Below are 71,662 nucleotides of genomic sequence, written 5' to 3' on the forward strand. Positions count from 1 at the left end.
AATACTACAACAGTTCTGGAAATATATTTTAAAGATTGATACCACTATCCGTAGGCTACAGGAAATATGTAGCTAGAGTTAGCATCTCGTTAGCTTAGCGCAACGACGGGAAACAGATAGCCTGGTTCTTTCCAAAGCTAAGAAACTCTACCATCCAGCAACTGTTAACATGTCGTCTTGTTGGTTTGTTAGCCAAGTGCGATTCACTGTTTCTCAGGGGGTTATGTTATGGATTATTTCCTTTTTTAAGCTAAGCTAACTGGCTGCTGGCTCTATTATATTTACCACAGATGTGAGGGTGGTATTCTCATCTAACTCTTAGCAAGGAAGGAAAAAAAGCACATTTTCACATATTTTTAATAAATTGCGCTGTGTGCACATCTTGGTTCAAAACACTAGATTTTGACTAAATATGGTGGAATTGGTCTTAATCTATTGCCACTATTTAATATCTTAGAGTGGGCCCTATGGCAATTTAATGGTTTGATTCTGCAAACTGTCTTTTTAATTTTGAAATGCACTGTATTAAAGTTTAAAAGTATTGAATTCATTATTATTTAATTTAAACACAGAAATACTTGTGGGCAAGCCAATAAACGACTGTAATGTCAAACGTTAAACTGTTTGGCAGTGTTGGGTTGTTATTTTGATAGAAAATGAATGATGTAATATTTGTCTGTATGGCCTACATCGGGGGATCACCTGGTTTCGTTCAGAGCGTGTGTGAACCGTGCAGCTTCACTGTGAGGCTGGAACTCCTGCAGAGCTGCTGGGTGCTGTCAAACCACACAGTTTCGTCTTTTAATGTCGCCATGTGTTAAACACAGGAAGTGACGCGTGGGTGTAGAGAGCTTTTAGGATTTTGTACGTCGCCTCTGGCAGAGCTGATTAATGAAAAAAACAAATTAATGAATTGTATTATTTTTTAAGTAAAAAGAAATTAGCAGCCAATGACCATTTTCCACTGTCAGCCTCTGCCTTTAAACTTTAAAGCTAGTAGTTTTAAATCTGCAGAGGTCCTGTCCTTCCTTTGTCGTTTGGATTCAGTCCATAATCATGAGGTCAAAACTCTTTGTGGACACAACTTAACTTATCTTTAAACTGTCTCCAACCAACCTTCCCTTTTTCTCTGCCAGCCGTGAAGGTAATCCAGCCCTATAGAGTGGTGAGCACCGATGGTACGGCACAGGTCCATTGCTTCCTCCAACCCCGACCCTCCTACCACCAGACCCAACCCCCCTATGACCAGACCCAGCCTTACCCTTACCCTGACCCCAAGGAGCTCCGTGTGACCCTGCTGAAAGGCCTCTACGGCACCCAGGAATTCTGCTCGTCCATCCTCAACTTCACAGGGCAGAGAAAACCAGGTGTGGAGAAACAAGGAGATGTAAGTCTGTGGGTGGATGGATGTTAACTTATTACAACTTTAACTAAAATGTTTGAATCTTAAAGGCCCTCAAAAACACATTTTCTATACCAGCTTGTTAATAAGAGACAGGCATCCTACATCAAAACCATTTTTTTCCCGCAAAGTTAGAGCAGTTTTGCGTATTTCATTAGAGTGAATTTCTTGGGAAGATGGTGATGTCACTTGATGCCGATTAGGCTTTTGCAACGCTTCAATCTGGTGAAAATTGCCAGAACATTGTCAATCAATTCTAAATCACACTACACACAGTCCTGATGTTAAACAGTTAATAAATACTACATCACATAACTACATCACTACAAAACACAGCAAAGGGGCCTTCAAATTAAATGAAAAGAGTCATAAAAGAGCCAAGAGAATATGAAAATAAAACAAGCTAAAAGAGAAGAAGACAGGTGTAAGATGATATCATCTATAGCCTTCAACATTTTAATATATGTATTATGAACTGACCCCACCATAATCCACATCTCAGGTCAGGGGTCAATCAACCAACAGATGAAATAGAAAGAGATCCCGATATAATCACCTGATAACATGGCAAAACAATAAAAGGTCAAGCTAACATTTCTACCTTCACCTCCATCTACGGTGCATGGAGAAGGGGAGGATAAGAATAATAAAGGTCCCAAGGCGAAACGAGTTAGACTCAAATTAAAGTTGTTTTTGTTAAAGGTCAGTGGTGGACTCAGGCTTTCTGACACATCTCAATGGATGGAATTAGCAACATACAGACAGGTTTGCTAGTTCAAGATCCTTACTAGAAGTTGATGACATTGTCAGTTTGGTCTTGAGCGTGGCGTTGAAGGAAACGTGTCAAATTTGTCTTCAGAGAGCTTTTACAAAGTGGAGGCACGAATGTGTTCAGCAAAATGTGTGTCAACATGTCCTTCTGAGATATTTTGTGTGAAGAAATTCACAATTTGGCCTGAGGGTGGCGCCAGAGTTTACACCGTCTAACAGGAGAAGGGAGCATAAATGTGCTGAGTAAACATTTTTTACAAAGAGGAGAAAAAGTCGTCTTCAATAGGCAGGAATACGGCATAAAAACCCCAATTCTAGGCAAATGGATTGTTACGTCTTTAATCAATAAACTGCATGCATGTGAGTGCACATGCTTCCACAGGTTGTCTCAACACAGAGAGAACACAGATAACGGGATTTATTTTATTATAAGAGGCACCCCTGTCTCACCACCTTTCTTTTCCCCCCATGTTATGTGAACCTTTGGTAATTTGGCCCTGTTTGGAATCATTTCCATACAACCACTTTGCAGCCTCCTGCTTGTTGTTGGTTTAATTGAAAGTAACATATTAACATATTATCATGATTCAAATTAAAAAAAGAGCATTTTATGATTCAGATTCTATGTGTGTTTTGGGTGCAGTGCTTTGCTCGGGTGAGGGAGGGCGCCGTGGAGGTGACGGTGTCCGGACTGAAGGCCACGGACACGGATTTGTACCGCTGTGAGATAGAGGTCTTCTACCCACCACCGTACCTGCGGCTCACTGGCAACGGCACGCTCATTCATGTCTTAGGTGAGACCCCCACACTAGACCCGCCCAGACAGTTCACACATCTTTCTGTCTCACTTTCAGTCACACTTTCCCCTTCCGTCCGTTTCCTTTGTCCACAGGCAGCTCCGACTGTCCTGTGCCGGGGGCTCAGAGGCAGATTGCAGACCAGGGTGATGATGGGGAGGATGATGAAGGTGATGAGAGGACGGCACCAGTCAGTATTCCTGTGGTTGTACTGGTGATACTTGTCGTGGTTGTCCTCCTCATCATCATCTACTTCCAGGTCAGAGCATTATTATTTTTATTGACACATTTATTTAGTATTAGTAGTAGTTATCACTGGCGGATGTTTAAAAGTTTGAATTTCAAATAGCCCACACTACCTGGACTTTAACCTAAATATCATATTGTACACGGTCAAAATCATCACACTTGACAACACATTAGCACTGTGCAGGTTTATCTTTTTTTTTGTGTGCCAATAAACACCACGGTAGGATTTTAAAAAGTGGCTAAAGTAAAAAATATGACCATTTAATGTTTAATTTGTTTGTTGCAGACACATATGGCCATTGGAAATGAATATTAGTTTGAGATTAGCATGATTGGCACATTAAGGGCCTTGAACTGCTTTATTGAGGCCTGGTCTTGTTTCAGTCATTTCAGCTAATGCAGTGCTTAAATGGTACAAATCTCAAAAAGAGTTGGTGTTTAATCAGATTACCACACAGGGGGTTAACAGGGCACGACAGTAATGCCTTAATGATGCAGGCTAAATCCTTCCACGAGCTCCCAGAACTGGATTTAACTGAGTCAGCTTCTCTGCCCTCTTTGCTGTTACTCTCCCCGGTATAAAATCTAAAGAAAAAGAATATTATCACCGATTGTTTATTGCATTAAAATCTGTGCGTTGTACATTTTTGCAGGCCCTACAGTGTGAACGAGGGAGGAGGGAGATTGTCGGACCGGTGCCTGGTGTGCTTCACAAGGTGGATGCTGCTGCATTTTCATGTTAAAACTTTGCATGAAACGCCCACTGAATAATCATGTTGGGCTCATCATGAGTACCATTGGTTTTGAATGGAGGGTTAGAGGATAACAGGGTCAGTATTGACCGTTTATTAAATATCACCTCTGTTTTGATTGAGGTTTTTCTTTTTCTTTTTTTTTTACCACAGCTGTAGAAAATTACATATTTGGTGTCTGTGGATATCTTACATATTAAGTATGAAATAATGTTTACATTGTTGTAAACACAAATTGTATTAAAAAGCTGTAGCTTTGATTGAGTTATCTGAACTCTAACCAGCTAGAAGGCTTGTATGGCTAACACACTGTGTATGAATTACAAAACTGAAACGCTTGAAGTTAAACTTGGCTTAACACTCCAGCTGAGAATGCAATGCTTTGAATGATTATTCATGTTGGATATTTCCTTGGAATAAAGTTTCTTTGCTTTAAATTGTAGTTTTGTGGAAAGTATTATTTCATTTTTCTTTTTTTTCACAATTCCTCCAAGAACCAACCACACATTTGAATAAAGTTACAAGGTGAAGATATACAAAGTGGTTCAAATGTGATAGTGGAACCTGAAGAAAAACTTGTGGGGGGGGGGGGGGGGGGGGGGCCCATATGAGTCCATTTTCTTCCAAAGGGGTTTTTCTAACACTTGTGCACAGCCATGCAGCAAACAACAAATATATTCAAGTACAGGAACAAACTAGTGAAGAACATGACCTTGGTTTACTTAGGTTGTTTCAAGCACACAAATATTTGATTTGCATTAGAAATCGCCACATTTCGGTTTATTTATGATTCTGTGGCATGTTTTGCTTGATCTGTTTGTCTGCAACTCACTCATTACTGCTGCCTGTCTACACCAGCACACTACTTTGAGAGTCTGCAGTCATGTGAGGTTGTAGAGACCGCAGTACTTTGTATTATGCTAACATGACAGTTTGACATCGACAATGTTCTAATGCTGATGTTAAGCAGGAATACTGTTTACCACGTTCACCATCTTAGTTAAGTGTGTTAACATGCTAATATTTGCTAATTAGCCGTAACACATAAATGATCTAAATAGCGCTTTTATCCAAAACCACAGTGGAGAAAAAGTCAGTACGCTTCGTCCTCTGGAGGCCATGAACGACTGTATAAAATGTTCTGAAAATCAATCCTGTAGTTGTTGAGATATAGATATAGCCTGACTGCCTAGTCAGTCTGGACCAAAGCGTTCTAATACTGACTAATACAAAGTCTTAAGGAAACAAGCAAGATTACCATAAAACAAAAGGAAAAGAAGAACAAGACCAAATTGTATCTCTCTCTCTCTAAGAAGGATCAGACCAAAGACGGACCAATCAGACAGAGAGCACGGTTCAGGCTTCTAATTCTGATTGCGTCTGTGGTTTCCATTGGTCTCACGCAGGCACGTACACAGATTTCACAGAAACACAACCTCTGAAAAACAGGATGTGCACTGTACCGTATTACACCAGATCAAATCAAATGACTTCAAAGAAACTTGCTGATGAAGATAATGGACGGATGCACTTACTGATGATAATCCTCAGAGCTCTCTGTCAACAGACACCTGATGTCACTGAGGTCTGAGATAACTACTGTAGTTACATGTACTCATGCAGTTTCTTGTCCTTTACTTGAGTATTTCCATTTTATTCTATAATCACATACTTGTACTGCATCTTAGTTCAGAGGCAAACAGTGTCCCCAGCACTGGGGTTTGCACTGGCTGAATTAGAGCTAACTGCTTGTTTTTGCACCCAGAAGTGACACAAGGCAGCAACCTGTCAATCACTGTGTAGCCCCGCCCTAAAGCATCCCCTGCTTTATGGTCTGTTTGACTCTAAATGGACCATCATTTACTAAATGAACATCATGCTGTATTGAAGAAGACTTGAAACTAGCCACTGAGACCATAAACTCATGTTTACAATGTTTACTGGCATAATAAATGAAGTTTGAAAATGACTGGTCACTGGGGTTTGTACTGCTAAATGAAAGTCCCTCTCTGACGGAGCTCTGCCTGCTCTCCTCTGGCTCAGTCTCCCGGCGGTCGGGAGGACGGAGAACGAAAATGCGAGTCAATTTCTCTCAAACAGGCCGTGCACCTTCAACGTAGGCATCAACCAACTTTAACACCTGGCACGGTATGAGTGGAGCTGGGCCGGTTATATACTGCAGGGCAGATGGAGAGTGATGGAGAGTCGGAACAGTGGAGCAGGCGATTGAGATTGTTCAACAAAAAACAACAACTTGTCAATTCAAACTTTTTTCTCTGAATGGAACAAATAACATTTCCTGCAGTACAGGAAGTGTTGTGATCTACAAGGTGTGATGTTCTGTCAAAAACAATGACTTTTAGTGGCCACTGAATGAGAAGTGCTCCCTACAGGAAAGAGTGCCGACCACAGAAACTACCCAAGACAGTTGAGTGTGCTACTGAGTGTGTTCAAAGTAATGACGGCCCCACAGAAACAAAGACTTACGTTAGCTCGTCATCCAACCTCAACATTTCCTTTTTCCTGTTTAATAAAGAGCTCAGTATCAGAATGACCTGCTTGTGATTGTGATGTTAGTTAACTCTGGTGTCTTTGTTCTGTGACGGGTTGTTAGGTTCTCTGCAGTTTTTACCGCAGTGTGAGAAGGAGCCGAGACGCTGAGATGACAGCTTGCAGCTCTAACATCTTCATCATCTTCACAATTTATCTGAGCTTCATCTTCCACCGAAGCCATGGTAGGACGCTCCATTTCACCAAATACCGTCTGTAGCGATTTTCATAGTTTTACCTTTAATTCTTATACTTATGTGGTGTATTATAATAAAAGCAATATGACCAATAATAGCCTAATAATTCACCTAATGATCCAATGAAATGTCGACCATTGCTTTGCATACGCTGCTCTTTGCACAAGCTGAGCTGCTTCCGCAGTTGTGGTAAAATGATTTGTTGTCACACAGCAGCCACAGTCGGTGTATTAACACACTGAATAAAGAATACACTGTTCAGTCTATTGATGTGTTTTAATAAATTACAGTGCTTTTTCTTCAGACGAACCTGGGAATTTTCCCTGTTTGCTGTGTTTGCTGTGTTCAGCTACTATTAACCAGTAACATATACACAATATTTACTCATCTCATCAAATCTCACAATCCCTAGTGTTATTCGAGCATCAAAATGTTTAAAATAGACCTTGTAGTTACATAATTGTAGTCTCTTTTGTATGGGTTACAATATTCGAGAAAAGGCCTAAAAAAAGGCGTAGGGTCCAAAAGGTTTTAAAGAGTAGCTGAATCCTTTTCACTCATCAGGTTTTGAGGTGATTCAGCCTCAGAATCGGACTGTAAACCCAGATGGCTCAGCCTCCATCAGCTGTGAACACACGGCCAACGCCAACTCGGTCGAAGACGTTCGACTCAACGTCATATCACCGTACGTATCCTAATTTATATTTCTTTTTATCCAGAATTGTAATGTATCACCTCATCTGCATAAATACGTCCCCCAACACGGTGCAAATTTGATACCACTGAATAATAACCAAACAGGTGCAAGAAAAAAACAAATGAATACATAAAACTGTGACCAAACATCATTCAACACTCTCTGGATTGCAGTTTGCCGTTTTACGGGGGTTATGTCGGGGACTGTTTCTTGGCCTGGTGTGCTCGCAGTCTTCGTGTCTCCAACTCTTTGCAAGAAAGTGGACGAGTGTATCTCTAAAACCTGGTCTATGGTGGGAGACATACTGAGATTATCTTTGTCCACTCTCAGAACAGACAAACTTAGGCTGCTGTGCCAGAAGGGGAAGAAAGACTGTAAGAACATTACCATGCACCAAGAGAATCCCCAAACATGGCTGTTCATCATGCTCAACATCGAGCCAGAGGCCATGACCAAGAAATACGAGTGTGAGGTCACAGTGAGAAAAGATAAACTAGATCACACCAAGACAGGAACGCCAACCAAACTACTGCCAGGTATGTTCGACCCTTTGAAGGATTTGTAACGCTAATGTTAATACAAGCCTATGAAGAAATATTGTCAAATGCAGCACACATGTGTCCACTTTCATATTCTATACAGGCATTGTCTTGATTAATTGAAAAACAAAGTTAAATGACAGTTATTACCTTTTTGTTTTTAATAACTGAATGAAATATGTTTGTGACTTAACATTTTAAATAAAGCTTTAAGGGGCTTGTAATTTAGATGTTCACTTTCCAAATACTTCTCTGTTCATCGTTGATGATTTTAAATGTGGGAACTAGTGTTTGTGTCTGTGCTATTGGTCAAACACATCTAGACTGTATTTGTGTTATAAACCAGAAGTACAAACAGGATATTTCCTTACCATATTTTGTTTTTTTAGGTCAAAAGGAAGCGGCCTGCTTACTTCAGCCTTCGCCTTCTCCGTGTCCTCAGTTTCCTCAGCCTCCTCAGCTCTTCTGGATTGTGATTGGTCTGCTGGCTCTGATGTTCCTGTACAGCTGTGTCATCACCTCCTTCTACATCAGACTGAGGGTGACTATGTGTCTGTCTGCCACACAGTCTCACTGCACGTCTTGTTATCTGTGTGTCTTTCTGTCTCTGAAAATAAAAAGAAACCACAAAACACTTAATAAAAAAACACACCTGATGAATTCAAAGGCTATGTGGCGGGAAAGTTGAACGGCCGTGCTGTCTCCTGCAGCACAACACATGAGGTAGCTGACTCTGGTTAATGACTCAGACCAAATACTACACTGACAATCACCACTACTCTGGAGAACACCAGGGTCACTGAAGCACTGAAATCATTTGATCAAGTTTTGGGGCATTTTATTTTTAAAGAAAGAGTAAATGATATGGGCACCAAAAGGAAACTACGTCAATTATAAACAGTCTCATGCTTCGACTTCTACTATCTCTGTTTTCGTAGTTTCTCTGTTTACCCCACTGCGTTTAGACCAAAGTAAATCTTTAGCTATTGCAACTACAAGTCTCCATCACTGTACGATGCTTTCATTGAGCGACTGATTAAGAAAAGAAAAGCTTAAGTAACCTGTTACTTTTCTATTTCTGTGTTTCAGTGCAGCAACAGAGCAGCCAGGAACTCCACCTATGTAGAAATGAGGAAAGCTCCTCAGCCGAGGAATCCACCGTTCTGACTCATCTTTCCTCACCACTGGCCTCATGCTCAACGCAATGAGAGAGAGAGAGAACACTGCTTTTTTTCATGCAGCTATACATACAATGTTTTGCACTGTGTTGATTGTTTAATGTTATGCACTATCCACCATGTTAAATTCCTTGTATGTGCAACATACGCTGGCAAATAAACGGTTCTGATTCTGATAATCAAAGGGAAAAAGAGAACACGACAATAGAGCGGCAAGGGAAGGGAACTGAATAGATCCTCTTCAATGCCCCATCCTGCCACACCCCAAATATTATCCATATCATTCATGTTTTTCTTTATTATCATACATTTTCACTGGCTGCTGGTTACCCAAGGAGACATTTGGTGAGTCCCTGTCCAGTCTCTAGCAGCACTTTAGAGCTGTATGAAGGGCAAATGAATGCTGGACTGGCCTCCTCCTGAATTGGAGGTGCTTCAAGGTCTGGAACATGTTGAGACCTGCAGCCTACTACAAGTCTGGCCCAAAGTGGTCCTGCCCTTGAATAAAAACAGCAAGGGAAAGGAAGGAGGATAATAAATACATACATGCATAATTGACGGACTCTCGAGCCACCTTCCTCCCTTCTGCTGTTGGCCAGGGTAGTAATTGTATTCTTTATTACATGTATTACTTATTTTGTCTGTTTTATCCCAATGTATGACATTTATCTTTTCTATCAACTTTTATTTTCTTTTATACTTTTTTTTTAAACATTTTATCAATAAAATGATAAAGCAAACCTGATCCAAACTATCTTTCCAAACTCAAAGCTACAAATGTTAAATATGTAGACATGACATGACAACCATATAACTGAAATGACAAAGAGGAGGAGTTGAGAAAAATAAGATAGGAGAGACTTTATTGTCATCCATCTATATACAGTGCAGTATATTACACAGAGGAGCAAAAGGATGTTTCCCTGGTCACATTGTAAAAACTAAAGAATCAACGAATGAACAGAAAGTTCAAACAGAAAGATACACAACAGATACAGTACAATGGTACAAACATATAGTGCAATAACAAACATGTAGTGCAATATTAGAAACATATATATAGTGTAAATGTATGTGTGCCGCCATCTTGTCAACTTTGAGGACTAGAACAGAAAATGTATGCAGGTTCAACCACATTTCCAGGCCCTGTTTCTTTTAAAATGCAGGTTTGTGTAAGAGCATCATGTAGCATACTGTATACCTGGACAGCAGCAAGTTGCATTGTAGATGCAACACAGACAATGGACAACAGAGGGAGGTGGTAGTCTTTAAAGAACAACAATAAATTCAACAGACTTTCTAAACCAGGGATAGAAACATGATATGTCCTAAGATCTAGAGAGAGCCCAGCATTTAGGTCATGTATTCTAAAAAACAAACAAAAAAACAAACGCCTTCTGAGCTGCGAGAGAAGAATACTCGGGCAAGAAAAAGAATAAAAGGATAATATTGAAAAAACAACATTTAATGAGTACTGTTAGTAATTGTTGGTCTTTTTCAGACGAGGTTGCGTCATGTGTGGAAAGGTTAAATTCTTTGTCTCCTCACAGAGTTTGCATCATGGGTTTATTTTACATCATGTGTTTACTTTGGAAGATGGATGATTTCCTTAACATGACCCCTCTGGGATTAAAGAGTTTGCAATCATCTGACGTCAATACAAGAAGGTGTGAATCCTTAACGAGAGCGATTCACGAGAGAGCACCTGACACAAATCCAGTCTCATGGGCTCGGGTCAGCAGGTAGAGGGTGAATGTGCGTGTGTGTGTGTGAATGAGAGAGAGCATAACACAACTATAGTATCATGAAGTCTCCTACCTCTATCTCTTTGTCTAATAAGAGAAAATGTTTAATCTGGTCAGTGCTCTCCCCTCGAAACCCAGAATTGCTTCCTTTTGTTCAAAATCAAAGACCCTTCTGTGGTTTAGCAGTCCCCAAAGTCAAATCTGGAAAGCTCAGGTGTTTGTCCGAGATGATGAAGGCCAAGACTGACTGTCTTTCTAACAGGAGCAGCTGACAGAAAAGCCATGAACTCTTGGCTATGTACCTTTTTAATATGTTCTATGTTCTTGGTGTAGTCAACCAAACTGATCTCATGGGAAGGCGAATAAATAACACGGCACTTTTGAGGACATTTTGCGTATCATGTCTGTGCATTTTATAGCTTTCACAGATCATTTAACGTCCAACTCGTCACATGAGGACTCATGGGCGCAGTTTCAAACACATGGTTAACGTTGTGAATTCAAACAAAACTATTTGGTTGGATTTCTGAAAGGATAATTGTTATATTTGTATATAAGTATGTTTAGGGTTATGTATGTAAGGTAGTAGTTGTCGTGGGGTTCCTCCCTATGTTCCTCCCACCACCAAAACATGTACGCCCCCTGGGTGCTGTGACAGAGGGTGGAAGGGGTCAGGGAGGGGATCCATTCCGGATCGGCCGAGGCCGGGGTTACCAACTAGATGAAAATAGGTGATCCAACAGGTGCAACCCCTAACACGGACGCTAGTCTAGAACTGATGAATCCCAGTTTGGTCACCTGAGCGAGGTTATCTGATGTTGAGAGAAACTGAAACTCCCTAAGGTCACATCAATGGTGTCGCCCGGTGGCCTGAGTCCTGCTGATCGAGGCTCAGCCCGTGGACGGTGTGAGGCCGGGAACGGCTCCCGTCGTGCCGGGATCCGGTCTTCTCGGAGTCGGGTTGTCTGGGAATGCAGCCCAACGTGGGCGGTAAACTCCATCCGCGGCTAAATACCGGCACGAGACCGATAGTCAACAAGTACCTTATGGGAAAGAACTTTGAAGAGAGAGTTCAAGAGGGTGTGAAACCATTGAGAGGTAAACAGGTGGGGTCCGCGCAGTCTGCCCGAAGGATTCAACTCAGTGACCCGAAAGACAGTGAACTATGTCTGGTCAGGGCGAATCCAGAGGAAACTCTGGTGGAGGTCCGTAGCGGTCCTGATGTGCAAATCGGTCGTCCGATCTGGGTATAAGGGTGAAAGACTAATCGAACCAGTAGCTGGTTCCCTCCAAAGTTTCCTTCAGGATAGCTGGTGCTCAGAGTCTCGCAGTTTTTGTTTTTCACTGTGAATAAGGTGTATTGGGTCATAATTGTCACGGTACCTACTTTTCCTGAAGGCAACATGGTTGAGGAAGGTCCTCAGCCTCCTATGTTATGCTGTCACTCATAATTACAAGCCCCTCTCATTTGATGCCACGCCCCCCCCATGCCAGACCAGGGACAAAAGTCTAAAACTGAAAAAATACGATCTGAAACTGAAAAATGTATTTAAAACTGAAGAAAAAAACAACAACATATAACTGAAATGACAAAGAGGAGGATTTGAGAAAAATAAGATAGGAGAGACTTTATTGTCTATAATATACAGTATAGGTATACAGGTATACAGCATACTGTATACCTGGACAGCAGCAAGTTGCATTGTAGATGCAACACAGACAATGGACAACAGAGGGAGGTGGTAGTCTTTAAAGAACAACAATAAATTCAACAGACTTTCTAAACCAGGGATAGAAACATGATTTGTACTAAGATCTAGAGAGAGTCCAGAATTTAGGTCATGTATTCTAAAAACAAACGCTTTCTGAGCTGCGAGAGAAGAATAATCAAATACACAAATATAAAAAAAGTGACAGTAGTGATCAGAAGGATGTGATCCTCAGCTGTACTGACAATCATACACTGTCCACAGCATTAGTCCCAAAATAGACAAACACACATAACTTTTCTCACGGTGATTATGTTAAACAAGCAGGGAGATGACAAAGAACAACAAGGGCAGCCTGTCATCAGTGTCTGAGGGCCTGTGAGCTGGTGACATTGCAAACATGTTAGTGAGGGTGTGGAGCTGCCTGAAGCAAACCAGCAGCATCTCACGTCATTTGTTTGAATGGAAACATTCCAGCTGTCATAAATAATTAGTCAATTTAAAAAACTATAAGAACAGGTGCACACACGTGGGCACAGCTCCCTTTTCCACTTGTTTATCCCATATTTTAAAATGATTTATCACATTTTAAATGACTTTAAAGTGCATTTATAGATAATCAGGTTAAACTTGGTCAAGACTTTGAACAGGTAGGTGTCTGTAACCATATAGTTTATGAGGGGATTAAATCAGCTTTGGTCTATTTTGCATACAGCCTACTTTGACATGTAGCGCCGGTTGCACCAGTTGTTTCGTAAGTTTAAACATAGCTTTGTCCCAAAGCAAGCATTTACTAATCAGACTTTTACGCATCACCAAATTGAAACGAGTTGAACCACACAGACTATGTCGTAACTTGTGTGTATCTTAGCCAACTGAAGCAACTGAGAAAACAGTTAGCTTGTAATTTAAAGACCTGTTAAGAGTGAAGAATTAAAGAGGTATTATGGAATATGGTCGAAATCACCTGAAAATGAATAAATTATGTTTAATAACGATGTTGATTCTGAAGATTTAAAATTACATTTCACAATTGACTAAATGAGTAAAGTAGCCACTTAGCTTAGCATAATCACATAAGTTGCCCTCATTGTAAACTGTATGAATTCTTCTTTATCTAAAACGCACGTATATCTCCATTAATGCGGACAAAAATAAATCGAATCACCTGAATTTATAAAAATTTAAATATCTTTTGCAACTCTTAAAATGAGAAATGTTAACTCTAGTGCTGGGCAAGTTAACGCGTTATTATCGCGTTAACGCATTAATTAATTAACGCCGACAATTATTTTATCGCGCGTTAACGCATTTTTAAAAAGTATTATTAAGCGGACATTTTTAACACAAGAACCGGTGACCAGCTGTTTGTGTGGTGTTTCTTCCGTCCTTTCCTGTTTCCTTCACCTACATTCCCCTGGGTCCTAAGTCCCTCCATGTACAGCTTCTTATCACCCTCTATGTACTATGTAAATAAGTAATATTGCATATTAGTTTACATTTACTTATTTAATTATTCATTTTAACCAAGCATATCGATCTCCACTGTTCGCACTGTTCTTCAGTTGCATATCCCGATGGCAGCCGGCCGAATCTGCTCATTGTTTACAATAAGCGAAATAAGTGAAATTGAGCAAAATCCCGCTTTCAATACGTCATCAATGTGGGACAAATGTTTCGCTTAGGAACTGATACGGAAGTACACTTACGCGATGGAAAACTCCGACCTCAGTTGAAAGGGTGCGCGGACCTGACAGAAAGAATGACTGTTGACGGGCCTCCAATGCCCGTCAGTGTGTTTCCTAGTTTGCTGGCACGTAACGTTACACGTACGACGATGAGTATCTAGCTAGCCCTCCAGCTAGCACTAGAGGTCCTGAGGCAGGCGCACGCTAACGCGTCACCTCCGTTGTAAATAGAGCAATCCAGGTGACAGATGGCTAACTGTACGATAACGACAATGTTAGATGATCATTTATCTGTTCACATGAGTGGAGTGCATGAGATCAATATGCTTGGTATAAAATGAATAATTAAATAAGTAAATGTAAACTAATATGCAAAGCTCCTGGTTAGCTCCAGTTGTACATTTACAAATGTTTTATATCCAGCCATGTTCTCCTGAAGGAGAATGTCTTTGTTTGTTTCTTACATGAATGAAAGCCTGAGAGGTTTGTATTTAACAGCATATTGTTTGCATCTTGCAATAAATATTGATATGATCTTGATCACTTTGTGTTGTGTCTATTTGCCTTTTCTGTTGAAAAATTATGGGTTTTGAGGCACTGATGGCCTTTCAATGTCATTTATAAATGCTTTATAAGGCATAATAGTCCTCACTTTAGATGAGGTCACGTGAAGCACTTTACTAACAAGTAGGAAATACCTTAATTAATCATGAATTAACCATTAACTGCAGTATTAATACAAGTTTATAAAGCATATATTAGCATAGTCCCTAACCATTAGTGCATATCTAAATCATTATATATAAATGCATGAATACTTTCTTACACTTACACTTTATAAATTATCTTATTAATCATCTACAACTCCTTAATAATTGGTTTGTAATATATATAATACTTCATTTACAAAGTATGAAAACACAATCATGAAACACATAATAGACAAGCTTATTAATCAAGAATAAAACATTTATAACTTATGAATTGCATACTAATGAGTGTTAATGTAGGAACAATGCATTATAAAGGATGAATTAAGTGTTTACTCATACTTAACTAATAATTCATGGTGTGTAGTTATTATAAAGTGTTACCAAAAATACACAAGTAGATTTTCGGTTAGAACAACGCAAACCTAATTGCAAATCTGACTGATATTTGTGTCGAGCGAGGACTGTTAAAGTGTGTTAGTTCAGCTAAGGCAAAGTTAGTAGCCTTCTGGTCTGCAGGACAAAGGAGAGCAAGGGTGACAAAACTGCACTTAAAATGAAGAGATGTGCAGATTAGAGTGTGACATCGAAAGAGAGACAGAGTTAATGTATCTGTGTGTTTCTGTGACAGAGGGAGGGGGAGAGGGAGGCAGGCTGTGTGTGAGTGTTGCATAACATTATCTCCAATGGACATTTAAATCACATCTTATGTATAATAGTCTTTATTCATAGATTGCAAAAGACTTTAAGCAATCAATATTTTTTTGTTCTCTCCTGATTTCAGAAGTTGTCGGGATTTAAAAACGTTTTAACTCAACATTACTATTGTTGTTTGTTCTCAAGAAAACACTGCAGGCCATCATTTGAATGCATGTACCATCATCCGGTGGCCAAAACATTTACAGCTTATTTTCTTCAGGATTGACTGTTGAGGCGTCCCTCATTGAAAAATGTGTCTTTCGAGCCTGTAAAGCAGTTTTATTTTTACCTGCTGATTATATACTCACTTTACAACCTGTCATACTTAACAGTGAAACCAAGCAAACACAATTACACTTGTTCCTTTACATTACATACCTGCAAGTCAGCCACTTCAATCTTTACATTGTTCTAAGTTTAGCTGAGTCATCTTGTTAACTTTAATATTGAACTAGTGATGTGTCCACTGCATACTATCTCTGTCCAATCGGAGGGCAGGGTTCTAAATTTAGTTCATTTCTGTGTTTGGGATCCCCAAAAGAATACAGAGTGGTTATGGCTCAATGTTTACATTTTGGTTGTCCTTTAACAGCGGCAGAAGAAAAAATTATAAATATTTAGTGTGTTATTTTCAGAGTCAAGGTACATTGGAGTGATTTTGTAAACTTGCGTAAGAGAGAACTGATTTCATTTCACCTCACACTGTATGGGCTAACCAAACTGAGGAAAAGTAGGTACAGGAGCTGAACACAGTTTGACAACCTGAAAGAGATAATTAATATAAGGTTTGACAAATTAAAACATTTTTGCAGACCATTTGTAAAATCTGTGAAAGACCACATGACATGATGCTGACAGTCTCCTTTTTCTAAACAGTAGAGAGAGATGCATTAAAGTCACGCAGTATAACTAAAGACCTGTTGGATCCAAGAAAGTTAAAAAATTCTTCAACTTATTTGTTATACGTTGGCCTTACAGGAGTCAGGCAACACATTTTCTAGAGTAGAGTAGTCGTAGATTTCAGTGTTGCATTGAAACAGTACACAATGTAAAGACACATTTATGATCTGCATGTAATAGTGTTCATACAGAGGTCACTGTACCAAGACTTTTACATGCATTACTAAATTCTCACCACCATGACCAAGTACATTGTTCTGTCTTATTTCAGCCACCATGCAGTGTTTCTCTACAGCATGTTGGTCTCACATGAGCCAGGCTGCAGTATCTTAAGAGTAACAATGAGCCTGATGGATTTTCTAAACCAGGGGTAGAAAAAGGCATAGATCACAGGGTTGAGACAGGAGTTAAAATTGAACAGACATATTACAAAGGTAGCAGTTGAGGCATCGATCAAGGTGCCTGTGAGTGAAACACAATAATATGGACAGAGGCACACTAGAAACACGACAACAACAACACCAAGAGTCCTGGCTGCTTTCAATTCAGATTTGTTAGCAGTTACACTCACTGAACACTTGAGAGAGAAAGCTGCAGTATGAGACCGCATGGCACGAGCATGAGACACAGCCACCACAAATACTCTCATGTACAGAACTATGATGACAGTGACAGGACCAATAAAAGTAAAAAAAAGATCTGCAAGTCCAGCAATGTAGTTAATGACAAATACACACTCTCCAAAGCAGGAATTATACCTGCCTGGTTGTTCCAGGTTATCCTTCAGCAGCAGACTGTCAAGGAAAACAGAACATATCCAACACAGACAAACACAGATCTTAACTCTTTTTTGTGTAACTTTGTTGGGATAATGTAGAGGATCACAAATAGCCACATATCGGTCAACTGATATGAGCACCATGGTTCCTACTGAGGTAGCGGTAATGATGAATCCTAGATAATGATACAGAGTACACATGAGGTCACCGAAGGACCAGCAGCCTTCTATGACCACAATCTGAAAGCACATGATGAAGCCAACGAAGAAATCTGAGACAGCCAGAGAGAGGAGGAGGAGGTTTGTAGGTGTGTGGAGCTGCCTGAAGAGATAAGAGAACATGCTTATCATTATGGGTAGTCAATTCATATGGTATATATATATTATATTATATAAAGAGATAAAAGCATTGACTGAAACACAAAAACACATTTCCTTTACAGTCTGAGATCTGATTTTTTTTTCTGTTCCATTAACCATTCATTTATTGTACAGTTAATCAGTTTTATAAATTGATAAAATATTTGAATACTTGAAGTGGGAGATGGAGATGATGACGAGCAGGTTGAGAGTCACAGTGAGCAGAGAGATGGAGGTCAGTAAAATGTAAGTGAGCATAGATACAGAGTGAGGACGCATGTCCTTCCTGCAGGAGGAGTTGAGGAGTTCTGGAAAGCAAAGTTCGGCTTCTTCAAGGCTTTTCATTGTTAGAAAGAGGAGACAAGATGCTGCTGTGCTCGTCATACAACTGATTAATCTCTGTTCTTCCTCCACATCCCTCCTTGCTCTTTTACTCTTGGGACAACCTTTTGTTAGTGGGAGTCTAAACTTCTCCCTTACTGTTTCATCTACCTTCATTGGGCTTTTTCCGTATTTCACCTCCCCTCCTCTTTTTAACTTTTATTTTCTAAAAAATTACAATATCCATCATGCTCTGTATCGTGGCACAGCAAGGCACATCACAACCTAGCCAGAGTTGCCTTTTTAGGACAGTTGTGACCAGGACAAGAAGAAGAGAGAGCCGGCCGGCGCAGACCGCACGTCGTGTGGAGCTGTTTCCCTGCGAAAGTGTTCGTTGAGTTGTAGATCCACTCGAAAAGTTTTCAAATGCTATGGTGTCCTCAGGTTAGCCTAGCATAGCTCCAAACCCAGCCATAAAATGTGCAACGCTTCTCCGATGCTGTCAGCAAGAAATACCATCCATCCATCCATCCTTTTTCCTCCGCTTATCTGGGGTTAGGGTCGCGGTGGCAGCAGGCCAAGCAGGCTGACCCAGACTTCCCTCTCGCCCGCAACATTTTCCAGCTCATACTGGGGGATCCCGAGGCGTTCCCAGGCCAGCTGGGAGATATAATCCCTCCAGCGTGTTCTGGGTCTTCCCCGGGGTCTCCACCCAGTTGGACGTACCTGGAAAACCTCCAGTGGGAGGCGTCCAGGAGGCATCCTAATTAGATGCCCGAACCACCTCAGCTGACTCCTTTCAACACGAAGGAGTAGCGGATCGACTCCAAGTTCCCTCCTGATGTCCGAGCTCCTTACCCTATCTCTAAGGCTAAGAAATGCCACCCTACGGAGGAAACTCATTTCGGCCGCTTGCACCCGCTACCTTGTCCTTTCGGTCACGACCCAGAGTTCGTGACCAGAGGTGAGGGTAGGAACGTAGACGGCGCCTCTCACCTTGGGCAACTCCAGAAAAGGACTACTGCCCCGGACAACGTTGCTCCCAGGATCACTGAGCCACTCTAACTCCTCCACCACGTTAAGGTGGCGATTCGCGGAAGAGCAAAAAATACCGTTCATACAAATCCTTTTCCTGGCTGAGTCGGGGCTGCCAGCTGTGGCGTTGACTGACCATTTCTTACCATGTCCAGCTTTTCCTGAAATGTCTTTCTTGAGAAAGATTTTGTCAGTAACTCCGCCACTAAATCCGTTTCTCCTCCTTATTCAGCCATTGAGTGTTGAAAAAACAAAGCTAGGTAAAAAAATAAATAAACTACACCAATCAAAACCCTAAAATTTTTATAATTTCTTCCATATCTTTCAATTTGAACTCTTACTCCTCCAACTAAGCTCTGCTGGCAAGTTAAGTTTCGTTTCACAATAGTCACGTGCTCGCCCACTGACCACACACTGCACACCACTGCAGCGCTGCTCCTGCAAACAGAGCTGCACGGAATGCTGACGTAGTTGTAGGCCAGCAGGCCGCTCTGGCGTGTCAAAGAATGTCAAACTAAAGATCTGATTGGTTGAACACTTTGACAATCAACAATATCGTCCCCATTCACTTAAACTGCACATGGAGGCACTTGTGAGTCTGCAGGCCTCGGGCCTCTCTTCTTACCCAGAGACACAGAGGTGAAATCTGATTGGATAAAAGCTCTACTTAAAACAAGCTGCACTGGAAGCAGAGCAACTGAGGAAGACAGTAGCTGTGCAATGAGAAAATAGGATGATGGGAAACATATTTTTATAAATTATAATACATATAAGAAAAAATTAAATGTATTTAAGAAAAAATATTATATTATAAAATAGCTATAACTTTGTGATTCTGTTCAGGCCAGCAGAGAAGGCTTTGCAGGCCCTGACGGCCCGCCACTGCCGTTGATGATGAAGCATCCCGTCATGCTGGCGTCCAAATGAGGTTATTAGAAGTTGGTTCAACTGTAGTAGGACAGCACTGAAGGCCCAGGTATAAACTACATGGCCCGCCACTGATACGGCACATACACCAATGTCATCAACAAACTACAATACATCCAGAACTCAGCTGCCCGTCTGCTCTCCCACTCCTGCACCAGAGATCATATCACCTCAGTCCTTCAAAACTACTACTAGTTTGGGCGACTGTGGCAGAGTGGAGAGCAGGGCCATCTTTCAATCAGAGGGTTGCATTTCAAGCCTCGGCTCTGGCGCCACTGGTTGCATGTCTTTGTGTCCTTGAGCAAGACACTTAACCCCAAAATTGCTCCCGTAGCTGTGCCTACGGTTTGATAGCATCTGAATTGTAAGTCGCTTTGGATAAAAGCGTCAGCTAAATGACTGTACTCTAATGTACTAGCTCCCAATACAGCAAACAATCCAGTTCAACATGCTTCTCATTACATACAAAGCCCTTCACAACCTAGGCCCTTCATTCCTTTCAGATATCCTTCACCGACACACTCCCACTCGCAACATCAGATCCACCGACGGCAACCTCCTTACCCCCCCCTACTCTGTCAATGCATCGGACCAGGGGGGGACAGGGCCTCCTCCATTGCTACACCTCCCTCTGGAACTCTTTTCACCATCACCTCAGACATTATTCAACCCTCGTCAAAACTTCAATTAAATTACATTTTTTCAATTACATTTTTAAATCTGCTTCTAACCTGTGATGCTAGTTATGTATGTTTTTGTTCAGTTTATTACTGTTATAATGTAATTTCTCTGACTTTTTTATATTGTTATTGCTTTTATTGTTTCTGTCTTTACTATGTAGAGTGCCTTTGAGTACCTTTTAAAGCGCTATACAAATATAATATATTATTATTATATTTCTATAGTTCAGCAAACTAAAGCACAAAGCCTAAAAATATATAGAAGGCGTATATAATTTTAGTAAATTATTTTTATACACATTGACAAAGTGACAGAGAAAAGGACCAGCAGTGAAAACAGAGATTGAGAGAAAACAGAAGTGTGAATTTGCTTTTACTTGAAAACTATTTGAAAACATAGTCAACATTCATTTCAGCCTCTTCTGTATTAAACCTCTTGTTATCCAATTCATGCTCTTCAAACATCTTAAATGCACATATTTAGATCTGGGGGCCCCCAAAGCCCCCTTGTAAACTCAGTTTTTGGACCTCTGTATTTCTGTGTGCAAACACAGCGTTAAAGAGATTTGAGCTCGGGTTTATTGTCTCACCAATTGTATAACATACATAAATAGCTTCTTGTGAGAACCACACAAACTTAATTGCAAATCTGACTGATATTTGTGTCGAGCGAGGACTGTTCAAATGTGTTACGTCAACTAAGGCAAAGTTGGTAGCCTTCTAGTCTGCAGGACAAAGGAGAGCAAAGATGACAAAACTGCACTTAAAATGAAGAGATGTGCAGATTAGAGTATGACAGGGATAGAGAGACAGAGTTAATGTTTCTGTGTGTTTCTGTGACAGAGGGAGGGGGAGGCAGGCTGTGTGTGAGTGTTGCATAACACTATCTTCAATAGACATTACATGGGTGCGTGTCTTTAGTCATAATGCATAAGACTTTAAGGCAATCAGTATTACTTTGTTCTTTCCTGATTTCAGAAGTTGTCAGGATTTAAAAACTTGCATTTTAAGTAAACATTACTATTGTTTGTAACACTGCAGGCCAACATTTGAATGCATGTACCATCATCCGGTGGCCAAAACATTTACAGCTTATTTTCTTCAGCATTAACTGTTGAGGTGTCCCTCATTGAAAAATGTGTCTTTCGAGCCTGTAAAGCAGTTTTATTTTTACCTGCTGATTATATACTCACTTTACAACCTGTCATACTTAACAGTGAAACCAAGCAAACACAATTACACTTGTTCCTTTACATTACATACCTGCAAGTCAGCCACTTCAATCTTTACATTGTTCTAAGTTTGGCTGAGTCATCTTGTTAACTTTAATATTGAACTAGTGATGTGTCCACTGCATACTATCTCTGTCCATTCGGAGGGCAGGGTTCTAAATTTAGTTCATTTCTGTGTTTGGGATCCCCAAAAGAATACAGAGTGGTTATGGCTCAATGTTTACATTTTGGTTGTCCTTTAACAGCGGCAGAAGAAAAAATTATAAATATTTAGTGAGTTATTTTCAGAGTCAAGGTACATTGGAGTGATTTTGTAAACTTGCGTAAGAGAGAACTGATTTCATTTCACCTCACACTGTATGGGCTAACCAAACTGAGGAAAAGTAGGTAGAGGTGCTGAACACAGTTTCACAACCTGAAAGAGATAATTAATAAAAGGTTTGACAAATTAAAACATTTTTGCAGACCATTTGTAAAATATGTGAAAGACCACATGACATGATGCTGACAGTCTCCTTTTTCTAAACAGTAGAGAGAGATGCATTAAAGTCACGCAGTATAACTAAAGACCTGTTAGATCCAAGAAAGTTCAAAAAATTCTTCAACTTATTTGTTATACGTTGGCCTTACAGGAGTCAGGCAACACATTTTCTAGAGTAGAGTAGTCATAGATTTCATTGTTGCATTGAAACAGTACACATTGTAAAGACACATATACGATCTGCATGTAATAGTGTTCATACAGAGGTCACTGTACCAAGACTTTTACATCTGTTACTAAATTCTCACCACCATGACCAAGTACATTGTTCTGTCTTATTTCAGCCACCATGCAGTGTTTCTCTACAGCATGTTGGTCTCACATGAGCCAGGCTGCAGTATCTTAAGAGTAACAATGAGCCTGATGGATTTTCTAAACCAGGGGTAGAAAAAGGCATAGATCACAGGGTTGAGACAGGAGTTAAAATAGAACAGACTTATTACAAAGGCAGCAGATGAGGCATCGATCAAGGTGTCCTGGCCTGTGAGTGCAACACAATAATATGGACAGAGACACACTAGAAACACAACAACAACAACACCAAGAGTCCTGGCTGCTTTCAATTCAGATTTTTTAGCAGTTACACTCACTGAACTCTTGAGAGAGAAAGCTGCAGTATGAGACCGCATGGCACGAGCCTGAGACACAGCCACCACAAATACTCTCATGTACAGAACTATGATGACAGTGACAGGACCAATAAAGGATAAAAAAAGATCTGCAAGTCCAGCAATGTAGTCAATGACAATGACACACTCTCCAAAGCAGGAATTATACCTGCCTGGTTGTTCCAGGTTATCCTTCAGCAGCAGACTCTGAAGGAAAGCAGAACATATCCAACACAGACAAACACAGATCTTAACTCTTTTTTGTGTGACTTTGTTGGGATAATGTAGAGGATCACAAATAGCCACATATCGGTCAACTGATATGAGCACCATGGTTCCTACTGAGGCTGAGGTGATAATATAGGCCAGAACAGAATACAGAATACAAATGAGGTCACCGAGCAACCAGCAGCCGTCTATGAGCACAATTTCAAAGCACATGAGGAAGCCAACGAAGAAATCTGAGACAGCCAGAGAGAGGAGGAGGAGGTTGGTGGGTGTGTGGAGCTGCCTGAAGAAATCAGAGAACAAAAGTCACAAATTGTTATATTCAGAGATAAAATCAATGACTGAAACACTGTCTGAGATTTTGTTTCGTTCTGTTCCATTAACCATTTCTTGTACAGTTACCAGTTTTTGTAAATTGATAAAACATATGAATACTTGAAGTGGGAGATGGAGATGATGACGAGCAGGTTGAGAGTCACAGTGAGCAGAGAGATGGGCGACAGAAAAATGTAAGTGAGCATAGATACAGAGTGAGGACGCATGTCCTTCCTGCAGGAGGAGTTGAGGAGTTCTGGAAAGCAAAGTTCGGCTTCTTCAAGGCTTTTCATTGTCAGAAAGAGGAGACAAGATGCTGCTGTGCTCGTCATACAACTGATTAATCTCTGTTCTTCCTCCACATCCCTCCTTGCTCTTTAACTCTTGGGACAACCTTTTGTTAGTGGGAGTCTAAACTTCTCCCTTACTGTTTCATCTACCTTCATTGGGCTTTTTCCGTATTTCACCTCCCCTCCTCTTTTTAACTTTTATTTTCTAAAAAATTACAATATCCATCATGCTCTGTATCGTGGCTAGGGATGGGTATCGTTTGGGTTTTTTCCGATACCGGTGCTAAAACGATACTTTTAAAACGATACCGGTGCCTAAACGGTGCCTGAACCGATACTTTTTTTATTGCCAAGTCAAATTTAACAATATATTTAACTGTTTAAAGTATACTATACATATTAGTGCTGGGCAACGATTACAATTTTTAATCGCGTGGAATTTTTGCGATTAATCTCATTGTTATGGCAAAGTTCAATAATTAATTCAAAGGTAGTGTATTGTGCACTTTTATTTTAAAAGTACTGCTATATGAACAAAAGTGCAATAACATTTGGTTTGCAAACACTTTAAACAAATAAGGTTCTTTTTAACAGCAGTATTCCCTTTACACAGTAGCAGTTATATCTCTTCACTATCTGTGCTCAGTGTGTGACTTCATGTGAAACGTTCCACTGCTGTGCAACAGGAATACAATGTTTCAGCACGTTTCATCTAAATGTGTGTCGTCTTCATGACAGAGCATGTGAATGCAGCTCTACTGTTCATCAATATAATGCTGTAACTCAGAGGTGATGATGGTTACCCAGCGATCAAAGAATAAAGACACACTTACGCACAATGTAGGTGTATTTTCCCTTTAACTCACGAGATGCAGGTAGCATGTTTTATACTTAATGTGAATTTAATTCATACTTTGTTGGCATCTTATTCTGAAAATCGGATGTTCCTCTGAAGAAACCGGATGTTGTCTCACGTTAAATCTTTCCGCTAACTTTCAAAGTCCTTCGCTCGCTCCCGATCTGTGCCGTTTGAATGCGTTTACCGTGAATTTCAGCGTATAGGTCACTAACATCTAAGTGTCTGCTGAGTTGACCACGGAGACCTGAGTGTCTGCTAACTTTACCGCAGCGATGTCCAGTAGTCTCCATTCCTCCACCGCTGCCAGTGAGCAATGAACTTTCAAAATAAAAACAGACACACTTTTGACCGTTTACCTTTCGGCATTTTCTCTGTTAAAAGGTTGATGGCTAGCTAGCTGCTGTAGCTATACAAACGGTAGCTATCGTTACCTGCTGCCAGGACGGAGTCATCAGAGTAGTGTTAAAAAAAAGTATTTCAATCGGCTCAGGCACCGAAAAGAAGCACCGAAATCTGCGTTGCGTTTCGGTCCGGTAGGTATCGGTCGTATAAGTACCGGTTCCATATTGGCACCGGGTTTCGGTACCCAACCCTAATCGTGGCACAGCAAGGCACATCACAACCTAGCCAGAGTTGCCTTTTTAGGACAGTTGTGACCAGGACAAGAAGAAGAGAGAGCCGGCCGGCGCAGACCGCACGTCGTGTGGAGCTGTTTCCCTGCGAAAGTGTTCGTTGAGTTGTAGATCCACTCGAAAAGTTTTCAAATGCTATGGTGTCCTCAGGTTAGCCTAGCATAGCTCCAAACCCAGCCATAAAATGTGCAACGCTTCTCCGATGCTGTCAGCAAGAAATACCATCCATCCATCCATCCTTTTTCCTCCGCTTATCTGGGGTTAGGGTCGCGGTGGCAGCAGGCCAAGCAGGCTGACCCAGACTTCCCTCTCGCCCGCAACATTTTCCAGCTCATACTGGGGGATCCCGAGGCGTTCCCAGGCCAGCTGGGAGATATAATCCCTCCAGCGTGTTCTGGGTCTTCCCCGGGGTCTCCACCCAGTTGGACGTACCTGGAAAACCTCCAGTGGGAGGCAACCAGGAGGCATCCTAATTAGATGCCCGAACCACCTCAGCTGACTCCTTTCAACACGAAGGAGTAGCGGATCGACTCCAAGTTCCCTCCTGATGTCCGAGCTCCTTACCCTATCTCTAAGGCTAAGAAATGCCACCCTACGGAGGAAACTCATTTCGGCCGCTTGCACCCGCGGCAAGCGTGTCCTTTCGGTCACGACCCAGAGTTCGTGACCAGAGGTGAGGGTAGGAACGTAGACGGCGCCTCTCACCTTGGGCAACTCCAGAAAAGGACTACTGCCCCGGACAACGTTGCTCCCAGGATCACTGAGCCACTCTAACTCCTCCACCACGTTAAGGTGGCGATTCGCGGAAGAGCAAAAAATACCGTTCATACAAATCCTTTTCCTGGCTGAGTCGGGGCTGCCAGCTGTGGCGTTGACTGACCATTTCTTACCATGTCCAGCTTTTCCTGAAATGTCTTTCTTGAGAAAGATTTTGTCAGAAACTCCGCCACTAAATCCGTTTCTCCTCCTTATTCAGCCATTGAGTGTTGAAAAAACAAAGCTAGGTAAAAAAATAAATAAACTACACCAATCAAAACCCTAAAATTTTTATAATTTCTTCCATATCTTTCAATTTGAACTCTTACTCCTCCAACTAAGCTCTGCTGGCAAGTTAAGTTTCGTTTCACAATAGTCACGTGCTCGCCCACTGACCACACACTGCACACCACTGCAGCGCTGCTCCTGCAAACAGAGCTGCACGTAATGCTGACGTAGTTGTAGGCCAGCAGGCCGCTCTGGCGTGTCAAAGAATGTCAAACTAAAGATCTGATTGGTTGAACACTTTGACAATCAACAATATCGTCCCCATTCACTTAAACTGCACATGGAGGCACTTGTGAGTCTGCAGGCCTCGGGCCTCTCTTCTTACCCAGAGACACAGAGGTGAAATCTGATTGGATAAAAGCTCTACTTAAAACAAGCTGCACTGGAAGCAGAGCAACTGAGGAAGACAGTAGCTGTGCAATGAGAAAATAGGATGATGGGAAACATATTTTTATAAATTATAATACATATAAGAAAAAATTAAATGTATTTAAGAAAAAATATTATATTATAAAATAGCTATAACTTTGTGATTCTGTTCAGGCCAGCAGAGAAGGCTTTGCAGGCCCTGACGGCCCGCCACTGCCGTTGATGATGAAGCATCCCGTCATGCTGGCGTCCAAATGAGGTTATTAGAAGTTGGTTCAACTGTAGTAGGACAGCACTGAAGGCCCAGGTATAAACTACATGGCCCGCCACTGATACGGCACATACACCAATGTCATCAACAAACTACAATACATCCAGAACTCAGCTGCCCGTCTGCTCTCCCACTCCTGCACCAGAGATCATATCACCTCAGTCCTTCAAAACTACTACTAGTTTGGGCGACTGTGGCAGAGTGGAGAGCAGGGCCATCTTTCAATCAGAGGGTTGCATTTCAAGCCTCGGCTCTGGCGCCACTGGTTGCATGTCTTTGTGTCCTTGAGCAAGACACTTAACCCCAAAATTGCTCCCGTAGCTGTGCCTACGGTTTGATAGCATCTGAATTGTAAGTCGCTTTGGATAAAAGCGTCAGCTAAATGACTGTACTCTAATGTACTAGCTCCCAATACAGCAAACAATCCAGTTCAACATGCTTCTCATTACATACAAAGCCCTTCACAACCTAGGCCCTTCATTCCTTTCAGATATCCTTCACCGACACACTCCCACTCGCAACATCAGATCCACCGACGGCAACCTCCTTACCCCCCCCTACTCTGTCAATGCATCGGACCAGGGGGGGACAGGGCCTCCTCCATTGCTACACCTCCCTCTGGAACTCTTTTCACCATCACCTCAGACATTATTCAACCCTCGTCAAAACTTCAATTAAATTACATTTTTTCAATTACATTTTTAAATCTGCTTCTAACCTGTGATGCTAGTTATGTATGTTTTTGTTCAGTTTATTACTGTTATAATGTAATTTCTCTGACTTTTTTATATTGTTATTGCTTTTATTGTTTCTGTCTTTACTATGTAGAGTGCCTTTGAGTACCTTTTAAAGCGCTATACAAATATAATATATTATTATTATATTTCTATAGTTCAGCAAACTAAAGCACAAAGCCTAAAAATATATAGAAGGCGTATATAATTTTAGTAAATTATTTTTATACACATTGACAAAGTGACAGAGAAAAGGACCAGCAGTGAAAACAGAGATTGAGAGAAAACAGAAGTGTGAATTTGCTTTTACTTGAAAACTATTTGAAAACATAGTCAACATTCATTTCAGCCTCTTCTGTATTAAACCTCTTGTTATCCAATTCATGCTCTTCAAACATCTTAAATGCACATATTTAGATCTGGGGGCCCCCAAAGCCCCCTTGTAAACTCAGTTTTTGGACCTCTGTATTTCTGTGTGCAAACACAGCGTTAAAGAGATTTGAGCTCGGGTTTATTGTCTCACCAATTGTATAACATACATAAATAGCTTCTTGTGAGAACCACACAAACTTAATTGCAAATCTGACTGATATTTGTGTCGAGCGAGGACTGTTCAAATGTGTTACGTCAACTAAGGCAAAGTTGGTAGCCTTCTAGTCTGCAGGACAAAGGAGAGCAAAGATGACAAAACTGCACTTAAAATGAAGAGATGTGCAGATTAGAGTATGACAGGGATAGAGAGACAGAGTTAATGTTTCTGTGTGTTTCTGTGACAGAGGGAGGGGGAGGCAGGCTGTGTGTGAGTGTTGCATAACACTATCTTCAATAGACATTACATGGGTGCGTGTCTTTAGTCATAATGCATAAGACTTTAAGGCAATCAGTATTACTTTGTTCTTTCCTGATTTCAGAAGTTGTCAGGATTTAAAAACTTGCATTTTAAGTAAACATTACTATTGTTTGTAACACTGCAGGCCAACATTTGAATGCATGTACCATCATCCGGTGGCCAAAACATTTACAGCTTATTTTCTTCAGCATTAACTGTTGAGGTGTCCCTCATTGAAAAATGTGTCTTTCGAGCCTGTAAAGCAGTTTTATTTTTACCTGCTGATTATATACTCACTTTACAACCTGTCATACTTAACAGTGAAACCAAGCAAACACAATTACACTTGTTCCTTTACATTACATACCTGCAAGTCAGCCACTTCAATCTTTACATTGTTCTAAGTTTGGCTGAGTCATCTTGTTAACTTTAATATTGAACTAGTGATGTGTCCACTGCATACTATCTCTGTCCATTCGGAGGGCAGGGTTCTAAATTTAGTTCATTTCTGTGTTTGGGATCCCCAAAAGAATACAGAGTGGTTATGGCTCAATGTTTACATTTTGGTTGTCCTTTAACAGCGGCAGAAGAAAAAATTATAAATATTTAGTGAGTTATTTTCAGAGTCAAGGTACATTGGAGTGATTTTGTAAACTTGCGTAAGAGAGAACTGATTTCATTTCACCTCACACTGTATGGGCTAACCAAACTGAGGAAAAGTAGGTAGAGGTGCTGAACACAGTTTCACAACCTGAAAGAGATAATTAATAAAAGGTTTGACAAATTAAAACATTTTTGCAGACCATTTGTAAAATATGTGAAAGACCACATGACATGATGCTGACAGTCTCCTTTTTCTAAACAGTAGAGAGAGATGCATTAAAGTCACGCAGTATAACTAAAGACCTGTTAGATCCAAGAAAGTTCAAAAAATTCTTCAACTTATTTGTTATACGTTGGCCTTACAGGAGTCAGGCAACACATTTTCTAGAGTAGAGTAGTCATAGATTTCATTGTTGCATTGAAACAGTACACATTGTAAAGACACATATACGATCTGCATGTAATAGTGTTCATACAGAGGTCACTGTACCAAGACTTTTACATCTGTTACTAAATTCTCACCACCATGACCAAGTACATTGTTCTGTCTTATTTCAGCCACCATGCAGTGTTTCTCTACAGCATGTTGGTGTCACATGAGCCAGGCTGCAGTATCTTAAGAGTAACAATGAGCCTGATGGATTTTCTAAACCAGGGGTAGAAAAAGGCATAGATCACAGGGTTGAGACAGGAGTTAAAATAGAACAGACATATTACAAAGGCAGCAGATGAGGCATCGATCAAGGTGTCCTGGCCTGTGAGTGCAACACAATAATATGGACAGAGACACACTAGAAACACAACAACAACAACACCAAGAGTCCTGGCTGCTTTCAATTCAGATTTTTTAGCAGTTACACTCACTGAACTCTTGAGAGAGAAAGCTGCAGTATGAGACCGCATGGCACGAGCCTGAGACACAGCCACCACAAATACTCTCATGTACAGAACTATGATGACAGTGACAGGACCAATAAAAGATAAAAAAAGATCTGCAAGTCCAGCAATGTAGTCAATGACAATGACACACTCTCCAAAGCAGGAATTATACCTGCCTGGTTGTTCCAGGTTATCCTTCAGCAGCAGACTCTGAAGGAAAGCAGAACATATCCAACACAGACAAACACAGATCTTAACTCTTTTTTGTGTGACTTTGTTGGGATAATGTAGAGGATCACAAATAGCCACATATCGGTCAACTGATATGAGCACCATGGTTCCTACTGAGGCTGAGGTGATAATATAGGCCAGAACAGAATACAGAATACAAATGAGGTCACCGAGCAACCAGCAGCCGTCTATGAGCACAATTTCAAAGCACATGAGGAAGCCAACGAAGAAATCTGAGACAGCCAGAGAGAGGAGGAGGAGGTTGGTGGGTGTGTGCTGAAGAGATAAGGACAACATGCTTATCATTATGGGTAGTCAATTCATATGGTATATATATATATATATTATATTAAGAAATATAAGCAGTGCCTGAAACACAAAAACATTTCCTTTACAGTCTGAGATCTGATATTTAGTTTTGTTCTATACCATCAGCCATTTCTTGTACAGTTCTATAAATTGATAACTTATGAATACTTGAAGTGGGAGATGGAGATGATGACGAGCAGGTTGAGAGTCACAGTGATTAGAGAGATGGAGGACAGTAAAATATAAGTGAGCATAGATACAGAGTGAGGACGCACGGCCTTCCTGCAGGAGGAGTTGAGGAGTTCTGGAAAGCAAAGTTCGGCCTCTTCAAAGCTTTTCATTGTCAGAAAGAGGAGACAAGATGCTGCTGTGCTCGTCATACAACTGATTAATCTATGTTCTTCCTCCACATCCCTTCTTGCTCTTTAACTCTGGTGACAACTTTCTCTCAGTGGGAGTGACTTACGGATTCATCTACCTTCATTGGGCTATTCCATGTATTTCACCTCCCCCTGTCTGAGAGTTTGTTGTATGTATGCTGCTGTCGATTTTCCTGCTAAGCTAGTTTAGCATAGCGTGCCTCTCCCAGAACACACGTGCCTCAGCAGAGTACAATTATCTTTTTCCGTGGTGGGAGTGTCAGACAGCACGTTGTCTGTTACGTTGGGTGGGTTGCCATGTTGAACGCGGTGGCTCCACGGAGACAACATTATATTTCCCACAATTTAAGCTTCTGCATTTTCCAAATGCAATAGTATTATTCAAACATATTCATAATGCGTACCGAACCGTGAGCCTCGTACCGAATGGTTCAATACATATACGTGTATTGTTACACCCCTAATGTGAGGTATAAGGGGGAAGACCTGTGGCTGAGAACCTTAATGATAAGGTTGGGGTCAAGTCAAGATGGTGGCTGAAAACGGTGGGACCGGATTGGACAGAGGGTTGGAGGCTGGCGGCAATAGTCTGAATTTCTTGTACAAGAAACGGGAAAGTGAGTCGGCAATCAAATTTTGTGAACTGGGATGTGGGAGGCTCGGATGCCGAACTGGTGCTGAGCTGAAACTAAAATGAGCCACCGCATGAACTTTATTTAGGATGTCTACGACGGCGTTGTGTTCTGGATAGATTGCGATGGTCTTCTTGGACCATTCTTTCTCCCAAAGAATGGCTTCTATTCTTCTTCTTTTCGTTTCACTGAAGCGTGATGGTTATGACAGTTTCCCATTTCTTTGCATTTTTATTGAACACTGCAAGGTCTTTTGAGTTGCAAGGGTTGGGTAGTAGAGGGCAGACAAGGCAGTGCTCCATAGAGTGGTCTGCTTCTCCACATTCACAGGTGGTTGGGCCAGTCTTGTGGCTTCTATGACTACAGGATACCTTTCAGAGATTGTGGAAGAAGGGGTGAGGGATGAGAATTTGTGCAGCCTTTCAGCTGAGAACCACTTGCCTCCACCGAAGCTGATGGAGGGGGCTGCGTCTGAATAGTTGGATATCTTCTGGCTTGGTGATATGGTCGTCATAAAAGCATGAGATGCTATTCCAAGAGGAGAGGAACTGCCGCAACAGTTTTAGCTCCGTTTGTGTGCTTCGTCGAGTGTGATGTGGTTGTAGAACGGAGGCGGTGACGGTTCCCTGTCTGGGTTACTTGTGTATGTTCCTTTAAGCCAGCAGGTACCAGAGGTGGTGATCGCCCTCAGTGGAGGCACTAGGGGTGGGGGAAAAAATCGACAAAGCATAGTATCGCGATATTTTGCGTGGCGATATTGTATCGATACACGGAAGCCAAGTATCGATCTTTTACTATATAAACTATAAACTTTTTGGTACTAGAAGGTCAGCTTGTGAGGTCAGCAGAGCTCCTGGGTCAGTGTGATTGGTAGGAAGTTTATCAAAACAAAGATAGAGACATCAATAAGAGAAAGAAATCAGAAATGCGCTGTCCGCGTTTGAATCAGACGTTTGGACTTATTTTGGATTTTCTTTTAACAAGGAAGGCCGTCGCGACGTTTTTTCACCGACACAGCCGTGCCCAAGCTCTACAGAGAAGTGAAGCTTAAAGTGGAGGAATCTTTGAGTTCAGCAGAAAGGGTTGCATTAACTTGCGATGCGTTGACGTCAAGCGCAGTGGATTCCTATGTGACTATAACAGCACAATATCTCACAGAGGACTGGCGACTGCTGTCTCTCGTTCTCCAAACTAGAGCAGTACACGTAAGTCACACCGGGGCAAACATGACAGACCTCCTTCTAAATGCAGCACGAGAATGGGGGATTGCCGACAAAAACCTGGTGGTTGTAACCGACAACGCTTCTAACATGGGCGTTGCCGTTCAGTTAGCGGGATTCCTGCATGTGAAGTGTTTCGCTCACACGCTCAATCTGGCCTCAAAACGGGCATAAATCTGCTAACAGCAGCCAGGCTCATGGGGAGAGTGCAGCGCATAACTGGCTCTCCGCCCTCGACGTCCACGCATCGCAGGTTATACTGAGTTATATAACTCTTATATCGTACTTACAGAAGTTATAGACACGTTTGCATTCAGTTAAGTTGGACGATGTAGACTGTAATACAAACGGTTCAGTTTGTCAGGTGCAACATTTATGACAGGTTTTTATGACAGTGTTGGTCAGTCTGTCTGCTTGACAATCCAATTTTGCTGCAATAAAAATGATTGAAGTGAGATGAACAGACTAAAAACTTTATCTTATTTGATAAAACATGTTGACACAGTTTTCCTTTGGGGACATTATTTGCAGTTGAAAAAAGGTAATAAATCGCAATATATGTTATCGCAATACTCACTATATCGCAGTATCGTGATAATATCGCAGTATCATGATAATATCGTATCGTGACCTAAGTATCGTGATAATATCGTATCGCGGGATCTCTGGCAATTCCCACCCCTAGGAGGCACCTGGACCTGGTGCGCTGCCACTATGAGGCTCCGCCTTCCTGGCAACCAGTGGCGCCTTCCTATCACCCCATGGAGGAACGAGGATGGCTCGTTCGCGACCACCATTGCCAATTAGATATCTTGCCAGGGCTAATAAACTCTTTGGTCAACTGTCTGCGTCTCCCTGATTTAGGTCATGGCTGTCAGAGCCAGGTCGTGACAAGGTGTGACGAGGAAGATCGACCTTCCCGGATGGTGCAGAATGGCTTAGTTTAGGTGATATAGCAGCGAAAGGGGTTCATATTTGTTGTATTTTTAGCATATTTGGCCCAGGACAAAATTTGAGATGAGTAATGAGATCCGATGGATTGTCTCAGTAGGTAGGGATGCTTGGAGTGCGACGGAGTCCAATTCTGCTGCAATAAAAATGATTGAAGTGAGATGAACAGACTGAAAACTTTATCTTATTTGATAAAACATGTTGACAGCCTCCCGGGGAAAGCATATGCCAGGGTGCTGGAAAGGAGGCTCCGACCGTTTGTCGAACCTCGGATTCAAGAGGAGCAGTGCGGATTCCGTCCCGGCCGTGGAATAGTGGACCAGCTCTTCACCCTCGCAAGACTACTGGAGGGGTTCTGGGAGTTTGCCCAACCAGTCTACATGTGTTTTGTGGACTTGGAGAAGGCTTTCGACCGGGTCCCTCGGGGGTTCTTGTGGGGGGTGCTGCGGGAGTATGGGGTGCCGGACCCGCTACAACGGGCGATCCGGTTTCTGTACGACTGCAGTAGGAGCTGTGTCCGCATTCTCGGCAATAAGTCAGACACGTTCCCGGTGGGTGTTGGCCTCCGCCAGGGCTGCCCTTTGTCACCGGTCCTGTTCGTTTCTTTCATGGACAGGATTTCTAGGCGCAGCCGGGGTTTGGAGAACGTCAGGTTCGGGGGTCTCGGGATCACCTCTCTGCTATTTGCAGACAATGTGGTCCTGTTGGCCTCCTCGGATCGTGACCTCCAGCATTCATTGGGGCGGTTTTCAGCTGAGTGTGAAGCGGCGGGGATGAGAGTTAGCACCTCCAAATCCGAGGCCATGGTGCTCTGCCGGAAACCGGTGGATTGCTCCCTCCAGGTGGGGACGGAGTGCCTACCTCAAGTGAAGGAGTTTAAGTATCTCGGGGTCTTGTTCACGAGTGAGGGTAAGATGGAGCGGGAGATCGACAGGCGGATCGGTGCGGCTGCAGCAGTAAAGCAGGCGCTGCACCGGACCGTCTTGGTGAAGAGAGAGCTGAGCCGGAAGGCAAAGCTCTCAATTTACTGGTCGGTCTACGTTCCTACCCTCACCTATGGTCACGAACTCTGGGTCGTGACCGAAAGGACAAGGTCGCGGGTACAAGCGGCCGAAATGAGTTTCCTCCATAGGGTGGCCGGGCTCAGCCTTAGAGATAGGGTAAGGAGCTCGGACATCAGGAGGGAACTTGGAGTCGAGCCGCTACTCCTTCGCATCGAAAGGAGTCAGCTGAGGTGGTTCGGGCATCTAATTAGGATGCCTCCTGGACGCCTCCCATTGGAGGTTTTCCAGGCACATCCAACTGGGTGGAGACCCCGGGGAAGACCCAGAACACGCTGGAGGGATTATATCTCCCAGCTGGCCTGGGAACGCCTCGGGATCCCCCAGTATGAGCTGGAAAATGTTGCGGGCGAGAGGGAAGTCTGGGTCAGCCTGCTTGGCCTGCTGCCACTGTGACCCGACCCCGGATAAGCGGAGGAAAATGGATGGATGGATGGATGTTGACACAGTTTTAATTTGGGGACATTATTTGCAGTTGAAAAAGGTAATAAATCGCAATATATGTTATCGCAATACTCACTATATCGCAGTATCGTGATAATATCGCGGTATCGTGATAATATTGCAGTATCGTGATAACATCGTATCGTGACCTAAGTATCGTGATAATATCGTATCGCGGGATCTCTGGCAATTCCCACCCCTAGGAGGCACCTGGACCTGGTGCGCTCCCACTATAAGGCTCCGCCTTCCTGGCAACCAGTGGCGCCTTCCTATCACCCCATGGAGGAACGAGGATGGCTCGTTCGCGACCACCATTGCCAATTGATATCTTGCCAGGGCTAATAAACTGTTTGGTCAACTGTCTGCGTCTCCCTGATTTAGGTCATGGCTGTCAGAGCCAGGTCGTGACAAGGTGTGACGAGGAAGATCGACCTTCCCGGATGGTGCAGAATGGCTTAGTTTAGGTGATATAGCAGCGAAAGGGGTTCATATTTGTTGTATTTTTAGCATATTTGGCCCAGGATAAAATTTGAGATGAGCAATGAGATCCGATGGATTGTCTCGGTAGGTAGGGATGCTTGGAGTGCGACGGAGTCGAGGGTGATGCCAAGGATTTATGTTTTTTATTTTAGTTCCTGTATTACAGAAATCAGAGTGTGTAGTGTGGTGGATAAATGATACAATAGTACAGAGTGAGTCCTATAACGCTGAAATAAGGAAACCTGAGCAAAACAAATTTGTCTTTAAAGTATTCATTCCCCGCACAGAGAAGACTCAATCATCACACAAAGTGTCGGTGGGATGGAGAGAGTTCTGTGTGCAGTTTGAGCACATCTTTTAAAGGGTCAGAGCACCAAAAAGAAGGGAGGGTTGTTTTCTCACTAACACATCCGTTTTTCTCCTAATTTACACAATTAACATACTCCCTACACTAAAGATTTACGCCTAATCTGATCTAAACCTTCCGCAGCACTCCTTTTCGGATACTTCCTTTGAAGGAAGCTACAGTAGACATATATCATCAACTTGGGCCTGTGGTCTGGGAAGGCAGAGCAGATGATGTCATGGTACATGTCTATGTTTATGTTTATTTTATTTGATATGGACATCACAGTAGCATTAGAATTGTAACATACATTTATGCACAAAGCCCAGATGCACTGTGTTAAGTGTTTTGTAGCGAAATGCTAATTTACAACACCTGTCCACAGGAGGCTTTTTGGAGAAAGAGGACACAGCCCTTCACCACCTAGCCCCTTCAAACCTTTCGGACCTCCTGCACCGACACACTCCCACCTGCAACATCAGATCCACTGACACCGATCTCCTCCCCCCCCTACTCTGTCAACGAATCGGACCTTGGGGGTCAGGGTCCGTTGATACACCTCACTCTGGAACTCTTTTCAACAGCATCTCAGACATTATCCATCTCTCGGCACTTTCCAAACTGCACTTAAAACTCATCGATTTAAATCTGCTTCTAACCTGTGATGCTAGTTATGTATGTTTTTGTTCAGCTTATTACTGTTATAATGGAATTTCTCTGACGTTTTTATATTGTTATTGCTTTTATTGTTTCTGTGTTTACTATGTAGAGGGCTTTTGAGTACCTTTTAAAGCGCTACACAAATAAACTAGATTATTATTATTATTTTTCTATAATTAAGGCAAACTCAAGCACAAAGATGAAATAGAGTAGGCGTATATAATTTTTATAAATTATTTGTACACACGTTGGTAAAGTGACAAGGGACAGGCAGTAAAAAGAGAGAATGAGAGAAAACAGTAGTGTGAATTAGCTTTTACTTGAACACTTTTTAAAAACATAGTCAACATTAATTTTCAGATTTCTTCATGCCCTTCAAACATCTTAAATGTACATATTGAGATCGGGGAAATCATTTTTTTCTGTGGGTATGCCCCCAAACCCGCTTGTAAGCTCAGTTTTTGGACATCTGTGTTTCTGTGTAAACACAGCGTGAAAGAGCATTGAGGTCGGGTTCATTGTGTACCCAATGAAATAAAATAGAGAAATAGCTTCTATTGAGAACCAAACAAAAATAACATGAAATCTGACTGATATTTGTGTAGAGCGAGGATTGTTACAATTTGGTACGTCAGCTAAGGCAAAGTTGGTAGCCTTCTGGTCTGCAGGACAAAGGAGAGCAAAGGTGACCAAAACTGCACTTAGAATAAAGAGATGTGCAGATTAGAGTGTGACAGGGAAAGGGAGACAGAGTCAATGTATCTGTGTGTTTCTGTGACAGATGGAGGGGGAGAGGGAGGCAGGCTCACAATTTGCTTTTCCTTTAATTAACAGCGGCAGATCAAAAATTATAAATATTTAGTGAGTTATTTTCAGAGTCAAGGTACATTGGAGTGATTTTGTAAACTTGCGTAAGAGAGAACTGATTTCATTTCACCTCACACTGTATGGGCTAACCAAACTGAGGAAAAGTAGGTAGAGGTGCTGAACACAGTTTCACAACCTGAAAGAGATAATTAATATAAAGGTTTGACAAATTAAAACATTTTTGCAGACCATTTATAAAATCTGTGAAAGGCCACTTGACATGATGCTGACAGGCTCCTTTTTCTAAACAGTAGAGATAGAGATGCATTAAAGTCACGCAGTATAACTAAAGACCTGTTAGATCCCCAAAAAACTAAATAACTTATTTGTTATATGTTGGCCTCACAGGAGTCAGGGAACACATTTTCTAGAGTAGCTAGAGTATTCGTAGATTATTAAGTTGCTTCAGTGTTGCATTGAAACAGTACACATTGTAAAGACACATTTATGATCTGCATGTAATAGTGTTCATACAGAGGTCACTGTACCAAGACTTTTACATCTGTTACTAAATTATCACCACCATGACCAAGTACATTTTTCTGTGATATTACAGCCACCATGCAGTGTTTCTCTACAGCATGTTGGTGTCACATGAGCCAGGCTGCAGTATCTTAAGAGTAACAATGAGCCTGATGGATTTTCTAAACCAGGGGTAGAAAAACGCATAGATCACAGGGTTGAGACAGGAGTTACAATAGACCAGACATATTACAAAGGCAGCAGATGAGGTATTGAGCAAGGTGTCCTGGCCTGTGAGTGCAACACAATAATATGGGCAGATGCACACTAGAAACACAACAACAACAACACCAAGAGTCCTGGCTGCTTTCAATTCAGATTTTTTAGCAGTTACACTCACTGAACACTTGATAGAGAAAGCTGCAATATGAGACCGCATGGCACGAGCATGAGACACAGCCACCACAAATACTCTCATGTACAGAACTATGATGACAGTGACAGGAACAATAAAGGATAAAAAAAGATCTGCAAGTCCAGCAAAGTAGTTCATGACAATGACACACTCTCCAAAGCAGGAATTATACCTGCCTGGTTGTTCCAGGTTATCCTTCAGCAGCAGACTGTGAATGAAAACAGAACATATCCAAGACAGACAAACACAGATCTTAACTCTTTTTTGTGTGACTTTGTTGGGATAATGTAGAGGATCACAAATAGCCACATATCGGTCAACTGATATGAGCACCATGGTTCCTACTGAGGCAGAGGTGATGATGTATCCTAGATACTGATACAGAATACACATATGGTCACCGAAGAACCAGCAGCCGTCTATTAGCACAATTTGAAAGCACATGAGGAAGCCCACGAAGAAATCTGAGACAGCCAGAGAGAGGAGGAGGAGGTTGGTGGGTGTGTGGAGCTGCCTGAAGAGATAAGAGAACATGTTTATCATTATGGGTAGTCAATTTATACTATATATATATATATATATATATATATATATATATATATATATACATATATATATATATTACATTTAGAGATAAAAGCATTGACTGAAGCACAAAAACAGTCTGAGATCTGATATTTTGTTTTGTTCTATCAACCATTACTTATACAGTTCTATAAATTGATAAAACATGAATACTTGAAGTGGGAGATGGAGATGATGACGAGCAGGTTGAGAGTCACAGTGAGCAGAGAGATGGAGGACAGTAAAATGTAAGTGAGCATAGATACAGAGTGAGGACGCACAGCCTTCCTGCAGGAGGAGTTGAGGAGTTCTGGAAAGCAAAGTTCGACTTCTTCAAAGCTTTTCATTGTCAGAAAGACAAAGACAAGATGCTGCTGTGCTCATCATACAACTGATTAATCTATGTTCTTCCTCCATATCACTCCTTGCTCTTTAACTCTTGGGACAACTTTCTCTTAGTGGGAGTGACTTACTGTTTCATCTATCTTCATTGGGCTATTCCATGTATTTCACCTCCCTCTTCTCTTTTTAACTTTTTTTTCTAAACAATCACAATTTCCATCATGTTCTTCAATGGGGGACAGCATGGCACATCACAACCTAGCCAGAGGTGCGTTTTTAGGACAGTTGTGACCAGGACAAGAAGAAGAGAGAGTACAGTTATTGGTTTCTATTATGCCATGAATCTGTATAAGATATAGAATTTTGGATTATTTCAAACTTTTTGCAGTAAAAGGGTTTAACTAGATAGCTTCTGAGTTCTGTTGTGTCATTGAACTAAAGCCCCCTCAGTTGTCTCTGATTTCCTGTTGGCCCACCTCAATAGTTGTCTCTGATCACTAGTCAGGAATCCCCTACATATCTATGGTTGGCCACATGCTGTGGTTTCCACCCACAATTGCTCCGACATTTAAATGGATCTTCCTTCTGGTCATGTGTCTTTTATCGGAAATTTCCGAAAACTGTCTGTGAGTCGAAAATCAGGGCTAAAGCTGTTTGGTGTGAACTAGGTAGTAGTTAAAAGCCTGGTGCGTCTCATACAGAAGCTAAAGGGTGCATCGGTATAAGATGCTGAGGAACACTGACCAAGCGTCTGTATTTTAAAAATTGGGAGTGAGAACAGTTTTGCTCCCTCATTGCCTGCTTCTGTGACTCACCTGTTACTCGGTTTTGCCAATGACTACGCCCAACAAGCAGAGTATGGAGGTTCTGTATGTCCCTAAAGCCTGCCAGCAGTCTTCCTGTGTGGTGCTTTATGTGCTTCTGACCTGTTGTTTTCTGTCCTGAGCTGTTCCTACTATCTGAGCCAACAGGACCACATCATCTGCAAAGAGAAGAAAAGCAATTCTTTGGTCTAAAAAGTCCCCCATATATATTGTATATTTAATCCCCACTAATTGGGTAGGGAGAGGGTGTAGTTTGAGAAAGTTCTCGGGATGTACAGGACTATATGAGGTCACGTTAGATGAAGTAGATCTGAACTAAGATTTGGTCATTGCTTTGCGATAATTGAAACGGCTATTGTTTTTCTACAGTAATAATACAGAAACTTTAGTCGCTCTCAAATTCTTTACTCTTGCGGATTGTTAAGTCAAACAGGTTTTTTGTTTATGTAAATAGAAGCAATATAAAAAAATGAAGAAGATTTAAGCTAATTGTAAATCAAATATTAAGTGAAGCAGTTGGTAAAGTAATTGATATACTGACATTCTCAGTATTCAGAAAAGAAACAAGGCGGAACCAATCTGCCTGGAAATCTAGATAAGCAGAAATGCAATGACAGTGTCTCAGTGTCTCAGTAAACATGGTCCGGAATCGGACAAACACCGTACCGACGGAGATAGCATGCTATTGAGATCTGCGATATGACTGCGCATGACTGACTAGTCTAAAAGACCGGAGAGGCAGCCGGAAACAGAGCTGAACTTTGCAACAACTAAGACTTTGTAGCTGACGTGAAGATCACTGCCATCACCAGTTTGGTTGGCGCAAGCATTAGCATTACGGCACAGGGATCTGTAGCCCATATACATACGGCGATAGTTTAACCCTTTGTTGTACAATATCATTGCTAAAACAGGCAGGTCGGATCGGAACAGGCAGATCAGAACAATACGATATATACAGTATAACACTGGAGAGCTTGGCTGAGACACACAAGACAATCTGGCAGGGAACTCGACTGAGACAGCCATTCTTGCGGTGACGGAGTCACTTCACGCCGTGAGAGCCAACTCTCTCTCCTCTGTCCTGATTCTCCTTGACCTGTCTGCAGCGTTTGACACTGTGAACCACCAGATCCTCCTCTCCACCCTCGAGGGGATGGGCGTCTCAGGCTCTGCACTCTCCCTGTTTGCATCCTACCTGACAGGTCGATCCTACCAGGTGACATGGAGGGGGGCCGTGTCGGAACCACGCATGCTGACTACAGGGGTTCAACAAGGTTCAGTCCTAGGCCCCCTTCTCTTCTCACTCTACACAACATCTCTGGGTTCTGTTATTCGCTCGCATGACTTCTCGTACCATTGTTATGCTGATGACACCCAGCTGGTCTTGTCATTTCCCCCCGGTGACACCCAAGTAGAGGCACGCATTGCTGCGTGCTTGGCTGACATCTCGAAGTGGATGACAACACACCACCTCAAGCTTAACCTGGACAAAACCGAGCTACTGTTCCTCCCAGGGAAGGGTTGCCTGCACCGTGACCTGTCCATCACCATTGATGATACTGTGGTGACACCAACTCGGACTGCGAGGAACCTGGGTGTGACCCTGGATGACCAACTGTCATTCACAGCAAACATTGCATCGGTTACACGCTCCTGCAGATTCCTGCTGGTCAACATCAGGAGGATTCGCCCCTTCCTTACTGATAAGACGACGCAGGTGCTATTCCAGGCTCTTGTCATCTCCCGCCTGGACTACTGCAACTCTCTACTTGCCAGAGCCCCGGCGTCGGCCATCAGACCTCTGGAGCTTGTCCAGAAAGCTGCAGCTCGCTTGGTGTTCAATCGCCCCAAGTTCTCCCACACAACTTCCCTTCTCCGTTCTCTACACTGGCTCCCTGTAAGCACTCGCATCCAGTTTAAGACTCTGGTGCTAGCCTACAGGGCAGTGAACAGAACAGCTCCTGCCTATCTCCAGGCCATGGTCAAGCCCTACACCCCCGCCCGACCACTTTGCTCTGCTGCTTTGGGGCGATTGGTTGCCTCGTCGCTCAGAGGTCCCTGCGGCCGATCGATTCGGTCGCGGCTTTTTTCTGTCCTGGCCCCACAATGGTGGAATGAACTTCCCACTGACGTTAGGATAGCAGAGTCGCTGCCCATCTTCCCGCGCAGGTTGAAAACTCACTTTTTCAAGAAGTGCTACCCTGAGCCTTCAACTTAGCACTTATTGTATTCATACTAGTTTGTTGCACTTGTTTTCGTTTGTTTCTGCACTGTACTTTGGCTCTGGGTTATGCTCTTCGATGCTTGTTTTGGAAAGGAGATGTACTTATGACTTCTGGTGACTAGTAGTTCTCTTGAATACCTATGTTGAATACACTTATTGTAAGTCGCTTTGGATAAAAGCGTCTGCTAAATGACTGTAATGTAATGGAATGGAATGGAACAAGTGCAAGTGAGGGGACCTAAATAGTGAGGGACTAATGAGGGAATGGGCTGCAGGTGAGAAGGGCATGGAGGACCAGGTGAGGGGAATGAGAGATGATCAGGTGTAAATGGCAGGATCTGAAATGACAGGAGAGTTAATTAAACAGACAGGCAGGATGAAAACAATTAATATGAAGGGGAATTTGTGACAGTATTGAGTTTTACCATAGAGTAAAAGAAGCTGATCAACAAGGAAAAAAAAAAACCCACAACAGAAACTCTGCATGCGTATTGGACTGGCTACAATAAATCTACAATAAATATGTATGACTGCATGGTCTATTTCACTGCATTCTCTGCAGATTTCCTGTTCCTGTCATGCTTGTAAACATCTCCATGATTAATGCTTTAATTGTTCACTGTTTTAAATCCCGGAAATCCAACCTTCTTCCATCAAAGCATTTGTAGCAGGTATTCAGTTTAATTCAAGATGTGCAGATCCCTCAGTAACTCGGGAACTCCTCCATTCGCCTCCTGTTCAACGGCCTAAAAATTCCAGGAAAAATGATAAGCGTCTTCCCTTCTCATTACCTTCAGCGCACAAACTAGTGCCTCACTTAATTAAGGCCTTGGTGTTTTGGGCTATATGTGGATTCTGTACTAGAGGCTGTGTTCTTCGCTGCTTTTATCGGTTCGTCTGGTGTGGTGATTCACAACCAGCTCAGACTCTTCCGAACCTTTGCATGATCTTAATATACTCCATTAAACATTTAAAAACTGACAGGGAAGGTAAAAGTTTGACCATTGTTATCTCACTAACCAACACTAAATTCTGTCCTATATCTTCCATAACCCGGGACCTGCAACGATGTCCTGGTGCGAGGCAAGACGAACCCTTGTTTCTGACTGACAAAGAAAAGCCACGTCAAGGTCTTGGTTCACAACCCAACTCTGTCTCCTCTGCAAATGATGTGGACTCCTTCCTCAGCAATGCACTTCGCATTCCTTCCGCATCGGTGCGGCTACCTCCGCAGCTGCATTGGTCCCAGCATCTACACTGAAAGCTATGTTAAGCTAACGTTAAGTCAACACGGGAGTTGTCGAGATAATCGCAGCTCAAAAGGCTATGAGCGCTACCTTGTAGACTGCTTTAGTACCTCCAAGCATGATAATCAATACATTTAATTAAATAATGAATAAATAAAAAATGCTGCATTTGCAAGCAGTTGACTGGGGTTCACTGCTTGATTTAAGTAGCGTGACCTCTCAGCGGCACCTAACAGCTGAGGTCTGCAGCATTCTTGCTGCTACACACAGATATTTCAGATAACTGTAGGTTGACCTCTTTTGGGACGGATGCTTTCTCCCTTATTGTTAAGATAATGATTACTAAGGTCTGCAACATGCTTGCTGCTACAAACAGATATCTTACATAAAGGTAGGATGACCTCTCTTCAGGATGCAAGCTGCACCCTTATTCTTAACATGAAGTTTCTGAGGTCTAAAGCAAGCTTGCTTTTTACACATAGATTTTTCATAGTCCGGCTGATGCTTCGCATGGGCTTTAGATCAGACTTGGCATTTGGGTTCTGTTGTTTTGGGAATTTATGCATGGTGCTCCCTGTTTTGGCTTAGTAGCTGCTTGGCTAAATCCAAGGTGCATTTTAAGAGCGGAGCCACCCTTATTCTCAAGGTAATGTTTGCTGAGGTCTGCAGCATGCTTGCTGCTACACACAGAGATGGGCAGTAGTTCTATTACTTGTATTTGAAATACGTATTTCAATTACTTTTGAGTATTTTGTAATTTGTATTTGATAGGGCCGGTAAAAAATCTAATGCAATTTGTAACAAAATACTTTGTGGAGTGGAGTCATTTTGTATTTAAAATACTCAAAATACTTTATCCACGAATCAAAAAACAGTTCACGAGTTCAGTCTTCAGATCTTCAAATTCAACGGATATATACATGGTGATGGTTATCAAGCTAGCGAGCGATGCTAACATGCTAATGACGCTAGCATGCTGTCTAGGCTAGTGCATAGCCAGTGTTTAGCAAGTTAACTTATCAGTCGAGTAGCTAGCTATAGGAAGAGGGACATTGAGAGCTTGTATGTCATATGTGATGAATATTTTCTTGTTGATACAAAGCCAAAGTTTATGGGCTGTTAAGTCCCATTAATAAATATATATATTTACATAATCAATCAAGTTGTTGTCTTTTAATAGCTTTTAATTGTATTTTGTTACATTTTCTGGCACCAGTATTTTGTATTTTATTTAAATAATTTATTTGAGGGATATTTTGTATCAAAATACATTTTGATGTATTTTTGCCCATCTCTGGCTACACACAATAATGTTCCAAAACATTATCTCCAAAGGACAAATTAAATCTTATTATCATGGATACTATTCTTTATTCTGAGAATGCATAAGATGTTAAAGCATTTTTTTCTTTCTCTCCAGATTTCAAGAGTTGTCAGGATTTACAAACTTGGATTGAAAGTAAATGTAACTGTTGTTTGCTCACAAGAAAACACTGCAGGCCACCATTTGACTGTATGTGCCATCTTCTGGTGGCTAAAACTTGATAAATTATTTTCATCCGGATTAATTGATGTCCCTCTTTGGAAAAATGTGTCTTTCAAGAAGTAAAGCAGATTTCTTTACCTGCCAATTGTACACTAACATTAAGACCTGTCATACCTGTCAAACCAATTAACAGATTAACCAAATATAGTATTATACTCATCCTTTTACATAACATACCTGCAAGTCATCCTGATAAAGGTAATCAATAATGAGGTTGACCAATTAAAGCCTGTCTGCAGACCATAAAATACGTTTTTTTTAAGTCATTCCATATAATATCATCCTTCTGCACAGCGTTGACAAGTAGTCTCTGGTGGTGGCAGTACTTGAGATAATTTAATATACACTTTAGATTTGTAAAATCTGTGAAAGGCCCATTGAAAAGATCCTGGCAGGTTCCTCTTTCTAAACAGGAAAAAGAGAGTTGCTTTACCCCTTCAGGTCTTTAGCCACAGAGTCACACAGTGTAACTAAAGACCTGTTAGGATCCAAAAATGCCAACATCCATGCATTATCCAGACAACTCCACAAAGACAATTCATTTTCCAGACAGAAATTCCGGCCAGCCCGAGACTCAGACCTGGTCCCCTCTTGCTGTGAGGAGATATTTTAGCCACCACACCACCGTGCAGCCCCCATATACATCAACAGCATTTCTATATCTGTCAATGATCGTTCAATTGATTTGTTATATTTTGGCCTCACAGGAGTAAGGCAACCGATTTCCAAGAGTAGCTAAAGTAGTTGTAGTTTTCTAAGTTGCTTCAGTGTTGCATTGACACAGTACACAATGTAAAGACACATCTATGATCTCCATGTAGTGTTGTTGACATAAAAAGTCACTGTACCAAGACTTTTACATCTGTTATTCAATTTCTCACCACCATGACAAAGTACCTTTTTTTTTCCTTATTTCAGCCACCATGCAGTGTTTCTCTACAGCATGTTGGTCGCATATGAGCCAGGCTGCAGTATCTTAAGAGTAACAATGAGCTTAATAGATTTTCTAAACCAGGGGTAGAAAAATGCATAGATCACAGGGTTGAGACAGGAGTTGAAATAGACCAGACATATTACAAATGTAGCAGTTGAGGCATTAAGCAAGATGTCCTGGCCTGTGAGTGCAACACAATAATATGGACAGATGCACATTAGAAACACAACAATAACGACACCAAGAGACCTGGCTGCTTTCAATTCAGATTTTTTAGCAGTTACACTCACTGAACTCTTGAGAGAGAAAGCTGCAGTATGAGACCGCATGGCACGAGCATGAGACACAGCCACCAAAAATACTTTCATATACAGAACTATGATGACAGTGAAAGGACCAATAAAGGACAAAAAAATATCTACAAGTCCAGCAATGTAGTTAATGACAACGACACACTCTCCAAAGCAGGAATTATACCTGCCTGGTTGTTCCAGGTTATCCTTCAGCAGCAGAGTCTGAAGGAAAGCAGAACATATCCAACACAGACAAATACAGATCTTAACTCTTTTTTGTGTGACTTTGTTGGGATAATGTAGAGGCTCACAAATAGCCACATATCGGTCAACTGATATGAGCACCATGGTTGCTACTGAGGCAGCGGTAATGATGTATCCTAGATACTGATACAGAATACACATATGGTCACCGAAGAACCAGCAGCCTTCTATGACCACAATCTGAAAGCACATGAGGAAGCCAACGAAGAAATCTGAGACAGCCAGAGAGAGGAGGAGGAGGTTGGTGGGTGTGTGGAGCTGCCTGAAGAAATCAGAGAACAACATGCTTATCATTATTGGCAGCAGCAATTGTCATATTAAGAGATAAAATCAATGACTGAAACAAAAAACATAATTCCCTAAACAGTCTGAGATCTGATATTTAGTTTTGTTCTATACCATCAACCATTTATTGTACAGTTAATCAGTTTTATAAATTGATAACATATGAATACTTGAAGTGGGAGATGGAGATGATGACGAGCAGGTTGAGAGTCACAGTGATTAGAGAGATGGAGGACAGTAAAATGTAAGTGAGCATAGATACAGAGTGAGGACGCACGGCCTTCCTGCAGGAGGAGTTGAGGAGTTCTGGAAAGCAAAGTTCGACTTCTTCAAGCTTTTTCATTGTCAGAAAGACAAAGACAAGATGCTGCTGTGCTCGTCATACAACTGATTAATCTCTGTTCTTCCTCCACATCCCTTCTTGCTCTTTTACTCTGGCGACAACTTTCTATTAGTGGGAGTGACTTAATGTTTCATCTACCTTCATTGGGCTATTCCATGTATTTCACCTCCCCCTGTCTGAGAGTTTGTTGTATGTGTGCTGCTGTTGATTTTCCTGCTAAGCTAGTTTAGCATAGCGTGCCTCTCCCAGAACACACGTGCCTCAGCAGAGTACAATGATTTTCTTCCGTGGTGGGAGTGTCAGACAGCACGTTGTCACGTTGGGTGGGTTGTTGTATAAGGGGGAAGACCAGTGGCCGAGAACCTTGATGATAAGGTTGGGGTCAAGTGAAGATGGTGGCTGAAAACGGTGGGACCGGATTGGACAGAGGGTTGGAGGCTGGTGGCAATAGTCTGAAATTCTTGTACAAGAAACGGGAAAGTGAGTCGGCAATCAAATTTTGTGAACTTGGATGTGGGAGGCTCGGATGCCGAACTGGTGCTGAGCTGAAACTAAAATGAGCCTCCGCATGAACTTTATTTAGGATGTCTATGATGGCGCTGTTGTTTGGATAGATTGCGATGGTCTTCTTGGACCATTCATTCTCCCAAAGAATGGCTTATATTCTTCTTCTTTTCGTTTCACTGAAGCGTGATGGTTAAATGACCTTTTCCCATTTCTTTGCATTGTTATTGAACACTGCAAGGTCTTTGGAGTTGCAAGGGTTGGGTAGTAGAGTGTTGGGTAGTAGAGGGCAGACAAGGCAGTGCTCCATAGTGTGGTCTGCTTCTCCACATTCACAGGTGGTTGGGCCAGTCTTGTGGCTCCTATGACGACAGGATACATTTCAGAGACTGTGGAAGAAGAGGTGAGGGATGAAAATTTGAGCGGCCTTTCAGCTGAGAACCACTTGAGAGGGCTGCGTCTGAATAGTTGAATGTCTTCTGGCTTGGTGATAAGGTCGTCATAAAAGAATGAGAAACCATTCCAAGAGGAGAGGAACTGCCGCAACATTTTTAGTTCCATTTGCGTGCTTCGTCGTCGGCAACTGAAAGTAGGGCATTTTAGGTCCGGGACAAAATTTGAGATGAGTAATGAGATCCGATGGATTTTCTCGGTAGGTAGGGATGCTTGGAGTGCAACAGAGTCGAGGGTGATGCCAAGGATTTCCAAGGACGTGCTAGGATTTATGTTTTTTATTAAACATTCTATTTTATTTATTTTATGTTATTTTATTCATTTATTTATTAATAATTGTTTATCTGATAAAAGGGGAATGCTGAGTTCCTGTATTACAGAAGTCAGAGTGTGTAGTGTGGTGGAAAAATTATACAATAGTACAGAGTGAGTCCTATAACGCTGAAATAAGGAAACCTGAACAAAACAAATTTGTCTTTAAAGTATTTATTCCCTGCACAGAGAAGACTCAATCATCACACAAAGTGTCGGTGGGATGGAGAAAATTCTGTGTGCAGTTTCAGCACATCTTTTAAAGGGTCAGAGCACCAAAAAGAAGGGGGGGGGGGTTCTTACTAAAACATCTGTTTTTCTCCTAATCTAAATAATTAACATACTCCCTACACAAAAGATTTACGCCTAATCTGATCTAAACCTTCCGCAGCAGTCTCTTTCGGATACTTCCCTTGAAGGAAGCTACAGCGGACATATCATATCGTGAAGTCAAACAACAAATAAAGCACATAAGAAAGTCACAGAATAAAAAGTAGTTAGCGCCAAGGAATTTTCTATCACAGTAGACCGTGTGCTGAGGAAGGTATAGAGTGACAGTGAGATAGATGACGTATGGGAGTTCATGGACTTTAGTCAGGATCCAGCAGAGTGCTTCGGATAGATAATTGAAAATTCTCTGACTGCCCTTGCACCCGAAGGGGAGATAAACGGCAGAGTAATATAGAGCCTTCCTGGACAACGGAGAGGTACCGGTAGTCAGAGTGGGTGGGAAGGACTTTGGAGGTGCTGGTGACGTCTGTCTTAGGCGACCAGGCTCCTTGACCTGTGAGGCAGATGAGTGATGTAGCGTGATCGATTGTTGTGTACTGCATGGAGTGGTTCGGGCTGGGAATTAGGCTGTTGATGCTTGGGACGATGGAGCCCTGGGGTGATGAGAGGTCTATGATGAGTCTCTCTTTCTTCAATATTTCCTAGTAGCTACGCCGAATGGACTGATTAAGAAAATTGGGAAAGGTGGGCTAGTGAGTTGACCGATCATTAATGCGTCGTGGACTTCCTGGTGCGGTGGTTTATCGACTGTGTTGGGCTCTGAGATGGCTGATGGCTAATTTTTACATGTCTAGGAGGCTTCTGTCTTAACCTACCAACCTGGGTGGAAGCCAAAGGTGAAACCTTGTATGAGGAGCATTAACGTTAATTGAGGTATTGTGATACTTTCACGGGCTGTGCTTGATTGGATTGTGGGGACAGGTTGGTCTGCTGTGGTGGGTATGGAGGAGTCAGCAGCTAGAGGTGTTGCATCCTAGGTCGTCTGAGTTATGCACACCATCCTACCGCAATGGTAGAGGAACAGCCTTCGGTTGGCTGGGTGGTGGCTGGTGTAGGACTGATGTATGGTGGGGGGACTAGAGGCAGGCTGCAGTCAATGGTGGGCTTTGTTTACTAGGAGCTGAGGTAAAAGGCAAGGGGAATGTGAGGTTGCATTTGGTGGCCAGATGGGTTGGTGCGCCCCGAATCTCACAATTCGGGGAATAGAAAACCCAACGATTTAACTTAGGGTCTAGTGTTCCCCAGTATATTCCCTGATTTAACTGCTGCAAGTGACCAGCAGCTTCAAATGCAAATATAACATGATGTGTGTAAAAAGTTTCCATGGAACCGCAAGGCCAAGTCAAGGATCAGCAAAAAGTAGTCGTCCAACTTGGGCCTGTGGTCTGGGAAGAAAGAGCAGATGATGTCATGGTACATGGAGAAAGAGGACACAGCCCTTCACAACCTAGCCCCTTCATACCTTTCGGACCTCCAGCCTCCTCACATCCACTGACACCAATCTCCTTCCACCCCTACTCTGTCAACGTATCGGACCTTGGGGGACAGGGCCTCCTCTGTTGATACACCTCTCTCTGGAACTCTTTTCACCAGTATCTCAGACATTATCCATCTCTCGTCACTTTCAAAACTTCACTTAAAACCCATCTTTTTAAATCTGCTTCTAATCTGTGATGCTAGTTATGTATGTTTTTGTTCAGTTTATTACTGTTATAATGTAATTTCTCTGACTTTTTTATATTGTTATTGCTTTTATTGTTTCTGTCTTTACTATGTAGAGTGCCTTTGAGTACATATTAAAGCGCTATACAAATAACATATCATTATATTTCTATAATTCAGGCAAACTCAAGCACAAAGATGAAATAGAGAAGGTGTATATCATTTTATTAAATTCTTTGTATACATGTTGGCAAAGTGATAGAAAAACGGACCAGCAGTGAAAACAGAGATTGAGAGAAAACAGTAGTGTGAATTTGCTTTTACTTGAACACTTTTTAAAAACATAGTCAACATTAATTTTCAGATTTCTTCATGCTCTTCAAACATCTTAAATGCACATATTGAGATCGGGGAAATCATTTTTTTCTGGGGGCATGCCCCCAAACTCGCTTATATGCTCAGTTTTTGGACATCTGTGTTTCTGTGTAAACACAGCGTTAAAGAGCATTGAGGTCGGGTTTATTGTGTACCCAATGAAATAAAATAGAGAAACAGCTTCTATTGAGAATCAAACAAACATAACATGAAATCTGACTGATATTTGTGTCGAGCGAGGATTGTTAAACTGTGTTACGTCAACGAAGGCAAAGTTGGTAGCCTTCTGGTCTGCAGGACAAAGAAGAGCAAAGGTGTACTTAAAATAAAGAGATGTGTAGATTAGAGTATGACAGGGAAAGAGAGACAGAGTTAATGTATCTGCGTGTTTCTGTGACAGAGGGAGAGGGAGGCAGGCTGTGTGTGAGTGTTGCATAACACTATCTTAAGACTAAGGCAATCAGTATTATTTTATTCTCTCCTGATTTCAGAAGTTGTCACGATTTAAAAACTTGCATTTTAAGTAAACATTACTATTGTTTGTAACACTGCAGGCCAACATTTGAATGCATGTACCATCATCCAGTGGCCAAAACATTTACAGCTTATTGTCTTCAGGATTAACTGTTGAGGTGTCCCTCATTGAAAAATGTGTCCTTTTTCTTTACCTGCCGATTATAAACTCACTTTACAACCTGTCATACTTAGCAGTGAAAACAAACAAACACAATTACACTTGTTCCTTTACATTACATACCTGCAAGTCAGCCACTTCAATCTTTACATTGTTCTAAGTTTGGTTGAGTCATCTTGTTAACTTTAATATTGAACTAGTGATGTGTCCACTGCATACTATCTCTGTCCAATCGGATGGAAGGGTTCTAAATTCTTTTAACAGCGGCAGATCACACATTATACATATTTTGTGTGTTATTTTCAAAGTCAAGGTACATTGGAGTGAAGTTGCGTAAGAGAGAACAGATTTTATTTCACCTCTCAAAGTATGGGCTAACCAAACTGAGGGAAAGTAAGTACAGGTGCTGAACACAGTTTCACAACTACCTGAAAAAGATAATCAATATAAACTTCGACCAATTAAATCATTTTTGCAGACCATTTGTAAATTCTGTGAAAGGCCCCATGACAGGATGCTGACAGGCTCCTTTTTTTAAAGAGAAAAGAGAGAGATGCATTAAAGTCACGCAGTATAACTAAAGACCTGTTCGATACAAAAAAGAAATCAGCATTTAGTATATTATAGTAGTCCAAACATCTTTCAACTTATTTGTTATACGTTGGCCTTACAGGACTCAGGCAACACATTTTCTAGAGTAGAGTAGTCATAGATTTCATTGTTGCATTGAAACAGTACACAATGTAAAGACACATATACGATCTGCATGTAATAGTGTTCATACAGAGGTCACTGTACCAAGACTTTTACATCTGTTACTAAATTCTCACCACCATGACCAAGTACATTTTTTGTCTTATTTCAGCCACCATGCAGTGTTTCTCTACCGCATGTTGGTCCCACATGAGCCAGGCTGCAGTATCTTAAGAGTAACAATGAGCCTGATGGATTTTCTAAACCAGGGGTAGAAAAATGCATAGATCACAGGGTTGAGACAGGAGTTAAAATAGAAGAGATTTATTACAAAGGCAGCAGTTGAGGCATTGAGCAAGGTGTCCTGGCCTGTGAGTGCAACACAAAAATATGGGCAGATGCACACTAGAAACACAACAACAACAACACCAAGAGTCCTGGCTGCTTTCAGTTCAGATTTTTTAGCAGTTACACTCACTGAACACTTGATAGAGAAAGCTGCAGTATGAGACCGCATGGCACGAGCATGAGACACAGCCACCACAAATACTCTCATGTACAGAACTATGATGACAGTGACAGGACCAATAAAGGATAAAAAAAGATCTGCAAGTCCAACAACGTAGTTAATGACGAATACACACTCTCCAAAGCAGGAATTATACCTGCCTGGTTGTTCCAGGTTATCCTTCAGCAGCAGAGTCTGAAGGAAAGCAGAACATATCCAAGACAGACAAACACAGATCTTAACTCTTTTTTGTGTGACTTTGTTGGGATAATGTAGAGGATCACAAATAGCCACATATCGGTCAACTGATATGAGCACCATGGTTCCTACTGAGGCAGAGGTAATAATATAGTCCAGAACATAATAAAGAATACACATGAGGTCACCGAGCAACCAGCAGCCTTCTATGAGCACAATTTGAAAGAACACGAGGAAGCCCACGAAGAAATCTGAGACAGCCAGAGAGAGGAGGAGGAGGTTGGTGGGTGTGTGGAGCTGCCTGAAGAAATAAGAGAACATGTTTATCATTATGGGTAGTCAATTTATACTATATATATATATTACATTTAGAGATAAAAGCATTGACTGAAACACTAAAACACATTTCCTTTACATTCTGAGATCCGATATTTAGTTTTGTTCCATTAATCATTTCTTGTACAGCTACCAGTTTTATAAATAGATAAAACATTTCAATACTTGAAGTGGGAGATGGAGATGATGACGAGCAGGTTGAGAGTCACAGTGATTAGAGAGATGGAGGTCAGTAAAATATAAGTGAGAATAGATACAGAGTGTGGACGCATGGCCTTCCTGCAGGAGGAGTTGAGGAGTTCTGGAAAGCAAAGTTCGGCTTCTTCAAAGCTTTTCATTGTCAGAAAGAGGAGACAAGATGCTGCTGTGCTCGTCATACAACTGATTAATCCTTCCTCCTCCACATCCCTCCTTGCTCTTTAACTCTGGTGACAAACTTCTCTTAGTGGGAGTGACTTACTGTTTCATCTATCTTCATTGGGTGTTTCCTTGTATTTCACCTCCACCTTCACTGTTAAACTTTTTTTTCTAAACAATTACAATTTCCATCATAATCTGCACATCACAACACAGCCAAATTTTCCTTTTTAGGATAGTTGTGACCAGGACAAGAAGAAGGGAGTTTACAGCTTAGTCACTATTATGCCATGAACCTGGATGAGATAAAGAAGTCGTTGTGGTTTTCACACTACATAACTCACCAGAACCACGTGACATGGCCGTATTCATGCTTAAACACATGTTCAAATATTAACCTGTTTTAAACTCTTAGCTTTGTGCAAGATATGTGAAATTAGTCTGCAATGCCCTGGCGAGCCTCCCGGCTCACATCTTTGAACAGTTCACACATAGCACTCAAGCACCGATGTGAATCTGCTGAGCCAACACAGATTTGTCTCTTACGTTGGGTCTTTGTTGGGGAGCTCCAAAAACAGTTTGTGTGACGGAAATCAGGGCTTAAGTTGTGTAGTGTGGCCTAGGCTGTAGTTTAAAGCCTGGTGTCACATACAGATGCTAACGTGTGCATTGGTATCACATGCTGAGGAACACTGACCAAGTGTCTGTATTTGACAAATTGTGAGAACGGGTTTTCCTGTTTTCGTGATTCTCCTGTAACTTGGTTTTGCCAATGACTCTCCTCTCCAAGCCGTCTGGAGGTTCTGTTTAATTAAAACCTTAAAGCCTGCGGGCAGTCTTCTTGTGTGGTGCCTTCTGTGATTCTGGCCACTTGTTCTATGTCCTGAGCTGCTCCATCTATGTGAGCCAACAGAACCACATCATCTGCAAAGAGCAGAAAAGTAAGGTCAACAAACTGGACACTCTTAACACCGTCTGCACCTTGAGAACCTATCCCTGAAAGTCACAAACAGAATTAGTAACAAGAGACAACACCAGTGGCGGGCCGTCAGGGCCTGCAAAGCCTTCTCTGCTGGCCTAAACAGAATCACAAAGTTATAGCTATTTTATAATTTAATAATTTTTCTTAAATACACTACATGTATCATAATTTATACAAATATTGTTCCCATTATCTTATTTTCTCATTGCACAGCTACTGTGTTCCTCAGTTGCTCTGCTTCCAGTGCAGCTGGTTTTAAGTAGAGCTTTTATCCAATCAGATTTCACCTCTGTGTCTCTGGGTAAGAAGAGAGGCCCCAGGCCTGCAGACTCACAAGTGCCTCCATGTTCAGTTTAAGTGAATGGGGACGATATTGTTGATTGGCATAGTCTTCAACCAATCAGATCTTTAGTTTAACATTCTTTGACGCGCCAGAGCAGCCTGCAGGCCTACAACTACGTCAGCATTAGCAGCAGCGCTGTAGTGAGATTCTGTGCTGTGATTGGTCAGTGGGCGAGCACGTGACTATTTTGAAACAAAATTTACAGCAGAGGCTTAGTCGGAGTAGTAAGACGAGTTCAAATTGAAAGATACATGAAATTATGATATATTTTACTTGGTGTAGATTTTTTTTTTTTTACCTAGCTTTGTTTTTTAACACTCAATGGCTGAAACTGGAAGCTAAACGGATTTGTGAGTTGGGATTTAACTGTGGGATTAAACTCTTCGTCAACAAAGAAAAGAGGATGTGATCAGCATTTGGTAAGTCAACTGGTTTGTTTTTTTACTTCTAACATCTGAATGGCCCTTGAGTGTGTAGCAGAATGCGTGTTGCAGCTGTTGTTTTTCCGTTAAGCTAGTTAGCCTAGCCTCCCAGAACACTTAGGGGGCACAGCTGCTTTTGTTCCGGTTCAGAGGTCACACAGACCGCTGTCTCCTAGTGAGCGCAGAAAACATTATATTTCCTACAATTTAAGCTTCTGCATTTTCCAAATGCACTAGTATTATTCAAACGTATTGTTCGGTTTGTAAGCCTCGTACCGAACGGTTTAATACAAATACGTAACGTTATACAGTGACAGCCCAAGAAACGAATAATAACCCTTGCTGTGGTGCCATCATGTGGTTATAAGGTGGTATTTCAGCAGTGAAGGCCCAGGTATATAATGCACGGCCCGCCACTGGACAACACGGGTGAAGCCCAACACCCACGGAAAACGTGTTAGACTTTGTGCATTGTTTTAAAACATCTCACTGATTCTGAAAGTCTCAGATCTTCAGGTAAGGACTTCCATAGCTCAGGGGCAATGATTGCAAAAGCCCACTTAGAGACTTAGGTACAGCCAGCAGAGCCTTGCCTGTGGATGTTAGGCTCTGCTCTGCTCATAGGGGGGCAGCAATTCATCAACGTAACTAGGAGCTGAACCGGGAATTGTTTCAAAAGGTTAAATCTACGTGCTCATCTTCTTTGTTGCCCATTTGTCTTAGTATTTCCCAGTCAAGTGTTCCAGAGTTTTTTCTTGTGTATTTCACATCGGTATTAGACTTTACTTTTGTATCTCTTGACACTGCCTTAGCCTTGTGATTTTGGATAACTTTGCCTCAATTTGTAGTGAATTACTGTGTACTGAAGCTTTGCTTCAGTAAAAAAAACTTTTTTATTCAACCCATACCTTTTAAGCCCTATTGGCTTCCTTGGTTCTTAGTTTGCTGCCACAACTGGCACTGACAAGTCCATGTGGCAGCTGCATACACAATAAAGCCGTTTAAGATGGCACACTCGGATTCCACAGGTGTTCCAGTACCAAGTGACCCCATGAATCACCCTATGCTCTAAACTGGTGTATCTTATGGCCAATCTATAACTGGCACAGAAGTCCAGTAACAAAGCAGCACTGATGTTCAGACTGGGCAAGCGATTCATCCCAGTCACCCCCCTTCAGGTTCCTCTATCATTGCCCATGTGTTGAAGACCTCCAGCAGAAGTAAAAAGTCCTTCCAGATAAGTCTCCTCTCCAGGAGTTTGGTTCCCACCATTTAGATCACCGGGGTCCAGACCTCTGTATTTTCCACTAAAGATAACTTGAACTTGGTGCGGCAAACTTGTTGTACAATGCCAAGATTACAGTGCTTATCTGTTTGTTGTTATTGCTCGATTGTGTGTTTGTGTGTATGTGGGTGTTGATTTCGTGAAGTTGATGATCTTGTGCTTATCTTTACTCAACTCAGTGGTTATTTGATCATGCCATCAATTTGAGGATAATGGACATGCAGTTGAATCCAAGCAAAGCTAGATAACAGCCTGTAGTTCAAAGCCATTCATCCCTAGACAGACATCAACTGACCAATAGCTTCTGTGTGGTTGTGCTGTATTAAACAGTGTCCAGTGATGCACACTAGTTAGTTTCAATTCACCCCCTATATAGCCCACATGTGTTTACTTTCTTCACTGAGACACAAGTAAAATGACCATCAATCTAATCACAGCTTTGAAAAGGGAAAAGATAAGAGACAAGATGAGAAGATTGAGAGAAAAATAAAGAGAGAAGGTGATGGAGATGAGACCAGGTACTGCTCACTGTACCAGGATAGGATTAGAATCATGCTATTCTACACAAATAGAAAATCACCAGGCCAAACTAAAAGTGTTATTACCACAGAAATACATATATTATTTAGGTTATACAGTGGACTACTATACAACTATAGGCTCAATTTAACAAAACATACACCGAGCATAATTATAGTGTAATATTACAAAATGTGAACACATTTTGCGTATGTATATATGCTGTTTGGGAGAAATTTGTAAAAGTCAGGCAAACTCGAGTACAAAGAAAAAGAGAAGGTGTATGTAATTTTAATAAATTGTTTTTATTCATGTTGGCAGGAGAGACAGGTGACAGAGAAAGGGACAAGCAGTGATTATTATAACAGTGAATATTCTAATATTAAAGTTTGTATCATTCATTGAAACTTTTAACTTGATTCTCATGTATGTATATATATATATATATATATATATATATATATATATATATATATGTATAATATAGTCATTTATAGTAATGCCCACTGACATGGTTTTAAATAAAAGAACTGATTTCATTTCACCTCACACTGTATGGGCTAACAAAACTGAGGAAAAGGAAGTAGAGGTGCTGAACACAGTTTGACAACCTTAAAGAGATAATCAATATAAAGGTCGACCAATTGAAACATTTTTGCAGACAATTTGTAAAATCTTTGCAAGGCCACTTGATAGGATGCTGACAGGCTCCTTTTTCTAAACAGTAGAGAGATGCATTAAAGTCACGCAGTATAACTAAAGACCTGTTGGATCCAAAAAAAAATACTATTTCTATATTAGTCTAAAGATTCTTCAATTTATTTGTTATATGTTGGCCTTACAGGGATCAGGCAACACATTTTCTAGAGTAGAGTAGTCATAGATTTCATTGTTGCATTGAAACAGTACACAATGTAAAGACACATTTATGATCTGCATGTAATAGTGTTCATACAGAGGTCACTGTACCAAGACTTTTACATCTGTTACTAAATTCTCACCACCATGACCAAGTACATTTTTCTGTCTTATTACAGCCACCATGCAGTGTTTCTCTACAGCATGTTGGTGTCACATGAGCCAGGCTGCAGTATCTTAAGAGTAACAATGAGCCTGATGGATTTTCTAAACCAGGGGTAGAAAAAGGCATAGATCACAGGGTTGAGACAGGAGTTGAAATAGAACAGACATGTTACAAATGCAGCAGATGAGACATTAAACAAGGTGTCCTGGCCTGTGAGTGCAACACAATAATATGGGCAGAGACACACTAGAAACACAACAATAACGACACCAAGTGTCCTGGCAGCTTTCAATTCAGATTTGTTAGCAGTTACACTCACTGAACACTTGAGAGAGAAAGCTGCAGTATGAGACCGCATGGCACGAGCCTGAGACACAGCCACCACAAATACTCTCATGTACAGAACTATGATGACAGTTACAGGACCAATAACAGTAAAAAAAAGATCTGCAAATCCAGCAATGTAGTTCATGAGAACGACACACTCTCCAAAGCAGGAATTATACCTGCCTGGTTGTTCCAGGTTATCCTTCATCAGCAGACTGTCAAAGAAAACAGAACATATCCAACACAGACAAACACAGATCTTAACTCTTTTTTGTGTGACTTTGTTGGGATAATGTAGAGGATCACAAATAGCCACATATCGGTCAACTGATATGAGCACCATGGTTCCTACTGAGGTAGAGGTGATAATATAGTCCAGAAAATAAAACAGACTACACGCGAGGTCACCGAGCAACCAGCAGACGTCTATGAGCACAATCTGAAAGCACATGAGGAAGCCAACGAAAAAATCTGAGATAGCCAGAGAGAGGAGGAGGAGGTTGGTGGGTGTGTGGAGCTGCCTGCAGAAATAACAGAACATGTTTATCATTATGGGTAGTCAATTTACACTATATATATATATATATTATATAAAGAGATAAAAGCATTGACTGAAACACAAACATTTCTTTTACAGTCTGAGATCTGATATTTTGTTTTGTTCCATCAACCATTTCTTGTACAGTTACCAGTTTTATAAATAGATAAAACATTTGAATACTTGAAGTGGGAGATGGAGATGATGACGAGCAGGTTGAGAGTCACAGTGAGCAGAGAGATGGAGGACAGTAAAATATAAGTGAGCATAGATACAGAGTGAGGACGCATGTCCTTCCTGCAGGAGGAGTTGAGGAGTTCTGGAAAGCAAAGTTCGACTTCTTCAAAGCTTTTCATTGTCAGAAAGACAAAGACAAGATGCTGCTGTGCTCGTCATACAACTGATTAATCTCTGTTCTTCCTCCACATGACTCCTTGATCTTTAACTCTTGGGACAACTTTCTCTTAGTGGGAGTGACTTACTGTTTCATCTATCTTCATTGGGCTATTCCATGTATTTCACCTCCCTCTTCTCTTTTTAACTTTTTTTTCTAAACAATCACAATTTCCATCATGTTCTTCAATGGGGGACATCATGGCACATCACAACCGAGCCAGAGGTGCGTTTTTAGGACAGTTTTGAGCAGGACAAGAAGAAGAGATAGTACAGCTATTGGTTTCTATTATGCCCTGAATCTGTATAAGATATAGAATTTTTGATTTGTTCAAACTTTTTGCAGTAAAGAGGTTTAACTAGATAGCTTCTGTCGTGTCGTTGAACAAAAGCCCCTCAAGTTGTCACTGATTTCCTGTTGGCCCACCTTAATAGTTGTCTCTGATCACTAGTCAGGAAACCCCTACATATCTACTGTTGGCCACATGCTGTGGTTTCCACCTACAATTGCTCCGACATTTAAATTGATCTTCCTTCTGGTCATCTGTCTTTTGTCGGGATTTTGCGAAAACTGATTACCGCCTGCAGGTTGACACACCGGATCCTGATCCCATTACTCACCTCCTGGGACGCACACACCTCCCAGCTTGGATGAGCCTACCCGAACTAGTCCGCTGTCCAAAATAAAGTCTGTTCTGTACCTGATTCCTGTCTTGTGGTTGGTATTGAGTCCTGTCCTGAACTCCTGTGACACAAGGTCTACAAACTGGACACTCTCTTAACCCCGGCTGCACCTTGAGCTCCTATCCATGAAAATCAAAAACAGAATTAGTAACATGCGACAACCCGGGTGAAGCCCAACACACACTGAAAATGTGTTTGACCTTTTGCATTGTTTGAAACATGTAACTGATTCTGAAAGTTTCAGATCTTCAGGTCGGGACTTTGAGAGCTGAGTGGCAATGATTGCAAAAGCCCACTTAGAGACTTAGGTGCAGCCAGCAGAGCCTTGCCTGTGGATGTTAGGCTCTGCTCTGCTCATAGGGGGGCAGCAATTCATCAACGTAACTAGGAGCTGAACCGGGAATTGCTTCAAAAGGTTAAATCTATTGTAAAATGTACTAATAACCTTGGAAGGGAGGCTAAAACAGGGATTGGATGATTTTTTTCATCTGGTATTAGTTATAAGTCGATCAGCTAAAGGCCTGAGATGCTTTTTAGGATTAATCCTAAATACAGTGCCTGTCAATAATCTTACCGGGATGAAACACAAGCATTAAGTGGTTTTCTCGAGATCACATCAACAGTGGAAAGACCTGATTTTTGAGATGGTCTTCAACTGATATGAACATGATTGAATTAATTTTGTAATTTCCTTTTCATCAGAAAGGTTTTAGTCAAACATAACATTTAGGTTTCTGGCTGCAAGTTAAACATTTGTATTTTTTCTCTTCTGTTTTTTTATAATAGGATTATACGTTGTTTGGAATTTCTATTTCTGACAGACAAGATAATATCTGATGAACATTGCCTTCTTCCCTCCTTTAAAATGGGACATACATTTGCGTGTCATCTGCATAATATTGATATTGAATATTGTCCACAAGTCTGATATGTCCCTGTGACAGCATGTATAGATACGTAAGAACAAGGGGTCAATGATGGAGCCTTGGGGAACACCACAGGTCAGAATTGCGACAGAAGAGGTATCACCCATGATGGGAAATTTGACAACCTTCTCTTTCAATTTTTGCTAAGAATGGTCATTTAAAAATGGGTCCACATTTTAAAATCCAGATGGTCAAAGCTTCTGCATGCTTGAGGCATGAGGGAACACAGCCAATGGACAGGGAATTATTTAGGAAATACAATAGTGTGACCAACACTTTAGAAAACCCCCTTGAGACACCTGGAGCTTAATTTCAATTTGTTTTGTTTGTAAAGAAAGACAAAAATTGCTCACAAATCATAGGGGTGGCCTCAGTTTGTAGTTTAGGAATGTTCCCAAGCCAGACAAAGTATTTAATCCCTCTCGTGTGTTCTGAGTTTCTTACCAGGTAAAGGCAGGAAGAATCCTGACCAGATGCCCAAACCATCTCAGATGGCTCCTTTCGACGTGAAGGAGCAGCGACTCTACTCCGAGCTCACTCTGGATGCCTGAACTCCTCATCTTATCTCCAAAACTGAGCCTAGCCACCTTACTAAGGATGTTCAATTTGGCGCCATGTATCCGCGATCTCATTCTTTCGGTCACTTCCCAAAGCTCATGACATTACGTGAGGCTCGGAACATAGACAGACTGGTCAATCGAGAGATCCGCCTTCTGGCTCAGCTCCCTCTTAGCTACAACGATTCGGTACACAGAATCAAACCACCTATCCATCTCATGCTCTATTTTACCCTATATCGTGAACAAGACCCCGAAATATTTGAACTCCCTCGCTTGGGGCAATGAACCACTGCTTGGGGCAATGACTTACTCCTAACCCCAAGGCAGCAATACACAGTTTTCCTGGAGAGAACCATGTCGTCAGACTTGGAGGTCAGACTTTTAATCCTCTGGTATTTTTATTTAGCCAAGGCGTGCTGAGATTTTGTTTTTTGCAGGTGCTATGGAATCAAGTAAAACATTCTATAGTTGACGTTATTTAGATAATCATCTGTAGACATATTTGGATTTCTTTATGAAAGGTATTAGCAGAGTTGCTAATGAGGACACAAGAAGAAACATAAGTGTCATGATCTTTCGTACTCAAGGATAGGTTAATTTCCTGTTCTTGTGTGTTTCCCAACTGATTGTTTGCCTGCACTGCCCTGATTATTCGCACCTTTCCTTTCTTACCCTACTGCCTGTGTGTATTCAGTCTACGTGCTCATCTTCTTTGTTGCCCATTTGTCTTAGTATTTCCCAGTCAAGTGTTCCAGAGTTTTTTCTTGTGTATTTCACATCGGTATTAGACTTTACTTTTGTATCTCTTGACACTGCCTTAGCCTTGTGATTTTGGATAACTTTGCCTCAATTTGTACTGAATTACTGTGTACTGAAGCTTTGCTTCAGTAAAAAAAACTTTTTTATTCAACCCATACCTTTTAAGCCCTATTGGCTTCCTTGGTTCTTAGTTTGCTGCCACAACTGGCACTGACAAGTCCATGTGGCAGCTGCATACACAATAAAGCCGTTTAAGATGGCACACTCGGATTCCACAAGTGTTCCAGTACCAAGTGACCCCATGAATCACCCTATGCTCTAAACTGGTGTATCTTATGGCCAATCTATAGTCTATAGACTAGGATAGTTGTGACCAGGACAAGAAGAAGGGAGTTTACAGCTTAGTCACTATTATGCCATGAACCTGGATGAGATAAAGAAGTCGTTGTGGTTTTCACACTACATTACTCACCAGAACCACGTGAGATGGCCGTATTCATGCTTAAACACATGTTCAAATATTAACCTGTTTTAAACTGGCACAGAAGTCCAGTAACAAAGCAGCACTGATGTTCAGACTGGGCAAGCGATTCATCCCAGTCACCCCCCTTCAGGTTCCTCTATCATTGCCCATGTGTTGAAGACCTCCAGCAGAAGTAAAAAGTCCTTCCAGATAAGTCTCCTCTCCAGGAGTTTGGTTCCCACCATTTAGATCACCGGGGTCCAGACCTCTGTATTTTCCACTAAAGATAACTTGAACTTGGTGCGGCAAACTTGTTGTACAATGCCAAGATTACAGTGCTTATCTGTTTGTTGTTATTGCTCGATTGTGTGTTTGTGTGTATGTGGGTGTTGATTTCGTGAAGTTGATGATCTTGTGCTTATCTTTACTCAACTCAGTGGTTATTTGATCATGCCATCAATTTGAGGATAATGGACATGCAGTTGAATCCAAGCAAAGCTAGATAACAGCCTGTAGTTCAAAGCCATTCATCCCTAGACAGACATCAACTGACCAATAGCTTCTGTGTGGTTGTGCTGTATTAAACAGTATCCAGTGATGCACACTAGTTAGTTTCAATTCACCCCCTATATAGCCCACATGTGTTTACTTTCTTCACTGAGACACAAGTAAAATGACCATCAATCTAATCTCAGCTTTGAAAAGGGAAGAGATAAGAGACAAGATGAGAAGATTGAGAGAAAAATAAAGAGAGAAGGTGATGGAGATGAGACCAGGTACTGCTCACTGTACCAGGATAGGATTAGAATCATGCTATTCTACACAAATAGAAAATCACCAGGTCAAATTAAAAGTGCTATTACCACAGAAATGTATATGTTATTTAGGTTAAACAGTGGAAACTATAAGCTCAATTTAACAAAACATACACCGAGCATAATTATATTGTAATAATATAGTATTGTATAAATGTAGGTTATTAAAAACACGCATTTTGTTAATGTACATATGCTGTTTGGGAGAAATTTGTCAAATTCAGGCAAACTCGAGTACAAAGAAATAGAGGTGTATGTAATTTTTGTAAATTGTTTTTATTCATGTTGGCAGGAGAGACAGGTGACAGAGAAAGGGACACGCAGTGATTATTATAACAGTGAATATTCTAATATTAAAGTTGGTATCATTCATTGAAACTTTTACCTGCTGATTATATACTCACATTACGACCTGTCACACTTAACAGTGAAACCAAGCAAACACATTTACACTTGTTCCTTTACATTACATAACTGCAAGTCAGCCACTTCAATCTTTACATTGTTATAAGTTTGGATGAGTCATCTTCAATCAGGTCAAACGCACTAGGTCTTCTGTCAGTTCCACGAACACACTTTAAAACCCGTGGTGACCGAGCTTTTGTATCAGTAGCAACTCTAGCCTTGCAGATTCTGAAAACATTTTTAAAAACCTGCTCAAAACGCACCTCTTTAGACTGGCATTTGGGTAGCTCTGCTTTTAAAAAATGTTTTATTTCATTTTGTTTTTATGTGTATATGTAAATTATTGGCCCTATGGCCACATTGTGTTTTTTATGCTTTTAAATTTCTGCTCTGTTAAGCACTTTGTGACTGTTAAGCACTGTATCAATACATTTCATTCATAAATAAATTTCATTCATTGATCTTGTTAACTTTAATATTGAACTAGTGATGTGTCCACTGCATACTATCTCTGTCCATTCGGAGGGCAGGGTTCTAAATTTAGTTCATTTCTGTGTTTGGGATCCCCAAAAGAATACAGAGTGGTTATGGCTCCATTTAAAAATGTTGGTTTTCCTCCAACAGCGGCAGATCAAAAATTATAATTATTTAGTGAGTTATTTTCAGAGTCAAGGTACATTGGAGTGATTTTGTAAACTTCCGTAAGAGAGAACTGATTTTATTCCACCTCACACTGTATGGGCTAACCAAACTGAGGAAAAGGAAGTACAGGTGCTGAACACAGTTTGACAACCTGAAAGAGATAATCAATATAAAAGTCGACCAATTAAAACATTTTTGCAGACAATTTGTAAAATCTGTGAAAGACCACATGACATGATGCTGACAGGCTCCTTTTTCTAAACAGTAGAGAGATGCATTAAAGTCACGCAGTATAACTAAAGACCTGTTGGATCCAAACAAATAAAACTATTTCTATATTAGTCTAAAGATTCTTCAATTTATTTGTTATACGTTGGCCTTACAGGAATCAGGCAACACATTTTCTAGAGTAGAGTAGTCATAGATTTCATTGTTGCATTGAAACAGTACACAATGTAAAGACACATATACGATCTGCATGTAATAGTGTTCATACAGAGGTCACTGTACCAAGACTTTTACATCCGTTACTAAATTCTCACCACCATGACCAAGTACATTTTTCTGTCTTATTTCAGCCACCATGCAGTGTTTCTCTACAGCATGTTGGTCTCACATGAGCCAGGCTGCAGTATCTTAAGAGTAGCAATGAGCCTGATGGATTTTCTAAACCAGGGGTAGAAAAAGGCATAGATCACAGGGTTGAGACAGGAGTTAAAATAGAAAAGACATAATACAAAGGCAGCAGATGAGGCATTGAGCAAGGTGTCCTGGCCTGTGAGTGCAACACAAAAAAATGGGCAGATGCACACTAGAAACACAACAACAACAACACCAAGTGTCCTGGCTGCTTTCAATTCAGATTTTTTAGCAGTTACACTCACTGAACTCTTGATAGAGAAAGCTGCAATATGAGACCGCATGGCACGAGCATGAGACACAGCCACCACAAATACTCTCATGTACAGAACTATGACGACAGTGACAGGACCAATAAAAGTAAAAAAAAGATCTGTAAGTCCAGCAATGTAGTTAATGACAATGACACACTCTCCAAAGCAGGAATTATACCTGCCTGGTTGTTCCAGGTTATCCTTCAGCAGCAGACTGTGAATGAAAGCAGAACATATCCAACACAGACAAATACAGATCTTAACTCTTTTTTGTGTGACTTTGTTGGGATAATGTAGAGGATAAAAAATAGCCACATATCGGTCAACTGATATGAGCACCATGGTTCCTACTGAGGCAGAGGTAATAATATAGTACAGAACATAATAAAGAATACACATGAGGTCACCGAGCAACCAGCAGCCGTCTATGAGCACAATTTGAAAGCACACGAGGAAGCCCACGAAGAAATCTGAGACAGCCAGAGAGAGGAGGAGGAGGTTGGTGGGTGTGTGGAGCTGCCTGAAGAGATAAGAGAACATGTTTATCATTATGGGTAGTCAATTTATATTATATATATATATATATTACATTTTAGAGATAAAAGCATTGACTGAAACACAAACACATTTCCTTTACAGTCTGAGATCTGATATTTTGTTTTGTTCTATCAACCATTTCTTGTACAGTTACCAGTTCTATAAATTGATAAAACATATGAATACTTGAAGTGGGAGATGGAGATGATGACGAGCAGGTTGAGAGTCACAGTGATTAGAGAGATGGAGGACAGTAAAATGTAAGTGAGAATAGATACAAAGTGGGGACGCATGGCCTTCCTGCAGGAGGAGTTGAGGAGTTCTGGAAAGCAAAGTTCGGCTTCTTCAAAGCTTTTCATTGTCAGAAAGAGGAGACAAGATGCTGCTGTGCTCGTCATACAACTGATTAATCTCTGTTCTTCCTCCACATGACTCCTTGCTCTTTAACTCTGGTGACAACTTTCTCTCAGTGGGAGTGACTTACGGTTTCATCTACCTTCATTGGGCTATTCCATGTATTTCACCTCCCCCTGTCTGAGAGTTTGTTGTATGTGTGCTGCTGTCGATTTTCCTGCTAAGCTAGTTTAGCATAGCGTGCCTCTCCCAGAACACACGTGCCTCAGCAGAGTACAATGATTTCCTTCCGTGGTGGGAGTGTCAGACAGCACGTTGTCTGTTACGTTGGGTGGGTTGCCATGTTGAACGCGGTGGCTCCACGGAGACAACATTATATTTCCCACAATTTAAGCTTCTGCATTTTCCAAATACAATAGTATTATTCAAACATATTCATAATGCGTACCGAACCGTGAGCCTCGTACCGAATGTTTCAATACAAATACGTGTATTGTTACACCCCTAATGTGAGGTATAAGGGGGAAGACCTGTGGCTGAGAACCTTAATGATAAGGTTGGGGTCAAGTCAAGATGGTGGCTGAAAACGGTGGGACCGGATTGGACAGAGGGTTGGAGGCTGGTGGCAATAGTCTGAATTTCTTGTACAAGAAACGGGAAAGTGAGTCGGCAATCAAATTTTGTGAACTGGGATGTGGGAGGCTCGGATGCCGAACTGGTGCTGAGCTGAAACTAAAATGAGCCTCCGCATGAACTTTATTTAGGATGTCTACGACGGCGCTGTGTTCTGGATAGATTGCGATGGTCTTCTTGGACCATTCGTTCTCCCAAAGAATGGCTTATATTCTTCTTCTTTTCGTTTCACTGAAGCGTGATGGTTATATGACAGTTTCCCATTTCTTTGCATTTTTATTGAACACTGCAAGGTCTTTTGAGTTGCAAGGGTTGGGTAGTAGAGGGTTGTGTAGTAGAGGGCAGACAAGGCAGTGCTCCATAGTGTGGTCTGCTTCTCAACATTCACAGGTGGTTGGGCCAGTCTTGTGGCTTCTATGACGACAGGATACATTTAGGAGACTGTGGAAGAAGGGGTGAGGGATGAGAATTTGTGCAGCCTTTCAGCTGAGAACCACTTGCCTCCACCGAAGCTGATGGAGGGGGCTGCGTCTGAATAGTTGGATATCTTCTGGCTTGGTGATATGGTCGTCATAAAAGCATGAGATGCTATTCCAAGAGGAGAGGAACTGCCGCAACAGTTTTAGCTCTGTTTGTGTGCTTCGTCGAGTGTGATGTGGTTGTAGAACGGAGGCGGTGACGGTTCCCTGTCTGGGTTACTTGTGTATGTTCCTTTAAGCCAGCAGGTACCAGAGGTGGTGATCGCCCTAAGTGGAGGCACTAGGGGTGGGGGAAAAAATCGATAAAGCATAGTATCGCGATATTTTGCGTGGCGATATTGTATCGATACACGGAAGCCAAGTATCGATCTTCTATTATATAAACTATAAACTTTTTGGTACTAGAAGGTCAGCTTGTGAGGTCAGCAGAGCTCCTGGGTCAGTGTGATTGGTAGGAATTTTATCAAAACAAAGATAGAGATATCAATCAGAAAAAGAAATCAGAAATGCGCTGTCCGCGTTTGAATCAGACGTTTGGACTTATTTTGGATTTTCTTTTAACAAGGAAGGCCGTCGCGACGTTTTTTCACCGACACAGCCGTGCCCAAGCTCTACAGAGAAGTGAAGCTTAAAGTGGAGGAATCTTTGAGTTCAGCAGAAAGGGTTGCATTAACTTGCGATGCGTTGACGTCAAGCGCAGTGGATTCCTATGTGACTATAACAGCACAATATCTCACAGAGGACTGGCGACTGCTGTCTCTCGTTCTCCAAACTAGAGCAGTACACGTAAGTCACACCGGGGCAAACATGACAGACCTCCTTCTAAATGCAGCACGAGAATGGGGGATTGCCGACAAAAACCTGGTGGTTGTAACCGACAACGCTTCTAACATGGGCGTTGCCGTTCAGTTAGCGGGATTCCTGCATGTGAAGTGTTTCGCTCACACGCTCAATCTGGCCTCAAAACGGGCATAAATCTGCTAACAGCAGCCAGGCTCATGGGGAGAGTGCAGCGCATAACTGGCTCTCTGCCCTCGACGTCCACGCATCGCAAGTTATACTGAGTTATATAACTCTTATATCGTACTTATAGAAGTTATAGACACGTTTGCATTCAGTTAAGTTGGACGATGTAGACTGTAATACAAACAGTTCAGTTTGTCAGGTGCAACATTTATGACAGGTTTTTATGACAGTGTTGGTCAGTCTGTCTGCTTGACAATCCAATTTTGCTCCAATAAAAATGATTGAAGTGAGATGAACAGACTAAAAACTTTATGTTATTTGATAAAACATGTTGACACAGTTTTCCTTTGGGGACATTATTTGCAGTTGAAAAAAGGTAATAAATCGCAATATATGTTATCGCAATACTCACTATATCGCAGTATCGTGATAATATCGCAGTATCATGATAATATCGTATCGTGACCTAAGTATCGTGATAATATCGTATCGCGGGATCTCTGGCAATTCCCACCCCTAGGAGGCACCTGGACCTGGTGCGCTGCCACTATAAGGCTCCGCCTTCCTGGCAACCAGTGGCGCCTTCCTATCACCCCATGGAGGAACGAGGATGGCTCGTTCGCGACCACCATTGCCAATTAGATATCTTGCCAGGGCTAATAAACTCTTTGGTCAACTGTCTGCGTCTCCCTGATTTAGGTCATGGCTGTCAGAGCCAGGTCGTGACAAGGTGTGACGAGAAAGATCGACCTTCCCGGATGGTGCAGAATGGCTTAGTTTAGGTGATATAGCAGCGAAAGGGGTTCATATTTGTTGTATTTTTAGCATATTTGGCCCAGGATAAAATTTGAGATGAGCAATGAGATCCGATGGATTGTCTCAGTAGGTAGTGATGCTTGGAGTGCGACGGAGTCCAATTCTGCTGCAATAAAAATGATTGAAGTGAGATGAACAGACTGAAAACTTTATCTTATTTGATAAAACATGTTGACAGTCTCCCGGGGAAAGCATATGCCAGGGTGCTGGAAAGGAGGCTACGACTGTTTGTCGAACCTCGGATTCAAGATTAGCAGTGCGGATTCCGTCCTGGCCGTGGAACAGTGGACCAGCTCTTCACCCTCGCAAGACTACTGGAGGGGTTCTGGGAGTTTGCCCAACCAGTCTACATGTGTTTTGTGGACTTGGAGAAGGCTTTCGACCGGGTCCCTCGGGGGTTTTTGTGGGGGGTGCTGCGGGAGTATGGGGTGCCGGACCCGCTACAACGGGCGATCCGGTTTCTGTACGACTGCAGTAGGAGCTGTGTCCGCATTCTCGGCAATAAGTCAGACACGTTCCCGGTGGGTGTTGGCCTCCGCCAGGGCTGCCCTTTGTCACCGGTCCTGTTCGTTTCTTTCATGGACAGGATTTCTAGGCGCAGCCGGGGTTTGGAGAACGTCAGGTTCGGGGGTCTCGGGATCACCTCTCTGCTATTTGCAGACAATGTGGTCCTGTTGGCCTCCTCGGATCGTGACCTCCAGCATTCATTGGGGCGGTTTTCAGCTGAGTGTGAAGCGGCGGGGATGAGAGTTAGCACCTCCAAATCCGAGGCCATGGTGCTCTGCCGGAAACCGGTGGATTGCTCCCTCCAGGTGGGGACGGAGTGCCTACCTCAAGTGAAGGAGTTTAAGTATCTCGGGGTCTTGTTCACGAGTGAGGGTAAGATGGAGCGGGAGATCGACAGGCGGATCGGTGCGGCTGCAGCAGTAAAGCAGGCGCTGCACCGGACCGTCTTGGTGAAGAGAGAGCTGAGCCGGAAGGCAAAGCTCTCAATTTACTGGTCGGTCTACGTTCCTACCCTCACCTATGGTCACGAACTCTGGGTTGTGACCGAAAGGACAAGGTCGCGGGTACAAGCGGCCGAAATGAGTTTCCTCCATAGGGTGGCCGGGCTCAGCCTTAGAGATAGGGTAAGGAGCTCGGACATCAGGAGGGAACTTGGAGTCGAGCCGCTACTCCTTCGCATCGAAAGGAGTCAGCTGAGGTGGTTCGGGCATCTAATTAGGATGCCTCCTGGACGCCTCCCATTGGAGGTTTTCCAGGCACATCCAACTGGGTGGAGACCCCGGGGAAGACCCAGAACACGCTGGAGGGATTATATCTCCCAGCTGGCCTGGGAACGCCTCGGGATCCCCCAGTATGAGCTGGAAAATGTTGCGGGCGAGAGGGAAGTCTGGGTCAGCCTGCTTGGCCTGCTGCCACTGTGACCCGACCCCGGATAAGCGGAGGAAAATGGATGGATGGATGGATGTTGACACAGTTTTTCTTTGGGGACATTATTTGCAGTTGAAAAAAGGTAATAAATCGCAATATATGTTATCGCAATACTCACTATATCGCAGTATCGTGATAATATCGCAGTATCGTGATAATATTGCAGTATCGTGATAATATCGTATCGCGACCTAAGTATCGTGATAATATCGTATCGCGGGATCTCTGGCAATTCCCACCCCTAGGAGGCACCTGGACCTGGTGCGCTCCCACTATAAGGCTCCGCCTTCCTGGCAACCAGTGGCGCCTTCCTATCACCCCATGGAGGAACGAGGATGGCTCGTTCGCGACCACCATTGCCAATTGATATCTTGCCAGGGCTAATAAACTGTTTGGTCAACTGTCTGCGTCTCCCTGATTTAGGTCATGGCTGTCAGAGCCAGGTCGTGACAAGGTGTGACGAGGAAGATCGACCTTCCCGGATGGTGCAGAATGGCTTAGTTTAGGTGATATAGCAGCGAAAGGGGTTCATATTTGTTGTATTTTTAGCATATTTGGCCCAGGATAAAATTTGAGATGAGCAATGAGATCCGATGGATTGTCTCGGTAGGTAGGGATGCTTGGAGTGCGACGGAGTCGAGGGTGATGCCAAGGATTTATGTTTTTTATTTTAGTTCCTGTATTACAGAAATCAG

General features: G+C 41.9%; 9 protein-coding genes and 1 long non-coding RNA gene across 10 annotated transcripts; 2 read left to right on the plus strand and 8 right to left on the minus strand.

The window, feature by feature from the left end:
- Positions 1-2,862: 2,862 nt before the first annotated feature.
- Positions 2,863-4,325, plus strand: LOC306703598. The gene is made up of 3 exons (XR_013767295.1): positions 2,863-2,967; positions 3,066-3,229; positions 3,873-4,325. It is a non-coding gene; the product is annotated as an uncharacterized lncRNA (long non-coding RNA).
- Positions 4,326-6,544: 2,219 nt separating this feature from the next.
- On the plus strand, positions 6,545-9,805 carry LOC306704472 (uncharacterized protein). The gene is made up of 5 exons (XM_079170838.1): positions 6,545-6,706; positions 7,283-7,403; positions 7,746-7,951; positions 8,344-8,495; positions 9,044-9,805. The coding sequence occupies exons 1-5, from the start codon at positions 6,634-6,636 to the stop codon at positions 9,119-9,121; spliced, it is 630 nt and encodes a 209-aa protein (XP_079026964.1). The 5' UTR covers positions 6,545-6,633; the 3' UTR covers positions 9,122-9,805.
- A 7,067-nt stretch (positions 9,806-16,872) lies between these two features.
- Positions 16,873-18,105, minus strand: LOC306704478 (trace amine-associated receptor 13c-like; the record flags this gene model as incomplete). The annotated part of the gene is made up of 2 exons (XM_079170845.1): positions 16,873-17,683; positions 17,894-18,105. 2 exons carry the CDS (start codon positions 18,103-18,105, stop codon positions 16,873-16,875), a joined length of 1,023 nt encoding a protein of 340 aa, XP_079026971.1.
- Positions 18,106-22,759: 4,654 nt separating this feature from the next.
- Positions 22,760-23,940, minus strand: LOC306704217 (trace amine-associated receptor 13c-like; the record flags this gene model as incomplete). The annotated part of the gene is made up of 2 exons (XM_079170476.1): positions 22,760-23,576; positions 23,729-23,940. 2 exons carry the CDS (start codon positions 23,938-23,940, stop codon positions 22,760-22,762), a joined length of 1,029 nt encoding a protein of 342 aa, XP_079026602.1.
- Positions 23,941-29,815: 5,875 nt separating this feature from the next.
- On the minus strand, positions 29,816-30,655 carry LOC306704219 (trace amine-associated receptor 13c-like; the record flags this gene model as incomplete). Its single annotated transcript, XM_079170478.1, has 1 exon — positions 29,816-30,655. The coding sequence occupies one exon, from the start codon at positions 30,653-30,655 to the stop codon at positions 29,816-29,818; it is 840 nt and encodes a 279-aa protein (XP_079026604.1).
- A 7,618-nt stretch (positions 30,656-38,273) lies between these two features.
- LOC306704218 (trace amine-associated receptor 13c-like) lies at positions 38,274-39,527 on the minus strand (the record flags this gene model as incomplete). The annotated part of the gene is given in 3 exon segments (XM_079170477.1): positions 38,274-39,090; positions 39,315-39,499; positions 39,501-39,527. Coding segments are annotated over 3 exon segments (1,029 nt in total).
- A 6,735-nt stretch (positions 39,528-46,262) lies between these two features.
- On the minus strand, positions 46,263-47,485 carry LOC306704086 (trace amine-associated receptor 13c-like; the record flags this gene model as incomplete). Its single annotated transcript, XM_079170297.1, is given in 3 exon segments — positions 46,263-47,079; positions 47,273-47,457; positions 47,459-47,485. Coding segments are annotated over 3 exon segments (1,029 nt in total).
- Positions 47,486-52,559: 5,074 nt separating this feature from the next.
- LOC306704087 (trace amine-associated receptor 13c-like) lies at positions 52,560-53,788 on the minus strand (the record flags this gene model as incomplete). The annotated part of the gene is made up of 2 exons (XM_079170298.1): positions 52,560-53,376; positions 53,577-53,788. The coding sequence occupies 2 exons, from the start codon at positions 53,786-53,788 to the stop codon at positions 52,560-52,562; spliced, it is 1,029 nt and encodes a 342-aa protein (XP_079026424.1).
- A 4,586-nt stretch (positions 53,789-58,374) lies between these two features.
- On the minus strand, positions 58,375-59,604 carry LOC306703738 (trace amine-associated receptor 13c-like; the record flags this gene model as incomplete). Its single annotated transcript, XM_079169800.1, is given in 3 exon segments — positions 58,375-59,191; positions 59,392-59,576; positions 59,578-59,604. Coding segments are annotated over 3 exon segments (1,029 nt in total).
- A 5,847-nt stretch (positions 59,605-65,451) lies between these two features.
- On the minus strand, positions 65,452-66,683 carry LOC306704162 (trace amine-associated receptor 13c-like; the record flags this gene model as incomplete). The annotated part of the gene is made up of 2 exons (XM_079170392.1): positions 65,452-66,268; positions 66,472-66,683. 2 exons carry the CDS (start codon positions 66,681-66,683, stop codon positions 65,452-65,454), a joined length of 1,029 nt encoding a protein of 342 aa, XP_079026518.1.
- Between the last annotated feature and the right edge of the window lie 4,979 nt (positions 66,684-71,662).

Source organism: Pholis gunnellus, assembly GCF_910591455.1.
Source record: "Pholis gunnellus genome assembly, chromosome: 12".
Lineage (NCBI taxonomy): Eukaryota > Metazoa > Chordata > Actinopteri > Perciformes > Pholidae > Pholis > Pholis gunnellus.

Excerpts from the sequence above, each read along its gene's own strand:
- LOC306704472 (XM_079170838.1), top strand. The coding sequence starts at position 6,634 with ATGACAGCTTGCAGCTCTAACATCTTCATCATCTTCACAATTTATCTG. Across the intron at positions 6,707-7,282 it reads CATCTTCCACCGAAGCCATG|GTTTTGAGGTGATTCAGCCT; the intron begins GTAGGACGCTCC and ends TTCACTCATCAG. Across the intron at positions 8,496-9,043 it reads CCTTCTACATCAGACTGAGG|TGCAGCAACAGAGCAGCCAG; the intron begins GTGACTATGTGT and ends TCTGTGTTTCAG.